Source organism: Phaseolus vulgaris, chromosome 5 (assembly GCF_051622355.1).
Source record: "Phaseolus vulgaris cultivar YP4 chromosome 5, ASM5162235v1, whole genome shotgun sequence".
Lineage (NCBI taxonomy): Eukaryota > Viridiplantae > Streptophyta > Magnoliopsida > Fabales > Fabaceae > Phaseolus > Phaseolus vulgaris.
This window is the reverse complement of record NC_143502.1, coordinates 37,382,767-37,454,855: the sequence shown is the minus strand read 5'-3', so window position 1 is coordinate 37,454,855 and position 72,089 is coordinate 37,382,767. Positions and strand designations below refer to the sequence as shown.

The 72,089-nt window shown below is 36.6% G+C and overlaps 1 protein-coding gene, 3 long non-coding RNA genes and 3 pseudogenes across 4 annotated transcripts in view; 3 read left to right on the top strand and 4 right to left on the bottom strand.

Annotated features, from left to right (window-relative positions):
* The window catches only part of LOC150027612 (uncharacterized), a 1,378-nt gene extending 1,179 nt beyond the window's left edge, over positions 1 to 199 (bottom strand). Inside the window, exon 1 of the long non-coding RNA XR_016520756.1 lies at positions 1 to 199. This is a non-coding gene — a long non-coding RNA (uncharacterized LOC150027612).
* A 12,911-nt stretch (positions 200 to 13,110) lies between these two features.
* Positions 13,111 to 14,564, bottom strand: LOC137835611 (uncharacterized). Its single transcript, XR_011085104.2, has 2 exons — positions 14,325 to 14,564; positions 13,111 to 13,663 (listed from the first exon to the last, which is right to left on the bottom strand). It is a non-coding gene; the product is annotated as an uncharacterized LOC137835611 (long non-coding RNA).
* Positions 14,565 to 26,584: 12,020 nt separating this feature from the next.
* Positions 26,585 to 28,929, bottom strand: LOC150027611 (uncharacterized; annotated as a pseudogene).
* On the top strand, positions 28,266 to 28,371 carry LOC137836288 (small nucleolar RNA R71; annotated as a pseudogene).
* Positions 28,930 to 34,838: 5,909 nt separating the features above from the next.
* On the top strand, positions 34,839 to 35,330 carry LOC150027610 (secreted RxLR effector protein 78-like). Its single transcript, XM_090302951.1, has one exon. The coding sequence runs from the start codon at positions 34,839 to 34,841 to the stop codon at positions 35,328 to 35,330; it is 492 nt and encodes a 163-aa protein (XP_090159077.1).
* A 6,212-nt stretch (positions 35,331 to 41,542) lies between these two features.
* Positions 41,543 to 42,986, bottom strand: LOC137835610 (uncharacterized). Its single transcript, XR_011085103.2, has 2 exons — positions 42,805 to 42,986; positions 41,543 to 42,089 (listed from the first exon to the last, which is right to left on the bottom strand). It is a non-coding gene; the product is annotated as an uncharacterized LOC137835610 (long non-coding RNA).
* A 6,024-nt stretch (positions 42,987 to 49,010) lies between these two features.
* Positions 49,011 to 70,090, top strand: LOC150027609 (uncharacterized; annotated as a pseudogene).
* Positions 70,091 to 72,089: the final 1,999 nt, after the last annotated feature.

The window sequence follows — 72,089 nt, the reverse complement described above, 5'->3', positions numbered from 1 at the left end:
AAAAGAAGCAGTTGGTGGCGACAAGAACCAGAATTGTTAAGCGGATGGATCAGTGAGTGGATGCATCACAATCGTATATCCGGCAGAGAAACGGCAGCATATTGTACAATCTAGTTTTTGTTGAGTGAACCATTGCAAGGTCACTGTATGTATAGAGGTTTGGAGGAGTTCAATGCAATGGAGATAAACTTCCAGTATTTATTGCCCTTATAAATGTCTAATTTACTCTGCGCAGAAAGTGGGGTTTAGTATACTGTGAGAAATTCTGGGAGTCATTTTTTTTAAATGTTATTACATTAATCCTCAATTTAAATGCTGTTTTTTATCACATCATTTATAACTTTTTTTTTATCTTTTTACCATTCATACGTTAAATATGTACATACATTTTTATCTTCCATTTTGGTACAAGACAGGACGTTTCATTGTACTGTTCTTCTCTTCTAATCAAAATATACTGAAGACAATATATGGGTCATGAAGAAGTCTTAAAAAGGGGAAGAAGTTCGCTAAGGAGTCAATGGTGGAGGAGTTCTTTTTTTTTTTGGAAAGAATAGAATGAATTAATTGGAATATTTAATCTATTTAAAAAAAAAAATTTACTACAAGAAAAACATGAAATAAAAATCAATTTTAGAGACCAAGAATAATTAGTTGTTATAGTAACTAAATTAAAGACCATTTTAGAAACTAAAAAAAATATTGGTTTCTAAATTAATTTATATTATTGTTAAATGATTTCTAAATTTGTATCTAATTAACTATCAAAGTTTTAACTACCAATTATTGAGATTGTAAATTTGGTAGCCAAAACATTGGTTGCTAATTAGATATCATTTTATAAACCATTTAACAACAATAGAAACTAATTTAGAAACCAAAAATTTTTTTAAGTCTCTAAAATATTATCTAATTTAGTCACTATAGCAACTAATTATTTTTTGTCTCTAAAATTGGTTTTTATTTCTTGGTTTTCTAAAATTGGTTTTTATTTCTTGGTTTTCTTATAGTGTTTGACAGAGAGACCATGTCTCCTACACCAAAAAAAATTCACTAGTGTTAAAAGGTCCATTTATGACAATACATTCACAATGTTTTTAGGTCAGTTGTTGTCCATTAAAACGCCATGGTATTTTCAAAATTAAATGACTATAAAATGGCGGTTTTACCTCATAACCACCGTGTTAGACAAATATTTACCTCATAGCTACCGTTTTATACTCATTTATTACCCTAATTCGTAGTGTGCCAGTTACGCTTTTGTATTCACTGTTGTCATTCGTCGTCGCTGCTCTTCACCACCACTGGTGCTTTCTCGCAGAAGGTTGGTGGTGTTTTAAATTTTTTTTAGTGTTATTAATTTGTACATTTTGTAGTTATTATAATTTGTATTTTTTTAAATTTAAATTTATATTATGTTATTTTTTAGGTTAGAATAAAATTATTAAATTATTAGATTGAAAATAGATTTATATTATTTAGTATTTATAATTAATTTAATGATTTTTAATTTGTATATTTAGTATTTATTATAATTTGTATTTATTATTAATTTATATTATGTTAGTTGTTAGATTAAAATAGACTTATCGTTTGGGTATTCAGTTTGAGGGTGTTCGACCATTGACAATTGATACGTGTTGGTATTGAGTTCGAGGATGTTCGAACATCGATAATTGATACGTGTCAGAGGTTGAGAAAAGTCTTTAATGGACATCAAGAGACTGATAGTTCACTAACTCCTTTAATTGGTGTTGAGGTTTACGAAAAGGTAAAGAGCATAGACCACACCTTCGGTAAGTCAAAAAAGAAGTCATCTGTGACAAACATATGGAAGAAAAAAATCAATTTTCTTTGATCTTCTATACTGGTCGTGTGAAGAGAGAGGAAGATAAAGGGTAAAAGAGTAAAACAGAGTGAGAGTTTGAGAAAAGGGAAAATGTATATCAAATATTCATATCAAAGATTACAATTACAAGAGTATATAAAGGAGTTATAACCAATAGGTGGTTACAACAGAAAAGACTAAAAAACAAAGAGATATATTATCCCTTTACATCCCCCCTTAAACTTGTGGTGGGGATGTGTTCCACCATAAGTTTACTCTTAAAATTAAAAAAGGATGCTCCTGAAATAGGTTTAGTAAAAATGTCAGCTACTTGATATTGACCAGGAATGTGCACTAGATGAATGTGTTTTTGTTGAACTTTCTCTCTGACAAAGTGTAAATCTAATTCAAAATGCTTAGTCTTGGAGTGCATGACAGGATTGGCAGCCATAAGAACAGCTCCTAGATTATCAGAGTATACTGTAGGAGGAGAGAAAACTTGTCGGAGTTCTGTTAGAAGGGATTGAATCCATAACAACTAGGCAAGAACAGCAGCAACACTTCGATACTCAGCTTCTGTAGTGCTCCGAGAGACCACCTTTTGTTTTTTAGAAGACCATGAGATAAGATTCTTTCCCAAGTAGACACAGTAGCCAGTTGTGGAGCGTCTATCATCCAAATCAGTTGCCCAATCAGCATCACTGAAACCCATTATGGATGATGTAGAACTGGGATGAAGATGGAGACCATGCGCAGTGGTGCCAGCAACATATCTTAGAATCCGTTTCACCGCTTTCCAGTGGTGTTCTTGAGGAGCATGCATGAACTGACAGACTTTGTTCACAGAAAAAGCAAGTTCAGGACGTGTGATAGTGAGATATTGAAGTGCTCCAACAGTAGATCTGTAAACAGTGGGATCTGGAACGGCTGTGCTACCATCTTTAGTTAACCGCAAAGAAGAAATCATTGGTGTGGGCTGGGATTTGGCATGAAGCATATTAATTTGCAGCAGAAGATCATTTGCATATTTTTCCTGAGACAAGAATAAACTACCATCTGGTAGTGATGAGACCTGAACACCAAGAAAATAATGCAATATTCCAAGATCTTTTAAAGGAAAAACAGTTTGTAGGGCAGAAATAAATTTTTGAATTACATGAGATGAGTTACCAGTAATAAGAATGTCATCAACATAGACAAGAATGAGTAAGACATTACCATCCCATAACTTTATGAACAGAGAAGAATCACTTTTAGAAGATTGAAAACCCATCTGTGTAAGAGTGTGATGAAGCTTCTAAAACCAGGACCGAGGAGCTTGTTTTAGACCATATATAGCTTTGTTCAGTTTGCATACATGTTGAGGATGCGCAGATGAAACAAAACCAGGTGGTTGAGCCATGTATACATGTTCTTGCAAGTCTCCATGCAAAAAAGCATTGTCAATGTCTATTTGATGTAGTGGCCAATTGTGGGAAACAGCTAAAACAAGAACAATTCTAATTGTTGTAGGTCGAACAACAGGGCTGAATGTGTCACTATAATCCAGACCAGGAACCTAAGTAAAGCCTTTTGCTATAAGGCGTGCTTTGTTGCGATGAAAAGTCCCATCAGCATGCAACTTGCGTTTGAAAATCCACTTGCACCCAACGACACTCGCACCAGGAGGAAGAGGCATTAGAGTCCAAGTGTTATTAGTTATAAGCGCATTATATTCAGATTGCATTACTTTAAACCAGTTTGAATCAGATAAAGCTTGTTTATAACCAAGGGGTTCAACAGATGATGTACTAACCTGATATATTTTGGGTTTGAACACACCAGCTTTGGAACGAGTCACCATGGGATGATTGTTGATGATACAATCTGAAGCAGGTGGAGAAGAAAGAGACTCCATAGATTCACAAGATATAGGTGCAGTGGTGCAAGCAGGAGCAGCAGAATTATTATTATTATTAGGAGCAGAATTATTATTAGGAGCAGATGGTAAAGAGGTGGATGAAGGAATAACAGTGAGGGGCACATTAGAATGAGTAGAAGATGACAAATCAGAATCAATAGAGAAATGATTATTTGTAAGAGAAAAAGGAAAAACAGTTTCATTAAAGATGACATGGCGTGAGATAATTGTCTTACCAGATGGCAACAAGCAAAGGTACCCTTTATGATTGGAATCATATCCCAAAAACAGACATATAGAAGCATGATATTCAAATTTATGATGATTATACGGTCTAAGCAAAGGATAACAAGCACAACCAAAGACTTTAAAAAATTCATAAGTGGGTTTTTTGTTAAAAAGAACTTCATAAGGTGTACGATTGTTAAGCACAGAAGATGGTAAGTGATTAATAATAGTAGTTGCAGTAAGAAAAGCTTCTCCCCAAAACTTATAAGGTAAAGAGGCAGTTGATAATAAGGCTAAACCTGTCTCAACAACATGTCTATGTTTTCTTTCAATTGAGCCATTTTGCTCATGTGTGTGAGGACAAGTTAGCCTATGTTGTATCCCATTATTATGCAAGGAAGGTGTAAGAGCAAGAAATTCTTTAGCATTATCCGTTTGTAAGCTTTTTAATATGCATCCAGTTTGTTTTTCAGCAAAAATTTTAAAGCGCTGGAAAACTGAAAAAACTTGAGATTTAGAGGATATGAGATAAAGCCATGTAAAGCGCGAATAAGCATCAAGAAAGGCTAAGTAATACCGAGATCCATTAGAAGAATAGTATGGAGAAGGACCCCATATATCAGCAAATACAAGTTCAAGAGGACAAGTATAAACAGTTTCAGAATCATGAAAAGGTAATTGATGATGTTTAGCAATAGTACAATTTTCACAAAAAACAGAGTGTTTAATACATGGTACATCGCACAATTTCATTACTCTAGTAACAGTGTTATAGGAAGCATGACCAAGGCGATTATGCCATGGTTGAAACTTAGAACACACATAATTAACACTAATATTGCATACAGAAGGTTTGAGTTTGTGAATAAACGGAGGAAACACATAAATACCATCTTTAAGTTTTCCTTGTAGAATGATCCGCTTTGTATCCTGTTGTTTGACAAGGCAGTAATCAGAATAGAATTCAAAGAAGACATTATTGTCTTTAGCAAACTTAGAAACACTTATAAGATTTTTGGTGATGTTTGGAACATGAAGAAGTTGATGAAGATGAACGATAGTGTTATGGTGAGGAGTAATATAAGTGGCAGAGCCAATGTGAGTAATGGGAGTACCAGAACCATTACCTAACTTTACATCCTCGGTGCCATTATTATTGGCTTTGGTGGTAAAAGCATTGAAGTCACTTGTGAGATGATGTGTAGCACCGCTGTCAGGATACCAGAGAGGATCGGTGACCGTAGATGGTGCTCCCAAAATAGATGGTTCAGCAGATTCATTCGCTGAAGCAAAAAATTCAGTAGCATTAGCATTGATAGAGGTATTTGAATCGGTGTCATACCTTTGCCAACAACGGAAAGCTGTGTGACCCATCTTTCCACAAATTTGGCACTGAGTCTTGAAATTAGGGTTTCTGTTTGACGCTCCAGAAATTCGATTTGACGCTCCAGAGAAGCGATTTGGGGGTCGTCCACCACGGCGACCACCTCTGTGAGTTTGATTCATCCATGGTTTGTTGTATGTGGGGTTTGACGGTTGCCAAGAAGCTGTTGAAAGATGTGCTTGAACAATACCAGAATCCAACAATCGATGTTTGTCAAAACGCTCCTCTTGAGCTAGCAGAAGAGCCTCAATGTCTTCCACTGTGTATGGATCGATGCGAGAGGTGATGGAAGTAATGAAACCGTCATATTCGTCAGGTAAGCCGTCCAGAATAGCTTCGATTTGATCATCGATCGAGATTGGGGCATCGACAGCGGCAAGCGTATCCACGATTTTCTTTTGATCAAGAAGATAGGTGGAAATGGAGCGATCTTTCTTAGGATTGCGTAACTGTACCTTGAGTTTCTTAATTTTGGCTCGAGAGTGAGTGGCATAATACGTATGCAGTTTATTCCAGATTTGATACGCTCTGTGAAGACCCACCATTTTCGTCAAGATTGGCGTTGTCATGGACGCCAGAAGCCAGGCAACGAGAAGGTGATCCTGTTGCTGATGCCGAAGAAAAAGAGGATTAAGGGTGGGCGATTTTGAATTTTCAGCAGTGAGAAATTCTGGGGGTGATGAAGACTCCTCCAAGAACCGTGAAAGGTTGAGACCATGTACAGTGGCAGTGACTTGTTGCTGCCAGAGAAGAAAGTTATCATCATCCAATTTCAATGAAATTGGAGTAGAGAAAGTATGAGGTGTGAAGGAGGAAACACCAGACAATTTTTCAAGATTGGTACTCGAAGAAGAAGATGAAGAAGGGGAAGACATGGTGAAAAAAAAGCTTTGTATACCATGTGAAGAGAGAGGAAGATAAAGGGTAAAAGAGTAAAACAGAGTGAGAGTTTGAGAAAAGGGAAAATGTATATCAAATATTCATATTAAAGATTACAATTACAAGAGTATATAAAGGAGTTATAACCAATAGGTGGTTACAACAGAAAAGACTAAAAAACAATGAGATATATTATCCCTTTACAGGTCGAGGTTAGAAGTCAAACATTGTATAGATGTAATGCATGTTCAGAAGAATGTGTGTGATAGTTTAATTGGTACACTTCTTAACATTAACGGGAAAACGAATGATGGTCTAAATGCTCGTTTAGATTTGATTGAGATGAACATATACGAGGCGAGTTGACACCGATACAAATGGGTAAGCGTACATATTGCCCCCAGCCTCTTACATCATGTCAAAAGATGAAAAATAAGCTTTTGTCAATGTCTAAAGGGTGTGAAAGTTCCACAAGGACATTCCTTAAATGTGAAAAGCCTAGTGCGGATTTGAAGTTAATTGGGTTGAACATTGTTCTCATTCTTCTCTTTCGTCTGTTGTAAAGTCATTGAACCATTAAAATTAGATGAACTTGAAGATGAAATTATTGTTATCTTGTATAAATTGGAGATGTTTTTTCCTCCATTTTTTTTGACATCATGCTCCATTTTTTTTGACATCATGGTTCATCTAGTTGTGCATCTTAATCAAACTAACAAAAATATTGATTCAATATTATTTTTTTTCAACGTTGTCTAATTGTTAACGTGGATACATGATTTACGTGGTACACTTTTGAGGTTTAAACTCAATTTTGTCTAATGAAATAATACTGCTAAAAAAAGAAAATCTGTTTAAATTAAATATTTAACTTGTGTTTAAATTAAATATTTAACTTGTTTGTAAGGTGTGTTCAGAAGGTCCAATACCTTTACGTGTTTCGTGCTGCCACTTTCTTCTGCATATTATAGCATGAAAAGTTGCAGATACATCAGACATGTTTAGTCAACTTTTGCAGAGTCCACCATTTTAACTGGTTTAGGGTTCAGGGAAAAAGAAAGGTCCAAAACCTTTACGTGCTTAATGCTGGCACTTCCTTCTGCATATTATGGCATGATAAATTTGCAGATACATCAGACATGTTTAGTCAAATTTGCAGGCACAGTCCACCATTTTAACTGGTTTAGTTTCGTACGCCAATAGAATCAGAGGTTCAGGTGATTTCATCAATAAAAAGGAAGAGAAAAGAACTTGAATTGAAGAAAGCAACCAGTTAGCTTCTTAGGTTCCACCTTCCTTAGCTTCATGAACACCATCCCAACAATACACAAAAACCTTCACCTAAAGCTCCACAACCATGACCCTCACCTAGCTCCCCCATCACATGCATGAACCAATCTTCCAACACAAGGAACACCACGAAATGAGTTGCCTTTCCATTTTGTTACCATTCAACCGATAACATGTTTAGAGTAGCAGCACATTTTTAAAGTAATAAAGACGTTTAAATTGTTCACGTTGAAGGTAAAGCAACACTGAGTCACTCTACATTTTTCAAGGTCTTTTACGTGTTATCTTTCTCCTGTTGGGGTCAACAATGGCCAACACAGTTGAGCCAAAAAATCGCCAACACTCTGCATCTGTTCCCTCCTTGATGAACCGTTACTTCCACCATGTGAGCTTCACCTTTCTTGGTAATTTTACCTCTTCACCACAATGTCTCGGTTCTCGGTTATGTAAAACAAGCAATCACTCACACTTAAATCTTCTCTAAAGAAAACACTTTTCTTTTGAATTTTTTTTTATTGTATTTCTTTCTGTCCGGTGCATATTACAATTTAGAGAGCATCCTCTTTTTATAAACTTTAGGAAGCTCTTCTTTTCATTATGGCCTTAAAACCCACTAATAACATAATTAAAATCCCACTCCCAAATTTTGACCTTTTATATATCCATTATAGTAACTTCTAACTTTAAAACCCACAAATTACATTAAAGTTTATTCAACCGGTTCCTCTTAACTCCCTCACTCTCTCTTAACTCCCTCACTCTTTTATGCAGGTTAGGTTTTACGTAACCTGTGATAGCTTTCTGTTTTCGTCTTCTACCGGATGACCGTTTGACCAACAAATCAACATCGGTGCAAGACGAAAACTTGGAGTCTTTAGTTTATTTTGTTTTATGCTAATGTTATGTACTGTTATAAATATGTTATAAATTTTTCCTGTAATTTCCTTCTACCTGTCAGAATGGTGGTTAACTACACCAGCTCACTGTCTACTAGTACTTCTGCTGCCTTTCTAGGCGTTTTATGGTGCCACAGGATTTTTAAATTTTCATTCTGTGCTCTGCTACAACAAAGAGTTTAATTGGTTCACTATGTCCTATGGGAGATGGGAGATTAAGGAGGGTTTTTTCTCCAAACCAGTACTCCAATTTTTTTTAATTACGATTTTTTAATTGGTTCACTGTCATATGGGAGATTAGGCACTAAAGAGGGTTTTTTCACCAAAATATATTTTGGGTAAAAAAAAGCAGAAAGCAAATACAACTATTCAAATCAAAATTTATTTAGTTTTTCAACTTTTAACTAGGAATCTTTGTATTTTAAACAATTTCATTAAGTTGTTCTATTCAAGAAAGTTGTTTAACGTTTCTCAATTTTACAAAATCAGTGTAATCATACACCTCTTCATGTATAAATATTAAAAAAAAAATCTTGTTTTTTAAAAATATCTTCGTATTTTATATATAAAAAAAATCTTTTAATTAAACATGAATTTTGTAACATTCCTATATTTTTTTATATCTAATAACCATAATCTATATGAAATATCAAAATAAATATATAAACATAATACAAATATCTTTACAACTCTTTCATATAGTGTTTCAAAACATATCCCTCTCATAAAACTTTAAATATTTACATAAAATTAAAATAAATATTCAAAACAAAATAAACAATTTCATCATCTAGTTTCACACTGAGGAGCTCTATCCTCTACAGGAAATATATTTATTAGAATGAGTCAAAAACGGACATAAAATTTAATTATTTTCAGCTTAAAATTTATTTAAATTTGGAAACTTATATGCTTAACATAAAAAGTAGGAGGATGCGTGGGACACCATTTTGAGTAAGTCTAGCCTACATGCTTCACACAAAATTATATTCTATATGCTTCACACAAAATTATATTCTATATGCGTGGGCTAAACCAACAGTATAGTCACACAATTTTTAAAATATGCGTGAGCTTAGCCTTAACGTGCTCACAAAATTATATTTATATTGTGATCCAAAGAAGTGTCTACTTAGTCGAACCATTTGCCACTCAATTTTAAAAAAAAAACGTTGACCCTACATGTTAACCAGACAAAATAATATTTTTATACTAAAGCGTGAGTTTAGCATATGCAAGAGCCACACAATTTTTAATGCTCTTAACCTACATGTTTTGCAAACAATTTTTAAAAAAAACATGGGTTAAGTCTTTACATTACCCACGCAAAATTATATTTTATTTTATTTTTGTGTCTACCATACTATACGTAAGAAATAAAATGCTACAGTTTTGGCACCTAGTATTTGGCAGTTGTGACAATATTGCAGTTAACACAAAAAAGTTTTAAAAGTTTAATATTGGTGAATAAATATATAAAAGGTGTAATATATATTAAAATTTAATTTGCATGTAAATTTAAAAGGTGTAACTTATTGAAATATCATTCTTTCTATTTTATCCAACTTTCTTTACAAATTCTGCATCACCTGATTATAATATTAAAAATGCATGAACTGTAAATTCATAACGAAGAGAGAAGTAAAATACATTACATAATTATCTATTACACAATAAATAGAGAATTGCAAAGAAAATAGGTATGCTGTCATTCTGCACTACATCCTTATCACTTACTAGTAAAATGTAGAAAATAGGCTTTCTTTTATTACAATTGGTTTGATGAAGAAATTAAGGAAATGCAGAAAAATAACGTAATCTGCTCTAGATCTGCATATTACTCTCTGCCAATGTTCTCTTGATCAAATGACTCTTTTTCCTCACTTTTTTCTATGGTTGGACATTCACATTATATCAGTAACCTATATTGTTTAAAAATAATATCTTGCTTTCACACAAAGGCATCAGATAACAGAGGCATTGCTACATCTTCCAACTATAAAAAATACACTATTTGTATACAAAGGATGCCTTGTCATTCACCACCTTTTATGAGGGTAATTATCTAATAATATGCTAATTCTAAGAAATTTTGCTCAATAACTAAAACTGAGGGAGAGAGTAACAAAAGAATACAGCAAAATCAATCATCAAATCCTTTCATCCTCTTATTTTAGTGATTGTGCATCACCACACCGAGAATCTAGGATTGAGTCTTCAACACACAAATATTGAAAAAGAAAGGAGATGTGAAACTCACTGTCGCACGATTTCATGGTCGCACAATTACTCCATCGTTGTTGAGTACGAAGGTTCTCACGGTCTCAATAGCCTGCTCAAACGCTCACATTCGAAAATGCTCAAACTTTCAATCGAAAATGTTGAAGCTCAAATTCAAAAAGTTTTTAGTCTTTTAAAAATGATTCGAGTTCTAGCACCCAAACAATTGAGCAGTTTTTAAATAAATAAAAAATAATAATTTGCGTAAGCTAATCCAAACAATTTTATTATTTATTTAAATTAAATTTTAAAATGCATAGTCAAAACTTTAAATAAGCATAACGTGAAGTTAACATTTAAAATTTAAAATTTTATTATTATTTATATTTTTAATAGTAACCGTTTGATCATGTAATTTTTTTTTTATTTTTTTTTAAAGTTTGCGTAAGTATAACTCACACTTTCTCACCATCACATTTTTTTTTTCAGCTAAATATACTTTTTCTTTTTCTGGTAGTGGATTATAATATTTGAGAGATAAAAAAATGTAGTTAAATCAAAATGTTTTTAAGTTTTTGAATAACTAAAGATATAAAATAAAATAAACAAGCTTAATATGTGGGACTTCAATCCAAAAGGGAAATGAGGGTGGTAGTAAATTGTGTTGAGACGAAGAATGCACAAGTTGACCACATCATTGCATGGAAAGGGCAATTTACAGGCAGTGGCCAATTAGCGACATAAAAAGAAAATGGAAAATAGGTTAAAAAATTTGTGTCCGTATATGCCTTTATCATACGTAAAAACAATGAAAACGACTCATCAACTGCACCTCTTACGTAGATCGTAAACTTATTTAAGTTATTCGTTATTAATTACATTATAAATTCAACATCTACTTTTCCGCATATGATCATTTCTATCCACTGCCTCGCTCAGAATTCATCATTTTACAAACATACAATAAATCAATATCCATTATTTTAAATCATACGTAATTAATATTAAGGAAAAAAATAAAAATTCTTCGTCTTATTAGTCAATTATAACCATGATTTAAATTTAACGAGTTTAACATAATGAATGAAATACTTAAAGATATTTTTTATCTTCAGATATATTGTGTATATATGTAAATATTTAAAAAGTTATATAGAGTGTAATTTGATTTTGAATATTGAATAAATGAATCAAATTCTTATATTAAAAATATATGTATGACCTAAGTCCTAGGAAACTCTTTTCAACGCACAACTCTAACTAATTGCTTTCAATTTGAAAATGTACAAACTTTGGCTTTTGGTGTGAATTAGTAACTTCTAACAACTGCTAAATAAATACTCCAACCATAGATATCTCACAGACGCAAGCAATCGAGGAATTTCAGACTGTAAAAAGTTTGAGTATGGTTACTTCATGCATCAATCAATCAAATACAAATAGAGAGAAAAAGTAAGATAGAAGAAAAACAAAATGATGGGATACATTGCTCATTTCAACCAAACCTTCTACGACTATAATATGATACGAACACTATTGTGTATAAAATTTAAAATCACATTATTAATACATATTATTTCATTTTATTGTATTAAAATTTATACCAATCAAATAAAATCCAGCACTCAACCAAGATAAATGACATCTTTTTTTTAAGATGGAGAACCCTTACCACATGCTATTTATGAGTAAGGGATAGGAGCAATCTTTGTCTCTCTCTGGACTTAAAAGTTTAGTCCTTCTTTCAAATATGAAAGTCAAGTATCCTTGTGCACAAGTTCCAGAAGATCAATTATTGCGAATGGTTACCATCAAACCAGAAACACCACTTTCATTATTTTTCCATTTTTTTTTCTTTTTACTTCATTCAAAGCCTTCCTCCCCTTAATTTAATCTCATGGTTAATTGGTAACAATTTGACATGAAAAAAAATAAAAAGGTTATAGCCAACTTTAATAATCCTTTAATATCTAAACAAAGCATCAAGATGTTAACTTCTTCCACTAAATTTGACTGCTCATACAAATTTCTACGTGACGGGACCATTTTTATTTGTTTGATTACATTAATAATTATACAAATAGACAATCTAAGATATTTACAATTTATCAGTAAAAAAATGATTTATATAAATATAAGAAAGAGAATAATGATACAAGGGTTTCCACCCTTAAGAAAAGTTATTTCTACGGTCACCATCCCTCAAAACCTCATGTTACTAAAGCTGAAAACCCTTGATAATCCATTATAACAAAGTAAAGCCTCTAATATATTTATTTCCTAACAGGAATGGAAAAAATATTTAAATTATAATTTTGCCTAACTTAAATGTGCTTTGAAGTAAAAATAAGATACCTTACTAATATCCTATTAATTAAGCTTAGTTTAGGAAACTATTACATTGGTGTTTAAAAAGATTAAAAATATTACGGATACCTAATGCTACTCTAGGTTTTGAAATTAGCGAAACAAAAAGCAAAATGTATAAAGAAAAAAAGAGTAGATATGATATAAACTTGATTTACTCAACACGCAATAAGATAAACCTTCAGAATTTAAAATTAAACAACATAGGTAAAGTAAAGAAACGATGGAACGATCCTGAAGCATGTGAGGATTTTATTTAATTCCTAAAAATTATCCTCACCATGACTCAGTTGTCTGTCTTGAAGTTTTCATGTTTGAAAAACTCGAGAAAAACTGTGCTATTGCATTTAGGGCACTTTGGATCCTTCTCTGATAACATCACGTACATGAAGCATCGAGGACAACCAACCAGATCCATGGCCTTTGCTTCTGGAGAATTTGCACCATGCACCTTCTCTTCCTCCTCAAGTGAAATCTTTGGTGAATATGATACTGAAGAAGATGACGATGAACAAGATAACTCTGGCCATTCACCTGATGATGACGAAGAGAACTCCGGCGATGCTGGCCTGCTCGGAACCTTCAAATTCAACCCTGGACTCTTTCTTTTGCACATCTTCTTAAACCTTTTCCAACCAAACTAACTCTTCCTCTAACTCCGACTTCGAAATCTGTTCATTTTCAAGAAATAATAACCTTAACTTCTAAACAAAATCACTTTCAACCTAAGTAAATTCTACGCACTAATCGAACTAACAGCAATTAGCAAGTCATTTCACATAACTCCAAAAACGTTCTAAATTGTCTTCACAGTTGTTGTTTGTTTTTTTTGTCATAATTGCAATTGCAGGTGTGGTTACCCAAGAAACATGGTGTTGCAGTCAAAACTGCGGTCCCAGAAAGAGATTTAAAACCTAGAACTAAGATACAAAATCACAAAAAGATATCATGTTCCTTAAGATCAAAATTAAGTTAGTAAATCAAACTGTAAAAATCTCTTGTGGGTACACAATGAAGGGAAATATGGAACTAGACAAACCAAAATATAGCATATATATAGAATGACATGGGCAGCAGAGTTGACATGGGTGTCCATTAGAGGGACAGCTAGCTTCTAGATCTACATCCAACCTCGTTGTGCTATAGCAATGTATAATAAGTTTGGCGTCAAATAAAATTTTTATGCAGGGTTCTATAACAACCAACAAGGGTTTTTGTGGGATTATTGTCACTGTTATGGTTTGAGTAAGGAGTAGCATTTCAGAAAACGAATAAAAAGATTGGTTAATATAGAAAAGCTGTAGAAGTGAAGTAAATATGAGAATAACTAACAAAAGAAGCAGTTGGTGGCGACAAGAACCAGAATTGTTAAGCGGATGGATCAGTGAGTGGATGCATCACAATCGTATATCCGGCAGAGAAACGGCAGCATATTGTACAATCTAGTTTTTGTTGAGTGAACCATTGCAAGGTCACTGTATGTATAGAGGTTTGGAGGAGTTCAATGCAATGGAGATAAACCAGTATTTATTGCCCTTTTAAATGTCTAATTTACTCTGCGCAGAAAGTGGGGTTTAGTGTACTGTGAGAAATTCTGGGAGTCATTTTTTAAAAATATTATTACATTCATCCTCAATTTATATGCTTTTTTTTATCGCATCATTTATAACGTTTTTTTTTCTCTTGTTTGGAATCAGTGTTTCACATGGTTGGATCCGTTGATATGTTGATCTAGTTTTTCACTTCTTGCAGTTTAATGCATCTGTCCATGTTAAACTGTTTGGAGTAGTATCTAGATTGTAGTAGTTAATGAAATCTAGAATCATAAGAATAAACATATTCTTTAAGGAGGAGTGATAGACCATTCAGAAATGTTTATTTTGGCTCAATTAAAGGTTTGGTCTTGGGTAACATCTAAATCTGGTTCTGCTTGTTTTACTTATTCTGAGTGGTGTATTGATCTTATTGCTTGTATGTTTTCAATTAAGTGAGCTTATGCAAAGTTTATTTCTGTGATTGGGGTGTTATTTATTTTAAGGATATAAGGATTAGGTAGGCTGAAAGGGATTTTGAGGAAATGTTGTATTATGATTATGTATAGGTTTGAGTCACTCCTAAAGTGGTTTATATTAATTTTTTTTTCTTGCCGATTAAAAAAAACGTTTTTTTTTTCTCTTTTTATCATTTTACACGTTAAAAATGAACATACATTATGATCTTCCATTTTGGTACAAGAGAGGAGGTTTCATTGTACTGTTCTTCTCTTAATCAAAATATACTGAAGACAATATATGGGTAATGAAGAAGTCTTAAAAAGGGGAAGAAGTTCGGTAAGGAGTCCATGGTGGAGGAGTTTTCTTTTTTTTTGGAAAAAATAGAATGAATTAATTGGAATATTTAATCTATTTAAAAAAACCAAAGAAAAAAAAGTCATTTGGCATAGAGAACATGTTTCCTACACCAAAAAGCCAATACCCAATAGGGTAAAAAGTTTCATTTATAACAATACATTCACAGTATTTTTAGGGTTAGACATTATCCATTAAAATGTGATGGTATTTTCAAAATTAAATGACTATAAAACGGCGGTTTTACCTTATAGTCATTGTTTTAGACCAAACACTTTAGTCTAAAACGGTGGATTTATCTCATAGCCGTTGTTTTATACTCATTTTATTACCTTAATTCGTAGTGCGCCAATTAAGCTTTCGTATTCGTCGTTGTCATTCGTCGTTGCTGCTCTTCACCACTACCGTTGCCTTCTCGCAAAAGGTTGGTGGTGTTTTAATTTTATTTTTATTTTTTTTAGTATTATTAATTTGTATATTTTGTATTTATTATATTTTGTACTTTTTAAATTTTATATTTATATTATGCTAGTTTTTAGGTTAGAATAAAATTATTAAATTATTAGATTGAAAATAGATTTATATTATTTAGTATTTATAATTAATTTAATGATTTTTAATTTGTATATTTAGTATTTATTATCATTTGTATTTATTATTATTTTGTATTATGTTAGTTGTTAGGTTAAAATAGAATTATCGTTTTGGTACTAAGTCTGAGGGTGTTCGACCCTTGATAATTGATACATGTTGATATTGAGTCCGAGGATGTTCGAACATCGACAATTGATGCGTGTTGGAGGTTGAGAAAAGTCTTTAATGGACATCAAGAGACTGGTAGTTCACCAACTTCATTAACTGGTGTTGAGGTTTACAAAAAGGTAAAAAGCATAGACTACACCTTCGGTAAGTCGAAAAAGAAGTCATCTGTGACAAACATATGGAAGAAAAAAATCAATTTTCTTTGATCTTCTATACTGGTCGAGGTTAGAAGTCAGACATTGTATAGATGTAATGCATGTTCAGAAGAATGTGTGTGATAGTTTAATTGGTACATTTCTTAACATTAACGTGAAAACGAAGGATGGTCTAAATGTTCGTTTAGATTTGATTGAGATGAACATACGAGACGAGTTGGCACCGATACAAATGGGTAAGCGTACATATTGCCCCAGCCTCTTACATCATGTCAAAAGATGACAAATAAGCTTTTGTCAATGTTTAAAGGGTGTGAAAGTTCCACAAGGACATTCCTTAAATGTGAAAAGCCTAGTGCGGATTTGAAGTTAATTGGGTTGAACATTTTGATGCAACAGTACATGTTGATTGTTGCCGGTAGCTATTTGTGGGATATTACAAAAAATGTTAGTCATATCATAACCCATTTGTACTCATTATTCTCTTTCGTCTATTGTAAAGTCATTGAACCATTAAAATTAGATGAACTTGAAGATGAAATTATTGTTATCTTGTATGAATTGGAGATGTTTTTTCCTCCATTTTTTTGACATCATAGTTCATCTAGTTGTACATCTTAATCAAGCCAACAAAAATATTGATTCAATATTATCTTCTTTTTCAACGTTGTCTAATTGTTAACGTGGATAGATGATTTACGTGGTACACTTTTGAGGTTTAAACTCAATTTTGTCTAATGAAATAATACTGCTAGAAAAAGAAAATCTGTTTAAATTAAATATTTAACTAGTGTTTAAATTAAATATTTAACTTGTTTGTAAGGTGTGTTCAGAAGGTCCAATACCTTTACGTGTTTCGTGCTGCCACTTTCTTCTGCATATTATAGCATGAAAAGTTGCAGATACATCAGACATGTTTAGTCAACTTTTGCACAGTCCACCATTTTAACTGGTTTAGGGTTCAGGGAAAAAGAAAGGTCCAAAACCTTTACGTGCTTAATATTGGCACTTCCTTCTGCATATTATGGCATGAAAATTTGCAGATACATAAGACATGTTTAGTCAACTTTGCAGGCACAGTCCACCATTTTAACTGGTTTAGTTTCGTACGCCAATAGAATCAGAGGTTCAGGTGATTTCATCAATAAAAAGGAAGAGAAAAGAACTTGAATTGAAGAAAGCAACCAGTTAGCTTCTTAGGTTCCACCTTCCTTAGCTTCATGAACACCATCACAACAATACACAAAAACCTTCACCTAAAACTCCACAACCATGACCCTCACCTAGCTTCCCCATCACATGCATGAACCAATCTTCCAACACAAGGAACACCACGAAATGAGTTGCCTTTCCATTTTGTTACCATTCAACCGATAACATGTTTAGAGTAGCAGCACATTTTTAAAGTAATAAAGACGTTTAAATTGTTCACGTTGAAGGTGAAGCAACACAGAGTCACTCTACGTTTTTCAAGTTCTTTTACGTGTCATCTTTCTCCTGTTGGGGTCAACAATGGCCAACACAGTTGAGCCAAAAAATGGCCAACACTCTGCATCTGTTCCCTCCTTGGTGAACCGTTACTTCCACCATGTGACCTTCACCATTCTTGGTAATTTTACCTCTTCACCACAATGTCTCGGTTCCTCCCTACCTCCCTCACTCTTTTATGCAGGTTAGGTCTGTGATAGCTTTCTGTTTTCGTCTTCTACCAGATGACCGTTTGACCAACAAATCAACATCGGTGCAAGACGAAAACTTGGAGTCTTTAGTTTATTTTGTTTTATGTTAATGTTATGTACTGTTATAAATATGTTATAAATTTTTCCTGTAATTTCCTTCTACCTGTCAGAATGGTGGTTAACTGCACCAACTCCCTGTATACTTCTGCTGCCTTTCTAGGCGTTTTATGGTACCACATGATTTTTAAATTTTCATTCTGTGTTCTTCAGTGTTCTGCTACAACAACGAGTTTAATTGGTTCACTGTCATATGGGAGATGGGAGATTAAGGAGGGTTTTTTCTCCAAAGTACTCCCTTTTTTTTTAATTACGATTTTGAGTAAAAAAAAAACATTGTGAAAATGATAAATCTTATCTGGTACAACTTGAGAGTAAAAGTTGCATTCCATAAATATGATTTTGGAAGGACTTTTATTCTGAAATCCTATCCTTAAAATACGACTCATACACTTGTAATTTTTTTTCCATATTAACACAGTTAATTAATCTTTATATTAATGGACCAGAAGAGTTTGGAAAGAAACAACAGAGGCAGTTACAAATCTAGCCATTAAAGTCGATGAAATTCAATTTTAAAAATAAAATTTATTATTAAGAAAAAATGCAATGAATGAGACTTGTGCAGTTTGACTTTTCATAGGATAAAAATCCTTCTGTCCTCTCTCACACTACCTTAGAATTCCCAGTTTAAATAAAAGTTGATTTTTTTTATCAGCATTCAAATAGAACTTACAAGATCATGCACTTATGAATGAATGAGGCTGAAGTTTTAAAGTTATGTTTTGTTTTTAATTGAATGTGTAATTTGTTTTTAATGAGCGAGATGTTTGGAATTTTTTTCTCAAGGATGAAAATATTTGATCCACCTAAAGGGTGATTTTTCTAATAATAATAAATAAATAAATAAAATAAAATAAAATAGAATAGGTTGGAAATTATGATTTAATCATATAACTCATTTATACAATCACATTTCGATATATTTAATATAGTCTCATAATTTAAAAATTGAGAAAAAAATAAATTAAATATACATTCTTTTTTTAATTCATTGAAATACTTTATTTTAAAAAAACTCTACAAAATCTTGATTTTTAAAGTGAACACTCTTTTAAATAAAAATAAATACATAAACTGTAATTTTAAATTTTTTTAAACAATTAAAATTTTCTATTTAAATTACTCAAAAACTTCAATACATTTATTCTAACATAACCCTAAGTACTTTCACCGGTGTCCTTTGAGTACTCTCACATTGACTTTTTTTTACGGGTAAAAGAGAAAAAAGGAAAGTAAAGAAAAAGTGTCCATTTAAGCGTGCTTAGTGCTGTCATGTCTCTGGAACGATGCAGGAGACACTTTTTTGCAGGCACGCCTCTTCTCTTCCCCCGCTATTAATGCTACCGTCTATGCCATCTCCAAGCTCTTTCTTACTTTCCTTTAAAAGATTCAAACGAACAAACTTTTATATTAATCAACTATTATTTACCCATCATCCATGCTCCTTATATATTCAAATCATATATTTGTTATATTTGAAATATTCAATTAGTACAATTACAATTTGAAATATTATTAAAATTCATAGTATACTGTCGTGGTCGAACACTATAACAAGACTGAAAATTAAACAGAAACAAATAAATAATAAATTCTGTAATAAAGTCCAATAAATATGTATAAACACGAGAAATATATTTAATAAATATTAAGTATAAAGATTAAAAGTCTATTTGAATTTAAAGTTCAATAAATAAATATTACAAATAAGTGATTAATTTAAAAGATAAGTAAAATGAATTTTATATGATAATTAATTAAAATCAATTTTAATTTTATCATTAAAATTTTTTGCAGGTACACACCTACCCAAGAACTGATATTAAGATTGTAGATTGAGAGTTTCACTTAATTCTACATAGTAAATGATAATTCTTTACTCATATCCAAGTTTAACCCCAAAGCAGTGAAAATGTAATTAAAAACTTAAACTCGGGATAAAAGATCGAGAAACTAAACTCAATTAAGTAAAAAGTGTAATTAAAAGCTTAAACTCGAAATAAAAGACCGAAAAACTGATAGATGGAGAAAAAAAGAAATAATTTGTTTTTAGAACTTGTAAGAAGAGATAGATTATAATATTTGAGAAATCAAAATGTAATTAAGTCAATATGTTTTTATTTTTAATAGTTAAAAATATCAACTAAACAGCTTAATATGTGGGACCTTAATGCGAAAGGAAATTCATTGCATGGAAAGGACAATTTACAGGCAGTGACCAATTAGCGACATAAAAAGAAAATTGAAAAATAGGTTAAAAAATGTGTGTCCGTAGATGGTTTTATCTTAAGTAAAAACAATGAAAGCGACTCATCAACTGCACCTCTTAAGTAGATTGTAAACTTATTTAAGTTATTCGTTATTAATTACATTATGAATTCAATATCTACTTTTCCACATATGATCATTTCTATCCACTGCCTCCGTCAGAATTCATCATTTTACAAACATACAATAACTCAATATCCATTATTTTAAATCATACATAATTAATATTAAGGAAACAAATAAAAATTCTTCATCTTATTAGTCAATTATAACCATGATTTAAATTTAATGAGGTTAACATGATGAGTGAAATACTTAAAAATATTTTTTTTATCATCAAACATATTGTGTATATATGTAGATATTTACAAAAATATAGAGTTTAATTTGATTTGAATATAATGAATCAAATTCTTATATTAAAAATTGGAAACTCTTTTCAATATATATGTGTGTGTGGTTATTTGTTGGACAAGTGAGCTGCATCTGTTTGAAAATGTACAGACTTTCCCTTTTTGGTGTGAATTAGTAACTTCAACAACTGCTAATAAATACTCCAACCATATATATCTCACAGACGCAAGCAATCGAGGAAAATAGAGAGAGAAAGTAAGATTAGAAGAAAAACAAAATAAAGGTTCACAATGAATATTATTATTATAACATCTGCCATATCACTCATCTTTGTGTATAATTGGGAGGTTACTTACCGTTCACAATAAATTGAAATCAAAAGGAGGTACACAATTAATTGTTATCAAAGGGACTTACCATTAATTGTTTGTTTCCTCTCCCTCCTTTCATATACTCTTTATTTCTTCTCTTGGGTGTAAGTGTTTAACCCATATAAAGAGAATTTGTTTTGGGGCTATTTATCTACTATCTTGAGAGAAATTCATTGTACTCCCAGTACCATTATAGTGGAAGTTTTGACTCTCTTGTCGGTGGTTTTTTTTACCTCTATTTAAAGAGGTTTTTCACCTAGAAAATATTGGTATCATTCTCATTTTTCTTGTTACTTTAATTTCTCATAATCTTTGGTTGAAATTATCACACTTCCACACACGATATCCCTACAAATTGGCATTAGAGCTTTTTCGATAATTCAACTAGGATTTGTTGTTCAATAATGTCGAAATTCGATATTGAGAAATTTAATGGTAAAATCAGCTTTGCTATCTGGCAAGTCCAGATGCTAGCTGTTTTCACCCAGAATGGTTTAAAGAAAGTTTTGGCAGGTAAAATGACGAGGCCAACCACTAAGACGGAGGAGCAGTGGGATGAGATGGATGAAAAGACATTGTCTACAATCCAGTTATGCTTGTCCTGTGAGGTGTTGCTTGAGGTCATCAACGAGAAAACTTCAGCAGACATATGGAGTAAATTGGAGTCTCTATACATGACCAAAAGTCTTGCAAACAAACTCCGTTTAAAGGAGCGACTCTTTACACTCCGAATGTCCGAAAGTACTCCCATCTAATCTCACCTTGATGAATTTAATTCCATCATAATTGATTTGGAAAATTTGGATGTTAAAATTGATGATGAGGATAAAGTCGTTCTACTTATTGTTTCTCTTCCACCCTCGTATCGACAATTCAAAGAAATTATGTTATACGGTAATTATCTTACCTTAAGCTTTGGTGATGTCAAGACTAATTTACTAGCCAAAGAAAAATTTGATACTAAAATTCATTCTGAAAGTTCTGGTGAAGGGTTAGTAGTTAGAGGGAGAAACCAAGAGAAAGGTAGGAACAATAAATATAAATCCATGTCAAAATCTAGAGGCAAGAACTCCAAATATTGTCGTTATTGCAAGAAAAAGGGACACGAGATCTCTGAATGTTATAAATTGAAAAATAAGCAAGATAGAGAAGATAAGGGAAATGGTAAACAACCAGAAAAATCTGTCGAAGTTAGTATTGTTGAAACTGAATCTGATGGGGATTATTTGTAGCTTCCAACAATGAACAAAGGTCTAAAAATGAATGGATTCTTGATTTTGGTTGTACTTTTCACATGTCTCACAATAGAGATTGGTTTACCACATATGAACCAGTTTATGATGATCTTGTTTTGATGGGAAACGATGCTCAATGCAAAGTTGTTGGTGCAGGAATAATCAAAATCAAGACACATGATGGAATTGTTAGAACTTTAACAGGTGTCAAATATGTCCCTGAGTTGAAACGAAATCTCATTTCCTTAGGCACCCTTGAATCTCATGGGTGTAGATACTCAGTTGAAGGTGGAGTTTTAAAAGTGTCTAAAGGACCTCTTGTGTTACTAAAGGCAATTCAATGTGATAGTTCGTATGTGGTGCAGGGTTCAACAGTTACAGGTTCTGCAGCTGTTGCCTTACCGAACAAAGATAACACCAAGTTGTGGCATATGAGATTAGGCCACATGAGTGAGAAGGGAATTCTAATCCTCAAGAAGAAGGGTCACCTTGGTAACCACTGTAACGGAAAGGTTGATTTCTGCGAACATTGCATTTTTGGTAAGCAGAATAAGGTTAGTTTTTTTCTAAAGCCATACACAGAACCAAAGGTACTTTGGATTATATTCATTCGGATCTTTGGGGTCCGTCAAAAGTTCCCTCCAGAGGTAAATGTCGTTATATGATGACAATTATTGATGATTTCTAACGAAAACTTTTGGTGTATTTTCTCAAACATAAGGATGAAGCACTTTTCACTTTTAAAGAGTGGAAATTATTGATTGAGAATCAAACTGGCAAGAAGATAAAGAGGCTAAGGACAAACAATGGCCTTGAGTTTTGTTCGAATGAATTCAATGATTTCTGCAAGAAGGAAGGCATTTCCAGACACCTCACCATCCCAAGGACTCTACAACAGAATGAGGTTGCAGAAAGGATGAATAGAACTATCCTGGAGAGAGTTCGTTGCATGCTTTCCCATTCTGGTTTGAGAAAATATTTTTGGGTTGAAGCGGCTTCAACGACATGTTATCAGATAAATCACTCTCCTAACAGATCAATTGATTGCAACATTCCAGAAGAAGTTTGGTTAGGTAACCCTGTTAATTATTCTAATATTAAAATATTTGGTTGCCCTGCTTATTCTTATGTAAACGAGGGAAAATTAGAACCTCGTGCTAAGAAGTGCATTTTCTTGAGTTATGGCTCAAGGGTTAAAGGTTATCGTTTATATGACCCGGAATCTCACAAAGTAATTCACAGTTGGAATGTGACCTTTAATGAAAATGCTATGCTCTCTTCTGTAAAAGATACTGTGATTTCCTCAATTGATACATGTGACCAAGAAGATGCTCGAGAGAAGGTGGAGTTTGAGATTAAAACAACTGCTCATGAGGAAAACGTTCCCAATTCCTCCAGTACTCAAGATTATCAAGTCACTGCTATTGATGGTACAAATGAACATTTGATTCCACATGAGCAATTTCTACCTCAACGACGAAGGTTACCACAAACGTGGTCTATGGCTCAAAAACTTCCCTAATAGAGACCAAGAAAACTGACTCAAAGATTAATTGCAGAATCTGCCAACATTGCTTATGCTTTAACTATTGCACAAGGGATGGGTGAAGAAGGTGAACCCAAGAATTACTATGAAGCTATCTCTAGTGACGACTCAACAAAGTGGATTGCTGCTATTCAAGAAGAAGTTTAGAGTCTTCTAAAAAATGAAACATGGGAATTGATGAAGTTACCAGAAGGAAAACGAGTCATTACTTGCAAGTGGATCATTAAGAGAAAAGAAGGGATCCCTGGTGTTGAGAGTACAAGGAATAAAGCAAGATTTGTTGTAAGAGGTTTTGATCAAGAGAAAGGTATTGACTTTAATGAAGTATTTTCTCTTGTTGTTCGTCATACTTCAATACGTATATTACTTGTTTTAGTTGCCTTGTATGATCTGGAGCTGGAACAGGTAGATGTGAAAACTGCTTTTCTTCACGATAATCTTGAGGAAGAGATTTACATCCAGCAGCCTTAGGGGTTCAAATTCCCCCAACCTAGAATCTTGCTTGTCCTCAAGCAAAGTAATTGAATCCTAAAAAATATGAGTTCATTCTTCCCCAAAATCCTTAGAAATCAAATCTATAGTTTAATATCATAACAACTTCATGGAAAAAGCACAAGATAATTCAACAAAAAATTATGGTGTTTCCTATCAATTCAAACCAAGACAGGATAAGAATGTATTCAATTTCCAAGGTAAACAATTGTTACTCTTCACTAAGAATCAAACTAAGGAATTTCTCTCTTCATTCCTCACTGGTGAGTGTTTTCCCTCTTTTTTTCACTGAATTCCAAGTTAATTTAAGGTTGCCCTTCATTTCCAGTTGATTACAAACACTTTCACAAACATAGATCTTGAGGTCTTTTCAGGTTGTAATGAGGCTGGGTTACAAAGAAAATTTGGTTTTTCCAGGATAACAAAATGCACACTTAACAAAAGATTAGTATATTTGCAATTCACTTTCTAATTGTGTTATCCATTATTCCTTCCATAAGATTCATTCACATTGCTTCTTTTTATATTCTTGTAATCCCCTTTGCTTTTCTTTTTCTTTTTCTTTTTTTTAGAAAAGAGAATGAGAATTTGGATAATTTTGTCATTCCTTTTTTTTTCTTTTTCTCTTTTTTTTTCATTCTCAAAATTCCAACAGTCACACCAAACCCAATTCTTTTAATTATAGAAATTTGAATTGCACCTATGCTCTCCTTTTGTTAGCATACCACAAGGTAGGACAATATATGTATATCAGAAGCTAGGGTGCAATAAAACAAATTTGGCTCAAAAAAGGGTTATTTTTCTGCACATTTCATCATATATTGCAAAGGTTAGCTGTTTGGCTTTGAGTTTTCTCACCTCCAACTTTATTAAACATGCCTCAATCGTCTCCATATTTGATTTTGTGATGTAAATTGAATAGAAAATTAGGCAACCTCAATTAACTCTTCACTAGTGAAAGTCTCTCAAACTGTTTAAAGGTTTCACACTCTCACTTGGTTGGCTAATTTCAATTCCTCATTTGTTCTCAGACATTGCTTTCAACTATTTATCTTGTTCCAACTTTTACACATTACTATCCTTTCTCAATTTGAGTGATGGTTCCAGCCACAAATTCTTTTTTCAAATTAAGTCCCTGATCAATCCATTTGGTTGTTCTAATTTAGAACTATGGTTTGATTTCTTTTTCCAAAAATTTATACCATCATCTATCTATATACAAGATTTCACTTCACAAAATATGCAAACATCAACTACTATACTAACTTAAGCTTGCCATCAACAAAAGCTCAAGTAAGAAATATTAAACTAAACTGCTAAAATCAAGTTACTAAATTAAACTGGAAGTAAAGTTAAACAAAAAGATAAAACCAGTTTTTTGTTCATTATGCATGATAAGTATCAATCTCCTCTTGTGATTTTGTTCTGCTCTGTGTCAACATCATCATTCTGAACTTGGTTTGAACGTTCATCATCTGTTGCTGCTCCAGTTGTTCCAGCTGCCATTTCTGGTGTCTCTTCAACTCTAATCCCAACTCCAAACTCTCCTGCCTCCCCTTGATAATGGCAATGTAGATGAAATGTTTGTTTGAGAATGGTTATGCAGATGAAAGCTTTGGGATTTTTTTAGAACAGAGGGTGCTTCTGAAATTGAGTTAGGGTGCAGGGTTTTCAAAATGTGATTTTTATAAAATGCTGTAGTTTTTTTTTTTTTTTTTTTAGAAATCTCACTAGCTTAGGCTAGAGCTTCTTAGCTCAGGCTAAAATTTGGCAGAGAGCAACAAATTTGTTCTAGCTCAAGCTAGCTCGTTTTAGCTCAAGCTAAAATTTGGCAGGGAGCAACAAATTTGTTCTAGCTCAAGCTAGCTCATTTTAGCTCAGGCTAAAATTTGGCAGAGAGCAACAGATTTGTTCTAGCTTAAGCTAGCCCAGTTTAGCTCAAGCGAAAGTTGCAGAACAATTTTTTTTTTCTTTTTCTGCATGTCTAGCTTAGGCTAAAAGTTATAGCTTAAACTAAAATTACCCTGCAATGAAATTTTCTTGAAAATTTTCATTTTGTCTTTGCCAAAAGTTTCAAACCTTTCTAAGCTTTCTTCCATCCATTCATTTCACCTAACATTTCAAACCTACATGACCATTTCACATATCAAACTGGTTTTAAAGACATCAAATATTAAAACATACTACTAAATCAAAACAAAAATTAAAGACACATTTCAAAACAAAACACTGGGTTGCCTCCCAGCAAGCGCTCGTTTAACGTCATATAGCTTGACGCCTGATTAACATCATTGAAGGTTCAACAACATTCATATCTACTCTGAAACACTCTTGATGATCATTTGCTTCAAAAACATTAAAGCTTACTTCTTCATCTAGAACACAAACCTTCAATTTTCCTTTGTCTACATCAATTATAACTTTGGTAGTTTTCATGAATGGTCTTCCCAATATCAAAGGTACTTCAGCATCTTCTTCAATATCCATTACAACAAAATCTACTGGGAATAGAAATTTATCTACCTTTACCAATAAATCTTCAACTATTCCATGTGGATATTTGGTTGATCTATCAGCCAACTGCAAAGTCATTCTTGTTGGTTTCAGTTCTACATCTCCAATTTTCTTCAGCATTGATGAAGGCATCAAATTAATACTAGCTCCAAGATCCAATAATGCCTTTCCAACAGTGAGATTTCCTATGGTAACTGACAAAGTGAAACTCCCAGGATCTCTAGATTTTTGCGGTAATGACTTTTGAATTATAGCACTGCATCCAGCTTCCAATTCAACTATCTCCTGGTCATTGAATTTTCTTTTCTTTGTCAATAATTCCTTCATGAATTTAGCATATGTAGGCATCTGCTTTAAAGCTTCAATAAAAGGAATGTTAATTTGCAATATTTTGAGAATATCCATAAATCTTGCAAATTGCCTTTCTTTGCATTTCTTTGTAGGAGCATGTGGATAAGGTACATCTTTTATAGGAACACTCCTCTCTTGTTTCTCTTGTTTTTCATTTTTTTCTATTTTCTCACCAATATCTACAACATCTTCCTTATTCCTTCTTTCTCCTCCCTCACACTCAATCTGTTCTTTTTCACTCTCTTTATCTTTTAAAACCTCCTTCCCAACAATTAAGTTTTTCCCAATTCCTTTTCCTATAACTATCCCACTTCTGGTAGTGATAGAATTGCAATGCTCCTTGGGATTGGTTTGTGTATTGGCTGAAAATTGACTTCCTTGATTATCAGCTAACTGCCCCACCTGTGTTTCTAAATTCCTTATTGATGCTTCAGTATTTTTTTGATTGGATAGAGAGGCTTGCATGAACTTCTCAAAATTATCTTCCAATTTTGATGTTCTCTCATGAATGGAAGGATAATGTGGTTGTTGCTGATAAGGGACTTGTCTGTTAGATGATCCAGTCTCTTGCGTCCACCCAAATCCTTGATTTGGATTATTCCTCCATCCTTGAGCCATGTTATTTAGATAATTATATGCAAAGCCACCTTGCCTTCCTTGATTATTCATATACTGAACCTCTTCCTCTGATGGATTTTGGTAAGAGCATTGGCCATTAAGATGATTTCCCCCACAAAAATCACACTTCAAAGCTTGATTCTGCATTGAAGGAGAATTTACTGCATGTAATTGTTGAGGCAGTTTTGACATTTGCTTGGTTAATGCCTCAATTTGCTGAGTCAAAATCTTGTTTTGTGCTAAAATTGCATATGAAGTACTAAGATTCAACACCCCTTTCTTTTGCACGGTATATCTATCATGTTGAGCTTGGTAATCTGTTGAGGCTAAGGCATCAATGATTCTTGTAGCTTGTTCTGCATCAACACTCATCATTGTACCTCCTGCTGCAACATCCAAGATCATTTTAGTATCAGGCCTCAAACCATTATGGAATATGTTCAACTGAGCAATATCCTCAAAACCATGATTAGGACATCTTCCTAACATCACTTTAAAGCGTTCCCAAGCTTCACAAAAAGGTTCTTCTGGCCCTTGCCTGAATGTGGAGATATCAGACTTAGCCTTGATATATCGAGAGAGTGGGAAGAATCTATGTAGGAATTTCTCTTCTACATCATTCCAGCTACTTAGACTCTGGTTTGGATGCGACTTTAACCATTCTTTTGCCTTGCCTGGAAGTGAGAAAGGAAATAGACGCAGATAAACAGATTCAATATCATTTTCCTTAAAGCCCGGAGTCCCAACCAACTCATGGAATGTGGATAGATGAGTATAAGGGTCTTCATGATCCATTCCAGTGAATTGATGAGTGTTGATTAAGCTAAGAAAAGCTGGCTTCATTTCTAATGATTTGGTGGCTGGAGGTATAGCTATGCTGGAGAAATGCCTTGGTCCTTGTTGCATAGCATAATCTCCCAATGTCCTTCTAGGTGGATTTGTCTATTTTCAGCCATTTGGAAATCTGTTTGATTGTGTGAGTTGAAAGTGTTGGAAGATTCTCCTTCTGCTTGTCCTTGCTTCTTCTTTTCTTCTCTCTTCTTGCTCTGATTTCTTCTAGCTGTCTTCTCAATTTCTAGATCAAATTCCAATTGATCTTCAGGAACCTTTCCTCTTAATAGCATGTGTCTAAGACAACTCAAGCAAAGATTAACATAGGATAAAAGAATAAGATATAAACCAGTGTATATTCACAAAGAAAACAAAATATTCACAATACTCAATGAGTTATACTTCAGAAATTCTTAAAAGAAATTGTTCCCCGGCAACGGCGCCAAAAACTTGTTGATATTTCTCGGCAAGTGTACCGAATCAACTGTAATATAGTACTCTTTAAAGTACGAATGTCGAACCCACAGGGAACAATCCTAATTAAGATGTTCAGTTTTAAAACTCATTAAGTATAGAAAATAATTTTGAGACTTTGTTCATAACCAAATTAAAGATTTCACAAGAACTCAAAGATTTAGGGTTTGATTCTGGATGTAACAAAACCAACTTATCAAATATAGAGAAAGATACTTGGGATTGAATTGCGTTTATCTCAATCATCTGTATTTTGAATAATATAATATATAATACTCAAAACTACTTATTCTTGATGCTTAATTTAAAGTCATTCTTCTTGATTCCTCACAGATGAAATTCATAAGATAATTTCTCAAACATTGATTCCTCAGATATTTAACAAATCATCCAGCTTTAGGAACAGAATTATAATGCAATCAATAACCTGGAATCTATTCCTAGCATTACAAGTTATCAAGTATTTTTGTTTATTTCAGATCCTTAAAGGTACTTTCCAGTTAAATTTAAGGATCAAAATCAAGACTCTATTGATCAGACAGAATCAAGCAATAAGCATAAAACGAAAATACGAAGAACAAGTAGAAAAGAGAATTTTATATATATATATATATATATATCACCAAGAATACATTTGATCAAGATAAATTACATTCAATCCCAAGTTAGAAAGAACTTAGCCACTCATGACAACTCCTCCAATCTTCATTCTTGATCTGGATTGCATAAGAAGGGCTGATCTGAGCAAGTTCTTCTCCTAAGAACAGAGGTTTCTTCTCTTTCTCTCACTAGTCTCTCTCTAAAAAACCCAATCTGTTTTCCACCGCTGGTTTTGAGTTATGTTTCAGAATTTATATAATCAACTTTAGCTCAAGCTAGCCCGTTTTAGCTTGAGCTAGATCTTTCGGTGCACTTTTAGCTTGAGCTAGCGATTCTAGCCTGAGCTAGATCAGTACTTCACCTTTAATCAACTCTAGACAGTTTTAGCTTGAGCTAGCAATTCTAGTCTAGGCTAGAATTGTACTGCACCTTTAATCAACTCTGGACAGTTTTAGCATGAGCTAAATCCTCTAGCTTGAGCTAAATCTTCTTGTGATCCAATTAAGTTTTTACTTTTTTTTTTCTTTCAATGCCAGCTTGAATACATTCTTTCAATGCTTCATATTCATCTGCAATTTACACAAAAATTGAGATTAAATTTCTTCATTTGTTCCTTGGTTCAAAAAATATATAATCAGATTCAATAATTCTCAGATTAGGGTAATTTTCTTACATTAAGCAACAATTAAGTTCCAAAGTGTTCAATTTTCTCAATCATAAAAACTACACATTGGCATTTATCAGTTGTTCCTGGAAAGGAGGACCATGTTTGTTGTTTGAAGAAATCTCTCTATAGCTTGAAGCAATCACCAAGACAATGGTATAAGAGGTTTGATTCTTTCATGGTTGGACATGGCTACCCAGAAGTAGTTATGATAATTGTGTCTATTTTCAAAAGACATATGATGGGTCATTTATATATTTGTCTTTATATGTTGATGACATGTTGATTGCCGCAAGAGATAAATCTTTAGTTAACAAGTTAAGGGCCTAGCTTAGTAGTGAATTTGATATGAAGCACTTAGGTCCTGCCAAGAAAATTTTAGGAATGGAGATCAACAAAGATCATCAAGCTGGAAAACTTTTTCTATCACAAAAAAGTATGTTCTTAAGATGCTTGACAAATTTGGAATGCGAGATTGCAAAGCTGTTAATACTCCAATTGCCACCCACTTCAAGTTGTCATCAGATCAGTGTCCAAAATCAGACGAGGACAAAAGGCGCATGTCACATGTCCCGTATTCAAATGCAATTGGAAGTCTCATGTACGCTATGGTATGTACCATACCTGATTTAGCTTATGTTGTTAGTAGGTTCATGCATAATCCAGGCAAGGCACACTAGGAAGTCGTTAAATGGATACGTTATCTAAAAGGTTCTGCAGATTTTGGTTTGGTATTTGATCAACATGGAGCCGATCTCGGAGGAGAAGTTGGCTATGTTGATGCTGACTATGATGGTGATTTAGATCGAAGAAAGTCACTTTCAACCTACATTTTTACCCTATGTGGTTCTGCTATCAGCTATTATTCTTCACTTCAAGTCATTGCAGCTTTGTCCACCACTGAAGCAGAATATATCGTTGCTACAAAAGGTATGAAAGAAGCTATATGGCTTCGAGGCTTGGTAAGTGAACTTGGTCTTCGACAAGATGTTCTTGTTATATTTTGTGATAGTCAAAGTGTTGTCCACTTAACCAGGAGCAACAAGTATCATTTAAGGACCAAGCACATTGAAATTAAGCACCATTTTATCTGAGACATTGTTGATACGGGGGATATAATTGTTGAAAAAATTCATATGGTCGAAAATCCAACAGACATGTTGACAAGGCCACTTCCACTGGCTAAGTTCGATCATTTCCTGAACTTAGCTGGTATTATCCATACTCAATCAAGGCTTCATGGCGAGAGAGTGTTCTAGTCAAAGGCAAGTCAAGGTGGAGATTTGTGGGATATGACTCACCTTTGTCGTTTTCTTGGCATAATTGGGAGGTTACTTACCGTTCACAATTAATTGAAATCAAATGGAGGTTACTTACCGTTCACAATTAATTGTTATCAAAGGGAGGTTACTTACCGTTCACAATTAATTGTTATCAAAGGAGGTTACTTACCATTAATTGTTTTTATTATTGTTGTCTCCTAGAACCACTATATATAGTGACTTCCTTCAAACAATGTAACACAACAAATAGCAACATACACTTGTTTTCTCTCTCCTTTCATATACTCTCTATTTCTTCTCTTAGAGAAAATTTGTTTTGGGGTTATTTATCTATTAGCTTGAGAGGAATTCATTGTACTCCCAGTACAATTATTGTGGAAGTTTTGGTTCTCTCACCGGTGGTTTTTTTACCTCTATTTAAAGGGGTTTTCAACCTAAAAAATTCTGGTATCATTCTCATTTTTCTTGTTACTTTAATTTCTCATAATCTTTGGTTGAAATTATCACGCTTCCACACACGATATCCCTACATAACCCTTATATACCACGAAAAGTATGACACTTCAGAAAACTTTAGCTCCAACATATTTGAGAAAGAAAACAATAGATTAGTGGATGTGCCATGTGAGACATTATGCCGAGAGCGAGGGAGGAGCGATGGCAAAGGGCGAGGGAGGAGCGATGACGGAAACATGAGGAACACATAAAACATTTTTGATCGAATAATTATTCTACGTTCGTTTTCTCAAACATTCCAGGTACCCATGGGAAATATGACATGCTTAAGATTTTTCAGAGATAGGCTAGGGTGAAAGAGGTGTTCATATCAAGACATCTTGATAGGTGGGGAAGAAGATTCGAATTTGTGAGGTTTTTTGCGGTGGAAAATGAAGTTAGACTAGAGAAAGAGTTGGATCAAATCTACATTGACAACATGAAATTATATGTTAACATACCAAGATACAAGAGCGTCGGGACTGCACAAAAAGGTGGTGCATCCAATGCGACTAGAGAAGTTAGAAAACAATACATTCATGAACCTGTGAAGCTGAAGAGTAAGGAGGTATGGAGAGAAAAAAAAAGGAAAGGATGTTCGAAGGGCTCATAACGTGAAACAATCATGCACTAATGTAGTTAGAAAAACCTCATTAAGTCAGTGGAAAGGTCCCGTCATTGAAACTAAGTCATAAGTTCTCCCATGGATGTCTAACAGTGTGGTTGGATGGCCACAAAAATAGTTTGGGTCAGATGCTATTGTCTACCCATATCTTTGTGGAACAAGGATTGTCTATCAAACATGGTTGGAGAAGTGACAACTCTAGTAGCCATTGATGAAGCTACAACATCGTGGGAGAACCTTGAGTTTGCTAGAATCATTGTACGCTTGCTAAAGTCCTATAAAGTAGGGATATCAAAGGGTTTTCAGATTAATGGGCAAGTATATAATATCAGTTTCGTTGAGGAGAAGCCCAAACAAGGGGTAGGAGTATGCAAATGTTCCAATAATCACTATGTATCTTCTGATAGCGTCTCATCAATGGAATCCTTTGTTGAGGAAACGGTTTTCTTGGCAAGGTCTTGTGACGAAGGGAGTGAGAACGTTGACAGAGTTCTACGGCGAACTGAAGAGGCCAGGGAGGGAGGTAAAGATCGATCATCGCTAGAGAAAAAATGGAAACATTTGGAGGAATGTTATTAAAGTGAAACAACATGTCAGCAGAGAATGTTATTAGAGTGAAACAACATAACATATGTTTTTCGTTAGCGATGTCGGTGGAAACATAACGAAGGAGTTAATGGGGCAGAGAGCATTTTATCTATGTGGCACAAAGAAGCATTCTGATACGAAAATCATGTAGTAGGAGGTGGCTTCATAGCTATTCTTGGACAACACCTTAAATCAAATTGTTTATATGTTGTGAGTAATGTATATGTGACAAGGTTGCTTTGTGGGAAGCTTTGACGATATTAAAGAGTACACATAAAAAATTTGGCATGGTACTTTTGTGGTGACTTAAATGCAGTTAGAAAGGAAGATGAAAGGAAATGAATCAGAGGTAGTTCTAGCCAACAAAAGGAGATTAGTGGCTTTAACGATTTTATTGAAAAGAATTACCTAGTGGACATACCAATTGCAGGCAAAAAATATACTTGGTAGAAATCAAATGGTACAACTAAAAGCATACTAGATAGAATTCTTGTCTTCGAAGAGTGGCTTCAAATTTGGCCAACATGCGAGCAATATGTACAATCGATGGTGGTATCAGACCATTGTGCTCTAGTGGTGAAGTCTTGGGTTAAAGATTGGGGTCCTAAACCTTTTAGGACCATTGATGCGTGGTTTATGGAGCCTGAATTCAAGGAGTTTGTGAAGGAGAAATGGAGTTCATACAATGTGTAGGGCAATAGTATATCTAAATTCAAAGATAAATTGAAGATCCTAAAGGTTGACCTTAAAGAATGGAACAGAAATGTGTTTGGGTGTCTTGAATCCAATAAGAAGTAGATTTTGAGGGAAATTGAGGATCTTGATGTTAAGGATGACAACAATGATCTTGAGGTGAATAGTCAGCTGAGAAGAATGGAGTTGTTTAGTCAGCTGAGGTTGATTGATAAAAAGTTGGAATCCCTATTCACGCAAAAAGCTAAATCAAACTGGTTTAAGTTTGGGGATACCAATTCTAAATTCTTTCACTATGTAATCAGGTGGAGAAGACTTAAAAATGATGTTAAGATGTTGAGGTTGATAACCAATGGTGTGAGGAGCCGAAAGTTGTTCATAGGGAAGCTAAGAAATTGTTCGAACAGAGGTTCACGGCTACACTTGATCTTGGAGTTAGTCTTGGTTCTGTGGAGTTTAAATCTCTTCCTGAGGAGGTTCATTTAAGATTGGTTTTTAGCTTCACAGAGGAAGAAGTGAAAGAAGATGTACAATGTGAAGCTTCGAAGAGTCTGGGCCCGAACGAGTTTAACTTCAACTCCATCAAGAACAGTTGAGATTATTTTAAGTCTGACATTTTGGAAGTTGTGCCCCTTTTTCAGGAAACAAGTGCATTCTGAAGGGGTGCAATGCGTCCTTTATTGCCTTAGTACCTAAAGTGAGAGATCCTACTTTGCTTGATCAGTTCAGACCTATCTCTCTAGTAGGTGCTCTCTATAAGATCATAACTAAGGTGTTATCATGTCGTATGAAGGAAGTCCTTCCTTTGGTTATATAAAAAGTCAATCAGCTTTCTTGAAAGACCGAGGAATGTTAGATAGTGTTCTTATGGCCAATGAGGTGGTTAAGGAGGTAAGGAGAAACCGGAGGAGTGGGTTATGTTTGAAGGTGGACAATGAAAAGGCGTATGATTTGGTTAGATGGAATATCCTGCTTGGTATGTTACTTAGGTTGGGATTCCACAGTAAGTGGATAACGTGGGTTAGAGGGTGCCTAGAGTTGTCGTCGGTGTCTGTTTTGGTTAACGGAAGTCCTACGGAGGAATTTAAACCCTTTAGGGGGCTGAGACAAAGAGATTCCCTGGCTCCGTTTCTCTTCCTTGTGGTAGTTGAAGGCTTGGCCGAGCTAGTGAGACAAGCTTCAAAAGAGAATATGCTTAGAGGTGTGAAGGTGGGGAGGAATGAAATTGAATGTTGTATGTTACAATTTGCTGATGACACATTGTTCATGTGAGAAGATTCCTACTCCAACATTTTCACTATCAAGGCGATCCTAAGGTGTTATGAGCTAGTTTCAGGTCTAAAAATCAACCTTCACAAATCAAAGTTGGTAGGTATTAATGTTGAAAGGAACTCCCTTGATATCTATGCAAAAGCTTAAAATTGCAATACCATGCAAATCCCTTTTAAATACTTAAGGTTAGAAGTAAGAGGTAATCCAAGGAAGAAACACTTCTGGTAGCCAGTTGTGAATAAAATGAATGTTAGACTTAGTACTTGGAAGGGGAGATTTTTATCTATGACAGGAAGAATTTGCTTACTTAAATCGGTCTTTACTGTTATACCACTTTTCTACTTTTGTTTCTTTAAAGCTCCGACATCGGTGTGTAACAGAATCATCAATATATAAATAAGGTTCCTTTGGGCTTGGGGTAGAGATAACAGGTCTATATCTTAGGTAAGATGGGAGAATGTATGTAAACCCCTAGAGGAAAGAGGGTTGGAGATTAAAGATATCTGAAAGTTTAATAGTGCTCTCTTAGCGAAATGGAAATGGCGGCTGATGAGTGATGAGAAAGGGAAGTGGAAAGATACTTTTGTATCTAAATATGGTTCGAAAATAGGAAGAAGCCAAGTCCGTTTGAAATGACAATCGTGGTGGTGGAGAGACATATCTAAAGTTTGCGGGGAGGAAGAAGAAGATAGTTGCTTCCGAAAAGCTATAGTTTGGAAAGTTGGTGTTGGGGACACAATTAGATTTTGGAAGGACTTTTGGGTCGAAAATAATAATCTTATGTCCTTGTATCCTAGGCTATACTCCCTGTCTCTAGATCAAGGGATGACAGTGGGTGAGGTAGGTGTATGGGAGGATTCTGGTGGGCAATGGTGGTTAAGTTGGACGAGGGCTAGGTTTGATTGGGAATCGGTCTTGGAGGAAGAATTGTTTACGTACATAAACAAGGGAGTTATGAACAAGGAAATCAAGAATCATCTTGTTTGGGGAGGGTATTCCACAAGGGTCTTCTCTGTGAAATCTGCTTATGTACGCTTGGCCAATCAAGTCAAGGGCTCAACGAATGGTGTCTTTAATCTATTATGACAGGCAAAAGCATTGCCTAAAGCCCTAATCATTACTTGGAGAATCTTACTAGACAAAATACCAACTAGTATTAACCTTCTCAGGTGAGGTGTGGTAGTTAATTCTTCTTTATATGCGCTATGCAGAGAGTCAGAAGAATCTTCCCAACATCTATTCCTAGATTGTATCTATGCACAACGAGTTTGGTATCTTTGTTTCATGTGGATAGGTATCCTGTTTGCCCAACTTAAGGACCTGAATTGTCACTTTGAGAACTTCATCTAGTTCATATATCTATCAAGCAGAATCAGGTGTGGAAGGGAATGTGGGAGTAGAGGAATAGTGTTGTCTTTAAGAAAAGGGTTCTTGATGCCGAAGAAATTTTTCAATTGGTTATGGATGAAACACAGGGTGTGTTCCTTTTCGTATGCCTTCTCGGATTGGCACTTGAATCCTGCACAGTGCCTTCAAAGTTTTCGTTGAAAAAGGTTGCAAGAATGGGTGTAAGGGTAGAAGTCTATGGTTCAGTGGGTGTTGGAAAACAGTTAATGGAAGGAAGCATATGAAGGGGTGCTTGAAGAACCAATTGAAGCAGGGCTTTTCTCTTTTTTCTACTACAATCTTGTTGGTTATGTGTTGAGCATAGGTACAGGGGCATAAAGGTAGGTGCAGGTGTTGTGGACGCGTTTTTTAGAAGGGGGAGACTAGGAAATAGAAGGGGTTACATATGTTATTCATAAATGGGTGTTTTATTTAGATTATACAGGCTGATCCGTGGGGTTTAATTGTTGTTTGTGTATGAGGTATCTTTGAAGAAGGGTGAGGAAGGTATGGAGGAAGGAAGATGAAGAAAGCTTAAACCTTTTGAGGTCTGTTTGGGAGTTGCTGTCATAGGCTTTTGAAGTATATGTAAGTGCAGGTTTTTAAGAGGTTATGCATAAGTTGTATTAAATGTGGCTTTTCTCTTTTCATAATGTATGTTGGTGTGTGGTAGGAAATGTGGAGCAAATTATTAAAGACCATCACGACCTTTTTCTTGAATTCAACAACTTTATCTAACGTTTTCTCTGCAATGGTGTATAAGGGTTGATTGTGTGGTTTAGGCCAGTTCCAGTATGTGTGGTAGCAATTGTTATTGCAAGACTACATGTTCTGTTTTGGTACAAGATGTGAGCCGATTGGATTGCTTTTTTTTTTATGTAGTTAATATGTATTTTTTATGCTTCCTGCTACACAGTAGTTGCTTATGTGGGGAGTCTAGATGCACAAGTTATTTGGAGTTGAACTATTCATAATATTGCATATTCTGGCCACTATTCAAAGTTTTTCTATTTCCACAAGCTTTCTTTGATTCAATGGAACACATTGTCGTTCATCTTCCTATGGAAGCAATACTTGGTGGTCATGTTCAGTATCGTTGGATGTATCCCTTTGAAAGGTAAGCATTATGTTAATAATTTTAATGTTTAAGAACATGTGCAATTTATAATAATTACTACTTTGCTTTAGGATGATGGGAGATGCAAAGAAATTAGTAGGTAATTTGGCACGAGTAGAAGGATCAATATGTGCATTATACCTACATCGTGAGATAACATATATTTGCTCTCATTATTTCAAACGTGTCAGCTTGTCAAATAGAAGTTTGAGAAATGATCCTCGGACATTTATAAATGAGGAAGACCTGTACACATTGTCGGTTTTGAATAAATGTGGATGCCCAAGTGGTTCTAGCAAGGACTATTGGTTAAGTGATAAAGAACATCGTTCTGCCCATGTTCATGTCCTTATCAATTGTGATGTGGTCAAACCATTGTTAGAATATATGGCTTTAAACGAGAGGGGGGGGGGTGAATTGTTTAAGAGAGATTTTCGCAAACTTTGAAGGTATAGTGAAAATCAATGCTGAATTACAGAGAAAAGAATCAAGGAAACAAATACCCAAAACTGTTTTAAGATGATATCAGGAAAACAATCGGTTGTTTTATCGAACAATCGGTTGTTTTTATTATCAGTTAATAAAAACAGCTTAAAACAGATATATGTGAGATTAGGGAAAGAGAGAATCACACAAACAGATTTATACTGGTTCACTCTTACACCAAGAGCTACATCCAGTCCCCAGAAACCACTGGGTAATCCACTATGCAATCAAAACCAGATTACACACATCACACACCAAAGTAGTGACCTTGAACCCCTCAAGAAACACACTACCTTTGTCAAACCACACCAAGAATGTTGATCTTGAACACCTCAAGAACACACAACATTCCTTGGCAACACAACTACAGAAATACAGTAATCAAGGAAGAAGGGAATAGAATACACCTGGGTATTACAAAGCTTAAAGTTCAGAATTACAACCCAATCCTATTCCACACACTTAAGAATGATCCAAAGCTCTTTCAAATCTTGAAAAAACTGTTTTGGTAAACTCTTTCTTTTACTCCAAGATTAGGAGCGTAAAACCACCTTTATATGGACCATCCAAGTGGTCAAAAACATTTAATAAAGGAGCCAAGTTAGTTAGGATCATTTAAAACATATTAAAATCGCTTAACAAAATTCTGTTAAGGTTTTCAGAAAAACAATCGATTGTTTTGTCGAAACAATCGGTTGAATTGACTTGACAACAAAGTCAAGCTTTTCAAAACCTTTTTCAAAAACTGCTAAGGTAAAACAACCTGTTGTTTCAAACAACCTGTTGAAATTTTGATAGCTTTTTAGAAAACACATCTTTTCAAAAGGTTAAAGATTCAAATGAACTTGGATCATCTGAAGGAGTGAATTAACAAGTTTCAAACAACTAGACAACACACACACACCCAGCAGCAAGGCCTTCAAGTTTTCCTCTTGGATTTGGAGACATCAAAGCATCTTGTTCAACAACCATTTCTTGAGTAAGTTTAATTGTACATAATTTGAATTAAATTATTGTAGGTTGTGTAATTCGCTAACTAATTCTGATCAATATTTAAAGATTGTTTTTACAAGTGTACTCAATCAATGACGAAGATGCTTCGACAGTCATACATGTTAATTTTCCCGAATGGTTCAAGAGCTACGTAAGTGTAACGTAAACCCATATGTGCTTCTTATTAAATCACAATTTCATAAATAAATGTAATGTTTTCTTATCACTAAAACATAGGTTCACGATGAAAGGAATGTAATCAACCCAAACTTGAAGGGACTTTCTCGGGGACCTAATTCAAAGACAACATCATGGAACATCTACTTCGTTAATGGATATAAATTTCATACAAAGGCATGAGTTGTATGTTAAAGGTGTCACTGGCGGGGGAGAAAATGACTTTTATGGTACAATTCATCATATATATGAATTGGAGTATGTTGCTCTCAATAAGAAGATTCCGCTTTTCTATTGTGAATGGTTTGATCCTACAATTAATGTTGGGATTAGATTTCATTCACAATATAATTTAGTTGAAATTAAATTAAATGGAAGATATGGACCCTATGATCCATTCATTCTTCCACAGAAGGTCAAACAAGTTTATTATCTCAATTATCCAAACATATGTAAAAACCTTTGTGGGTGGTATGTTCCAATTAAAACAAAACCTCGAGGATATGTGCAAGTTGACAACATCAACGATGAATTGTCGTATCAAGCTGAGGAGACGTCTAATGTGTTACCAGCTACAAGAATTGAACAGTTTAGCTGACACATCTGATGTCGAAGTAGTTGACGACGATGATGATATTAAAGCACATAATGATGACGATGATGAAGATGTTGCCCTCTTAAATGAAGATTATTCGGAACATCACACACACAATGCCAATTCAGATTTTGATAACAATGAAGACTAATGTATATTACTTGTAAGAAATTATATACAAATTATAAACAAAAACATGTGATGATTACATAATTATACTAATATTATGAACAAATCATTTTTCAACAAATTTAAATTTTTCTTGAATTAGATACGACTACTCGTGAATGGTAAATTCATTTGTATGCAATCCAAGATTATTTCATATTTGTTCTCAATTCCCACAATCTTACTTTTAGCAAAATTGATTTTTAACCCCAACAATATTTCAAAACATCTTTCATTTTGATATTTTATTCATATGCCTCACACAAAAATAAGTATCTACCTCTTACCCACATTCACAGCACATCATCATCTTATTGCTCATTGAACCAAACCTACTAATTAGTCAAATTAATCTTGTCATCTTTGTTTTTTAATATTTTTTTCTACGACTATAATATGATACGAACATTATTGTATTTATAATTTAAAATCACATTATTAATACATGTTATTTCATTTTATTGTATTCAAATTTACACCAATCAAATAAAATCCAGCACTCAACCAAGATATAAAATGACAATTTTTTAAGATGGAGTAGCCTTACCACATGCTATTTATGAGTAGCGTATGGAGCAATCATTGTCTCTCTCTGGTCCTTCTTTCAAATATGCAAGTCAAGTATCCTTGTGCATAAGTTCCAGAAGATCAATTATTGCGATTGGTTACCATCAAACCAGAAACCCCCATTTAACTGTTTTTCCATTTTTTTTTTCTTTTTACTTCATTCAAAGCCTTCCTCCCCTTAATTTAATCTCATGGTTAATTGGTAACAATTTGACAAGAAAAAAAAATAAAAAGGTTATAGCCAACTTTAATAATCCTTTAATATCAAAACAAAGCATCAAGATGTTAACTTCTTCCACTTATTATTTTAAAAGTCTATCATATTTAACTGCTCATACAAATTACAATTTATCAGTAAAAAAATGATTTATATAAATATAAGAAAGAGAATAATGATACAAGGGTTTCCACCCTTAAGAAAAGTTATTTCTACGGTCACCATCCCTCAAAACCTCATGTTACTAAAGCTGAAAACCCTTAATATAATCCATTATAACAAAGTAAAGCCTCTAATTTACTAACAGGAATGGAAAAAATATTTAAATTATAATTTTGCCTAACTTAAATGTGCTTTGAAGTAAAAAATAAGATACCTTACTAATATCCTATTAATTAAGCTTAGTTTAGGAAAATATTACATTGGTGTTTAAAAAGATTAAAAATATTACGGATACCTAAGGCTTCTCTAGGTTTTGAAATTAGGGAAACAAAAAACAAAATGTATAAAGAAAAAAAGAGAGTAGATGATTATATAACTTTATTTACGCAACACGATAAACTTTCAGAATTTAAAATTAAACAACATGGGTAAAATAAAGAAACGATGGAACATCCTGAAGCATGTGAGGATTTTATTTAATTCCTAAAAATTCTTCTCACCATGACTCAGTTGTCTGTCTTGAAGTTTTCATGTTTGAAAAACTCGAGAAAAACTGTGCTATTGCATTTAGGGCACTTTGGATCCTTCTCTGATAACATCACGTACATGAAGCATCGAGGACAACCAACCAGATCCATGGCCTTTGCTTCTGGAGCATTTCCACCATCCACCTTCTCTTCCTCCTCAAGTGAAATCTTTGGTGAATATGATACTGAAGAAGATGACGATGAACAAGATAACTCTGGCCATTCACCTGATGATGACGAAGAGAACTCCGGCGATGCTGGCCTGCTCGGAACCTTCAAATTCAACCCTGGACTCTTTCTTTTGCACATCTTCTTAAACCTTTTCCAACCAAACTAACTCTTCCTCTAACTCCGACTTCGAAATCTGTTCATTTTCAAGAAATAATAACCTTAACTTCTAAACAAAATCACTTTCACCAGTATTTTCAACCTTAGTCAAATCAATTACGCACTAATCGAACTAACAGCAATTTGCAAGTCATTTCACATAACTCCAAAAACGTTCTAAATTGTCTTCACAGTTGTTTGTTTTTTTGTTACGTTTGAAGATAAACACGGTGAATACTGTCATAATTGCAATTGCAGTTGCAGGTGTGGTTACGCAAGAAACATGGTGTTGCAGTCAAAACTGCGGTCCCAGAAAGAGATTTAAAACCAAGAACTAAGATACAAAATCACAAAAAGATATCATGTTCCTTAAGATCAAAATTAAGTTAGTAAATCAAAGTGTAAAAATCTATTGTCGGTACACAATAAAGGGAAGTATGGAACTAGACAAACCAAAATATAGCATATATATAGAATGACAGAATATAGGGTGGGCAGCAGAGTTGACATGGGTGTCCATTAGAGGGATAGCTAGCATTTAGATCTACATCCAACCTCGTTGTGCTATATGTATAATAAATTTGGCGTCAAATAAAATTTTTATGCAGGGTTCTATAACAACCAACAAGGGTTTTTGTGGGTTTATTGTCACCTTTATGGTTTGAGTAAGGAGTAGCATTGCAGAAAACGAATAAAAAAATTGGTTAATATAGAAAAGCTGTAGAAGTGAAGTAAATATGAGAATAACTAACAAAAGAAGCAGTTGGTGGCGACAAGAACTAGAATTGTTAAGCGGATGGATCACTGAGTGGATGCATCACAATCGTATCATCCGGCAGAGAAACGGCAGCATATTGTACAATCTAGTTTTTGTTGAATGAACCTTTACAAGGTCAGTGTATGTATAGAGGTTTGGAGGAGTTCAATGCAATGGACATAAACCACCAGTATTTATTGCCCTTATAAATGTCTAATTTACTCTGCGCAGAAAGTGGGGTTTAGTGTACTGTGAGAAATTCTGGGAGTCATTTTTTTTAAATATTATTACATTAATCCTCAATTTATATGCTGTTTTTTAAACGCATCATTTACAACATTTATGTTCTCTTTTTACCATTCATACGTTAAAAATGGATATACATTATGATCTTCCATTTTGGTACAATTGAGGAGGTTTCATTGTACTATTCTCTCTTCTAATCAAAATATATTGTACTGGTACGGGCGAGATCGAAGATTCGGTCATTGTGACCGAGACTCAGGCTTGTTAATCGAGAACGGTAAAACCCGGTCAAGATCACGAAAATTTGGTCGAGACGAGGGAAATCGTCATGGTCGGCCTGACCGGCCGATCCATACATCCATTAAAGCTCAAAAATAAGGTCAGTGAAGTTAATCTGTCATTAAGAATGAAGTAATACACCCATAAGTGAGATCCATTCTACTAATCAAGCCCAATAAGGTAAGTCCATTAAAATAATATAAATAGCACACATCCCAAGGAGAAAGGTACGTCATTTATTACTGTGCATCTACCCGAATACCGATCACCCGCTTTACTGACTTGAGCGTCGGAGTGCCTTTCGCAGGTACCGCCCCCCCCCCCCCCCCCCCCCCCCCCCCCCCCATTCGGTGTTCACCCAAAATCGAGAGCCGAAGGAGAAAGCACGAAGACGAGAAGGACCCCAGTCAAGCACAAAGCAGCCTGCCCGACTGAAGGAGGAAGACGAAGACTTCAATAGTTCTCTAGGTCCCATCTCCCTAGCAAGAACAATTAGCGCCCACCGTGGGGCCCAGAGAAACTATCTGGCGGAGGGGACGAGAGACAGACTCCCTCATCGGGGGACCGAGATGGACGACGAGTCATGCCTGGTCAGGTCCGCCCGGACGACTATGACGGCCGACTCGACCCGCCGACATCCTTTTACCAACACCATTATTGAAGTTCCACTGCCTGACAAGTGGAAGGGTTTCAACCGAGACCGATATGACGGATCGACCGTTCCTGATGAGCATATGGACGCTTACACCACCCATATAAGTCTTTACACCTTGGACGATACAATTTTGTGCCGAGTGTTTCCCACATCGCTGAAGGGAGCAGCCCTTAGCAGGTTTACCAAGCTCCCACCCAACTCCATTGACAGCTTTGTCACCCTCGTGACGAAGTTCGAGACCTAGTTTCCCACCAGTAGGCCACACCACCTGACCTCCATCGCCCTGGTAGGCATCCGCCAGGAGAAGGGAGAGTCGCTGACAGCCTTTGTTGATAGATTCAACAAAGTGGCAATGAGCATCCGGAACCTGAGCTCGGACGTTGCCATGCATCACATGCTGACGGCCCTACGTCCAGAGCTATTTGTTGACAGCCTGTGCATGCAACCGGCCGACAGCCTACACAAGCTGAGGGAGAGAGCTGCTAAGTACATGAAGCTAGAAGAACTTAGAGAGTTCCATAACCAGGCCTGTGCAGAGGCCAGTGGAGAGAAGAACAAGGAGGAGAAAGATCGCTAGGGCTGGCTGAGTCAAAGAAATGACTGACGCAAAGACAACCGAGACCGAACGATCCGGTTCTCGAGATACACACCCCTGACGGCCGAGGGGGGAAGGATTCTGGACAAGGCTCTCAATGCCGAGTTGATCCCTCCTCTAATTAAAGTGGCTAGCCTAAACAATGCCGACCGAAGGAAGCAGTGTCGGTACCATCAAAACAGCCGGTACTCGACCGAGAAGTGCCAGGCTCTGAAGGATAAGATCGAGGAACTTATCCAGGCTGGGTACCTCCGCCGATTCGACAGGAATGTCCGAGACCCACCCCGCCGGGCGGAACCAGATCACAGAGACGACCGACAGCTTAGGGGGACAATCCTCTCCGCAGGGATGACCCTCCCAAGGAGGCCGACATAAGAGGTAATGATAGCTGTCGTTTTGCTGTCAAATTAATATGATTCTAGCGTAGACTTGTCTAACACTAGAGAGATGATAGTATAATTGTGGACAAATGTCCCCAAGTCGTCTCCCAACGAATCCAATAGTAAAATCAGTTGATCAGGATTTAAAATCTATCTGCAAGCAATAAAAGTTAGCAATAACAATAAAGATGAAAAGGGGGTTTGAGATAGTTGTGCAAAAAATATAAAAGAGATTAAAATAACAAATAAAAAGCGGTTGATCCCAAGTTCTTCCACCATTGAATTCTTCACAGGTTCTCTAAAGATTAATCTTTTCTCAATCCTCCAACAGAGCTAAACCAGATTGAACATGCGCCGATCTGATTCAACTGAAACTCACTAGTAAAGCATGCGTCTACTAGTTTAATCAATACCCACTTTGTTCCATGCGTATACTCCATGGGAATGCTTACCTCCTCTCCCTTGAATCATGCGCCCAAGAAATTAATTAGAACAATGGAACTAACTAAGAAACCAAAGTTTAAGATAAGGAAGACTCTCAATCATGCGTTCAAGTACAACCTCTCACAAAAACCAGTTTTCCAGGAGATTAGACAATAAAAACAACTGTTATAGAGAATTAAAAATCGAAACTTTTATTGAACAAAACCTCAGAACCCAATGGGGAATTACAAAAGAATCAACCAAAAAGGTTTAGCCTTCCATGCGGAGGCAAAACAAAAGAATTACTAAGAAGAAAATAAACTAAGAAAACCCTATGAAGCTCTCCCTTTTCTCCTTGATGCTTGTGTCCTTTTATAGGCTTTTCTGCTCCAAGGATCTTGAGAGAATATTGTAGTGTATATTTTGTTAACGGTTTCCAAGTTTCTATCTTTCCATAATTCTTGTATTTTGCAGAAGATTTGCTTCCAATTCTGTTTCTGAGATATTGTAGATTTTATTTTCTCTTTCTTCTCCTCAGAATTTGTTTCCTGTTTTGGTTCAAGAGCAACTTGGACTTTTGCATATTTGGCCCATTCACAAAGGTAGATGCTTCATCCGGATAATTTACTCTAAAAACACAAAATTAACAATAATAATAGTTAAGGCCCAAATAAACCCAATTATAAAAATATTAATTAAAATAATGGATTTATTTATTATTATAGTCCAATAATCTATGAATAAGGCTAGTAAGTGTGAATAAATATATGCTCATCAAATACCCCCACACTTATCCTTTTGCACTCCCGGGCAAAACATTCTGAGGTTTAAAAAGAAAAGAAAAAGCAATGCAAATAACAAATAGCAAATTCTAAGAATGCATAATGACAACCATGATATAATTTAAAGAAATCAAGGAATCAAGAAAAATGTGAATGAAAATTCCTATATTTTAATATACAAGCAGGTACTTGAAATTGAAGGTTGAGTCAAAATTGACAAAACTTCACTGGACACTCTCCTACTCTCAAGTGTTTAGGGTTTGTATTTACACTCAGCACTCATGCAGACAAACACTACCATATGCTTAGCAAGACTCTAATATTCACAACAATCGAAAAAAACATGCAATCAAAGATCAAGAGGACTTCATAAGGGATGTAATGAGGCTAAGGTAAAGGTAGGTAAAATGGGGAAATTAGGCTTAAAACCATAGAAAAACAAAGGAGCAATGGAGGATAGGTCTACAAACAAGTGTAAGTATTTATAACAATTCAACTCCTCTTTTTATTTCAAGATATAATTTTTTTCATATAGTAGACAGTCAATCCAATGTATTTAGAGGATCCACTCTTATTTCCTTTACTTTGCTTTGCTTTTATTTTTTCTTGTTGTATTCCTTTTTCTCCTTTTTTTTTCTTTAAAACTGAAGAGGTAAACTATGAAAATGACATACACCCCCACACTTATTCAAAAACCTATTCCCAAATAATTTCAAAGCTCCTTTATCTTCTAAGGTAGGGACAAACATGGTTTTTCTGTTTTGAGGCTTGTAATGGTTAAAAATAAGAAAAAGGCCATAGGCTCAAGGGGCTAACAAATGGATTATCATAAAGGTAGGCTAATATGGCTAGTGGGTTAATTTAAACAAAGAATGCCTCAATCATATCAATTCATGCATGTAAATCACAGTTGTAAAACAAATAATCAAGCTAAGTTCTAGAGTATAAGCAAACATGAGTGAAAACACACTAAAAAGAGTATTAAATGATATATCAATTAAGGCTCAAAACTCACTAGGGACATTCTATCAAAAGATTCAACCCAAAATTTCTCATAACCAACTTATTTATCAATTTTTAAGAAAATCCAAACAACAAAGATCAAGAAACCAAGATTTTCAAGAATTATAAAACATGTCAGCCATTAGACAATCCTAAAAAAACTCATTTATTTTAACAGAAGCAAAAAAGAAATTCAAACAATTAAAAGAAAAACAAAAAACACAAAAGTAAATCAACAAAAGATAAATCCTAAATTATGATTCTCCTCCCCCACACTTAAATCATACATTGTCCTCAATGTAAAATCAATAAATAAATGTGTATAATAAAAGTGAGAGAAGAAGTACTCCCTCATTCAGCTTGAGGGAAGTGGCAATTGCAACGAATCTCTTCAACCATCCCCTCTACAGTATAAGCCAAGACTCTTCATCCAGAGTGGTGTAGAAACACTATTAGCTGGAGCATCTAACCAAAGCATGCAATACCTTGGTAAACTATGTAACAAAAATATTTTGATGAAGAAGCCTTGAAATAGTGGATGGAACTGGGGTAGGTCTGGAGGGCGTGTGAAATGGTACAGTTTCTTCCATGAATGGATGATGGTACTTTCTAGAGTATAGATGGAAGACAAAAATTTATTCATCATATACGATCTGATATGGTTAGCTGTTTGAGGATCGTCTAAGGGCGGTGGTCTAAGGCTAGACAGTCTAGCTAGGGTAGACGGTCTAGTTGGGGTGGGAGATGGAATGAAATGTAAGTTAGGAGGTGGTGGTGGCTGGTAAAGGCTGCTTTCAAACGTTCCAATTATGATAGAAGGTGTAGCCAGTGGAGATGATGGAATGAGTGATATGGGTTTCACCTTAAATAGTGGAGGTTGTACTCTTTGAAGCTTTAAGGATGGAAGAATAATATCATTTTCTTTTCCACTGGCAGTGTCTACTTGAAAGATGGGTAACATCTCCTCTTCCTCTTCTTGTATTACCTCCAAAACTATGTCAAAGCCATCTGCTAGTGCACAATCTTTTTCAGTAGATTCGGCAAGTATATCAGCATCAACAATTTCTCTATCAAGACCTGCATCACAAGAGTTAGTGCATTCTATCTCAACATCTGTACATTTAATTGGATTGGAGAAGTTAAAATCTCCTAGAAACTCAAACACATTTTCATCCTCAGTGTTTATGTGATGCACTAAATGATCTTCACATGTCACAACTTTTAACCCCTCATGATTTAGCAATGATTTCTCCTCCATCAGTAGAGGTTGGACAGTAGCATTCAATGGTGTAGCAATCTTAGGTTCAGCTAGCTCAGCTTCATGCAAATCATTCGGATTAACTTTAAAAACAGTTGATATGCCCCATTTCTTTTCGAGAGTGTCTATGGCAGAGGTAGGTGCTTCAAGGTTAGACATTCCATCAGTGTCTGGATCAAGAGTTATATCTGGATCATGAGGTGATTTCATCTCTTGAACATAATCTGCAATCTCTCCAATCATTTGATCAATTTTCTCTCTTCTTGCTACAACATCAGCCTCCTTTTGCATTAGAACTTTTTTAGCCTCCCATTCTTGATCATATTTCATGTTCATCTCCTCCATCCGCCTCACCAACTCTTCTAAAGTTGGTTCTTCCTTTTGAATTGCAATTTTTTTAGCCGCCCATTCTTGATCATATTTCATGTTGACCTCCTTTATTTGCCTTGGTTCTTCCTTTTGAATTCCAAATTTTTCAGCCGTCCATTCTTGAAATTTTGTGTTACTCTCCGTCATTTTCCTCATCAACTCCTCTAAAGTTGGTTCTTCAAGATTACGAGGAGTATTATCAGTTTGCACAAATGGTTGAAAAGATGGTTGTCTTTCATCAAAATAGTTTTGCTGATAATATGGTTGTTGTTGAGGTTGCTCATAAGACTGTTGACAATATGGATTATAACGTTGAGGCTGCTGAAAGTGAGGTTCACATTGCTGCAAAGGCTGTTCATATTGCTGATAATATGAATTATAATGTTGAGGCGGTTGAAAGTAGGGTTCACATTGCTGCAAAGGCTGCTCATATTGTTGATAATATGAATTATAATTTTGAGGCTGTTGAAAGTAGGGTTCACATTGTTGTAAAAGCTGCTTATAAAACTGTGAAGATTGCTGCAAATATGGCTCACAATGATTATCATAATTGTAAATTTGTTCAGCTAATTTCCGTTCCATTTTAGAATTGAAAACAGGGGAGATATGTAATGGACACCAACACCTATTAGACGCCTCAGAGCAAACCTTTTTTTTTTAATTGAAAAGCAAACCAAGTAAACTCCCAGGAAAGAGAGGTGAGTCACACGCGGACAAACTTAAAAACCAAGTCTTTCCTAGCCAGAGTCTTCCTTGAATTGCTTTCAATTTAAAAACTTAAAGAGTAGCAACTGAAGTGTCTACCCTAAATGTAAAATCCTATAAAATTAAAAACTAATGCAAATGCTACACTTAATGCTTTAAAAAAAATAGTTAGAGAGAAAAAAGAAAAAAGAAAAAAAAAATATTATGTAAAAATAAATAAAATATAGAAAATAAAAACAGTAAACAAAAACAAAAATAGAAATAAATAAAGATGACAAAACAAAATAAAAGAAATAACTAAAAACATAAAAGATATAAAATAAAGGCAAAATAAGATAAAGATAAAAGATATAAAGGAATAAAATAAAAACAAAAAAATAAAGATAAAAGATATAAAGAAAGAAAATAAAACAAATCAAAACAAAATAAAGATAAAAGATATATAGAAAGAAAATAAAAACAAATCAAAATAAAATAAAGGTAAGAGATATCCTAAATATTAGATTTTTTATTTTTTATTTTCGTTTTTTTTATTGCTATAATAAATAAAAACTAAAAGGAAGAAAACAAAGGTTAAATATGCAGAAAAAAAAATTAGGGAAAAAAAAATAATGCAGATAAGAAAGAAAAACCTGATAACCAAAATCAAATTGAATTCCCCGGCAACGGCGCCAAATTTGATAGCTGTCGTTTTGCTGTCAAATTAATATGATTCTAGCGTAGACTTGTCTAACACTAGAGAGATGATAGTATAATTGTGGACAAATGTCCCCAAGTCGTCTCCCAACGAATCCAATAGTAAAATCAGTTGATCAGGATTTAAAATCTATCTGCAAGCAATAAAAGTTAGCAATAACAATAAAGATGAAAAGGGGGTTTGAGATAGTTGTGCAAAAAATATAAAAGAGATTAAAATAACAAATAAAAAGCGGTTGATCCCAAGTTCTTCCACCATTGAATTCTTCACAGGTTCTCTAAAGATTAATCTTTTCTCAATCCTCCAACAGAGCTAAACCAGATTGAACATGCGCCGATCTGATTCAACTGAAACTCACTAGTAAAGCATGCGTCTACTAGTTTAATCAATACCCACTTTGTTCCATGCGTATACTCCATGGGAATGCTTACCTCCTCTCCCTTGAATCATGCGCCCAAGAAATTAATTAGAACAATGGAACTAACTAAGAAACCAAAGTTTAAGATAAGGAAGACTCTCAATCATGCGTTCAAGTACAACCTCTCACAAAAACCAGTTTTCCAGGAGATTAGACAATAAAAACAACTGTTATAGAGAATTAAAAATCGAAACTTTTATTGAACAAAACCTCAGAACCCAATGGGGAATTACAAAAGAATCAACCAAAAAGGTTTAGCCTTCCATGCGGAGGCAAAACAAAAGAATTACTAAGAAGAAAATAAACTAAGAAAACCCTATGAAGCTCTCCCTTTTCTCCTTGATGCTTGTGTCCTTTTATAGGCTTTTCTGCTCCAAGGATCTTGAGAGAATATTGTAGTGTATATTTTGTTAACCGTTTCCAAGTTTCTATCTTTCCATAATTCTTGTATTTTGCAGAAGATTTGCTTCCAATTCTGTTTCTGAGATATTGTAGATTTTATTTTCTCTTTCTTCTCCTCAGAATTTGTTTCCTGTTTTGGTTCAAGAGCAACTTGGACTTTTGCATATTTGACCCATTCACAAAGGTAGATGCTTCATCCGGATAATTTACTCTAAAAACACAAAATTAACAATAATAATAGTTAAGGCCCAAATAAACCCAATTATAAAAATATTAATTAAAATAATGGATTTATTTATTATTATAGTCCAATAATCTATGAATAAGGCTAGTAAGTGTGAATAAATATATGCTCATCAGGTAACCGAAAGGTTATCAACACCATAGCCGGCGGCTTCGCTGGGGGAGGAAGCACCAACAACGCCCGGAAGAAACACCTGCGAGCGGTGCACCAAGTGAACGCGGTGGCATTCGGGCCGATGATGCCACCCATCACCTTCACGAACGTGGACTTCAAAGGTGTGGATTATCGCCAACAGGACGACCCAATGGTAATATCGGTCGATATAGACCTGTTCACCATTCGGAAGACCCTTGTGGACTAAGGAAGCTCAGTAGAGATCCTCTACTGGAAAAAATTCAACGCCATGAGGATAGTTGAGACCGAGATGATGCCTTACGACGACCATGTAGTAAGGTTCTCAGGTGATAGGGTAGGTACCAAGGGCTACATCGAGCTCTACACCTTCGGCGAGGGGAAGAATACCAAGACTATAAAGATTCAGTATCTGGTCATCAATGTCAATACCTCGTACAACATTCTCCTCGGCCAGCCATCCATCAACCGGTTGATGGCCATCGTATCAACCCCTCACCTGACAATGAACTTCCCTTCGAAGACAGGAGACATTCTTACGGTCCACGTAGACCAGAAGGAGGCACGAGAGTGCTATGTCGAAAGCCTCCGGGTGGAGCCCTTAAGGAACGACATCTCCCCCAAGAGAAAGTCCTTCTGAACGAACCGCTCACCTAGGTAGGCCCAACTGATGTCAGTCGAGCCAACCGTCGCATTGATAGACTTAGACCCTCGGGCGACCAAGGACAGACTAGAAGCACGGGAGGAGTTGAGAAGGGTACCCCTCCTGGATGAAGAACACAACACCGCTGTAGGGATGACCATGGCAGTTGTCGAGGCCGAGATCATGCACGTCGCTCTAAAGAAGAATATAGACATGTTCGCATGGACACCGACCAACATGCCGGGGTTGAGCCAGGACATCATCACCCATCGATTGTCGATATTTAGAGAAGCCCGACCGATCTCCCAGAAGAAGAGGGATCTGGGCGTTGAAAAATGCCTAGCAGCAAAGGCAGAGGCCGATAAGCTCCTGTTGGCCGGGTTCATACGGGAGGCCCGATACACGACTTGGCTGGCCAACGTCGTCATGGTCACCAGGCCGAACGACAACTGGAGGATGTGCGTCGACTTCAGAAACCTCAACAGCGCATGACCGAAAGATACCTATCCCCTCCCAAATATCGACCGCCTGGTGGATGGGGTGGTCAACCATAAAATCCTGATCTTCCTAGACGCTTACTCTGGCTATAACCAGATAAGCATGCACCCTAGGGACAAGGAGAAGACGACCTTCATGACGGCCGATGCCAACTACTACTACGAGGTCATGCCGTTCGTCCTCAAGAACGCGGGGGTGACCTACTAACGTCTCATGGACAAAATCTTCAAAGGCCTAATTGGTCGGGTGGTAGAGGTATATGTGGACTACATAGTCGTGAAGTCCGACCCTTTCGAACAACACATGAAGGACCTGGACGAGGTGTTCAAGGCCCTCCGAGTGGTCAATATGAAGCTCAACCCCGAGAAATGTACATTCGAGGTTGAAGGAGGGAAGTTTCTAGGCTTCATGCTCACCCACCAGGGGATAGAGGCCAACCCCGACAAATGTCAAGTCATACTTGGCATGAGATGTCCGAAGAACATCAAGGAGGTACAATAACTCCTAGGGTGCCTGACCGCCCTCTCCAGGTTCGTCTCCCGTCTGGCCGAGAAGACGAGACCGATGGTCCAGCTACTTCGGAAGGCCACCAAATTCAGCTGGGATGATTAATGTGAAGAAATCTTCAAACAGTTCAAGGAATCCCTGACATCCCCAGGTGTCATCTAAAAGCCGAGACCCAACCACCCAATCCTGGTGTATCTAGCAGTCTAGGAGGAAGTAGTCAGTGCTGCATTGATGCAGGAGGCCGAGGGCGAGGAACGGTCAATATACTTCGTCAGTCGAACCCTCCACGAGGTCGAGACGAGATACCAGATGATCGAGAAGGTGGCTTTCGCCCTAGTCCTCACAGCAAGACGGATGCACCCCTACTTCCAAAATCACTCAATAACTGTAAGGATCGACTATCCCATTTTTAAAATTTTATCTAAGTCGGACCTCGTAGGGAGAATGATAGGCTCTGTCCGAGTTCGACATACGCTATGAACCGAGGGGTGCCATCAAATCTCAGTACTTGGCCGACTTCTCTGCCGAACTGACACCACTGCCCACCCTCTCGGCCGGGTGGACGCTATATGTGGACAGCTCGTCGAACAAAACGGCCTATGGAGTAGGAGTCGTCCTGGAAGGGTTGGGCGACCTCCTCCTGGAGCAACCACTCTAGTTCGGGTTCTGGACAACCAAAAACCACTCTAGCTCGCTTGGTTTAACCTAGCCTAGGACATGGGAGCACGCGAGGTTATGTGCAAAAGCGACTCCTAGGTAATGGTCAACTAGGTCAATGGAGAATTCGAGGTGAAAGAACCTCTACTGCAATGATACTACCACGCGACCAAAAAGAGTATCGCCCATTTCAACAAAGCACCCCATACCGAGGGAGGACAACCAAATGGCCAACATCTTGTCTAAGCTGTCGGTCACTAAGAAGAAGAGCCACCAGAGATCAGTCATACAAATATGGCAGAGGCACCTGAGTGTGTCCGAGACCGAATGTCTTGCAATAGACAAGGCCGAGACCGAGACCAATAACTGGATGACACCCATCATCCAATACCTGGAAGACGGCACAAGCAAGCTAGAGCAAGAAAAAAGCGATGAAACAATAGTGTGCCCAGTACACCATGATCAAAGAAGACTTGTACCGAAGAGGATATTCGACCCCCCTGCTGAAATGCATCACCAGCACACAGGCTTAGTATATTTTAGCCGAGATCCATGAGGGAGTATGTGGAAATCACTATGGGGCGAGGACGATGGCTGCCAAGGTCCTGCGAGCTGGCTACTACTGGCCGACCATCCAGGGTGACCGTGTCGAGTACGTGAAGAAATGCACCAAGTACCAGGAGTTCGGCCCTCTCCATCACACAAGGCCGGAAGAGCTGCATAGTATTATCTCCCCATGACCGTTTACCATTTGGGAGATGGACACTATCGGCACCTTGCGCCAGGAAAACGGCAGACCAAGTTCCTCCTCGTGGTAGTCAACTACTTCACCAAATGCATTGAGGCCGAATCTCTTGCATCCATATCGGCCAAAAACGTGCAAAACTTCGTATGGAAGAGCATTGTTTGCCGATTCGGCGTCCCGCACACAATAATAACTGATAATGGCCAACAGTTTATTGACCGAGGCCTGCAATCCTTTTTATGACGACTTGGGCATCAAGTCTGTTACGGCATCGGTAGAACGCCTGCAAACCAACGGGCAGATCGAAGCCGCCAACAAGGTCATACTCAATGAGCTAAAAAAGCGTCTGGGCAAGGCAAAAGGCCGATGGACCGAAGAGTTAATAGAAGTACTCTAGGCGTACAGATGCACCCCCGAGATTACCATGCGGGAAACACCCTATAGCCTGACATGTGGGGCCGAGGCCATGATCCCGGTCGAGGTGGCCGAGCCCACCATACGAAGGCAGATGTTCAACCTCACCCTAAACGAGGAAAGCCTAACGGTCAACCTCAATTTGGTAAGTGAATTTCGTAACAAGAGCAGGATTCGGGAGGCCGCTTGCAAGATTCGGGCGTCAAGACGATACAATACAAAAGTCCGGCCAAGGAGCTTCCAAAAGAGAGACCTCGTTTGGAGAATGCACAGTGATGCGAGAAAAAACGAAGGGAAGTTCTCGTCCAACTGGGAGGGACCTTTCCGAGTCCGAGAAGTCACAAAGGGGGGAGCTTATCACTTAGAGTGGCTTTTGGGCAAAATTGTACCAAGGACATGGAATGCCACGCAACTTAAGTTTTATTACAGCTGAATTCAATAAAGTCACGCACTCTTTCCTCACCCTACCAGGGAGGTTTTGACGAGGCGTTTTCATCAAAGTACTAGCACTGCTCTCCTGCAACCCCTCGACTCGGTCTGGATGAAGCCCTAACCGGCATACCCTGTCGAGACCAATCAACAAGGTTTGGTCTGGATGAAGCCTTAACTGGCATACCCTGTCAACACCTCTCTCGCCTCAGTCTGGATGAAGCCTTAACCGACATACCCTGTCGAGACCAATCAACCAGGTTTGGTATGGATGAAGCCTTAACCAGCATACCCTGCCAACACCTCTCTCGGCTCGGTCTAGACGAAGCTCTAATCGGCATACCCTGCCGAGACCGATCAACCAGGTTTGGTCTGGATGAAGCCATAATCGGCATACCCTGCCAACACCTCTCTCTCAGCTCGGCCTGGATGAAGCCTCAACCGGCACAACCCTGCCAAGACCGATCGATACACACCCAAGTTAACATCATAACTTGGCACAAACAAACTCACAAGTTAAATGGTCGACCGCCCATTTTAACTTGTTCGATTAAGCAATCACAATTAATGGGCGACCGTCCATTTCAACTTGTTCGATTAAGCAATCACAATTAATGGCCGACCGTCCATTTCAATTTGTCCGATTAAGCAATCACAATTAATGGCCGACCGTCCATTTCAATTTGTTCGTTTAAGCATTCACAATTAATGGCCGACCGCCCATTTCAATTTGTTCGATTAAGCATTCACAATTAGTGGCCAACCGCCCAAACAAATAAAGACCGACATTTTTAACTTGTGCAAATTGTTTCCTCAAAAGCAAAAAGACCGACTGAAAGAAAGTTGGGCGATAGATTAAAAGCTGCAAAAGGAGGAGGCCACACCCCGGTCTCAGAGAAAACAGAAAGACAACAAGAAAAGGCCACAGCCCAGCCAAGAGCAAACCTAGTCTTGAACTTCAATGCACTCGCCCTCCTCAGCCTCGGTCGGCCTAGCCTCTTGTGTCGCCAAGGCATCCATCTCGGCACTTGGGACCAGCCGACCCTGGTGAACTTCACAGTCCATGTCAAATTCACCAGTGGCTGGCAGCCCCCCATAAAGTACATGGGCTTGATGCACAACTCAGTCGAAGCATTGCTTCAGCAATTCCTCTGACTCCTCGTAGTTTTGGTCGAGCTCAGCTTCGACCTAGTCCTTTGCAGCTTGGAGGGCGGCCAACTCAGTGGTCGAGGATGAGAACTTCTCATCTCTCTCCTCGACCATCTTCTTCATATCGGCAATCTCAGTTGTCGCCCTCAACGTCTCGGCCTCCCCTGCCACCAAACGTTCCCTCGCCTCGACAGCATCCTGCTGTCCCAGCTCCCTCTCGGTCGCCTCCCGAGCAATCCTGGCCGATAACTCGCTATTAGCAGCCAAAGATTACTTCAAGTCTACACTGGCCTCGGCCAGCTGATGCTCCAACCGAGACACGACCTCGACATGACGGTCCCGGCCTTGAATCCCGTACTCGACGAGGGCGATCGAGTGGCACATCAATTCCAAGCCACTTCTCAGCAAGTCTGAGGGGGAGATGCCTCGGATCGACTCCCGAGTCTCCTTAAGGAGGGCCACGCGAACTCGACATGTGAATTGAAGGCCACCCCAGAAGATTGAGGGGCGAAGGCGAAGCTTTAGCACCAGCCTCGGGAGGCCCGACCACCCGCTCTACGCGCCTAGGAGAGGGAGAGTCCGCCTCAACGACCTCCCAACAAGGCGGCGGTGTCGGCAGGGAGCCAGTGGAACGAGTGGTGGTGGCAATGTTACCACCATCACTCGGCCTCTTCTTGGATTTGTGGGAAGGGCTGGCCGAGCCCTTATCAGCACCCGAGCCCTTTATTGAAGGAAGGACATCGATGCTCCGACGTCCCTTCCTATCAGTCGCCCTTTGTCGATACTTATCTAGCATGCTAACACCGACCGACTTGTCTTGAACCATAATAACTGCGAAAGCAAAAAAACAACAAGTGTTAAAAGACGAGAACAAAAGTACCGACCGACATAAAAAAAAAACAAACAGAGACCCATACCCCTAACGGCCGCCCATCGAGCCATCTCGGCATAAGCACCGATCAGCATCCAGCAAGGAAGCTTCCTCGGGAGTGCGTCGAAGAGGGAGAGAATCTCCACCTCCTCGGCACTCCCCATATGCCTCGGCCACGCCTTAAAATCCCGAGGATTGGTAGTCCAGTACAAGGGGAACCGAGACCGACCGACCTCATAAAAAAAGAGGTTGTCGCCTCTGGCGAAACGATAACTTTAACGAACCTCTTCTTGAACCTCTTGTACGAGACTGCAAAGGAGTCAAACAAAACACTCCCCGAATGACCGACCAAGGAGAGCCAAGAGGCAGGTTGGACGAGGTGAGAGGCATAATAAGAAAGAAAAGAAGAGGGAGTGGGATGAAGGCGCATAACATCGCACAACAGGCGAAAGGCCTGGAGGGACGCCTAGGTGTTTGGATGGATCTGCGTGGGAGCCACGTTGAATGCCCGAAGGACGTCCATTGTGAATTTTTATCAAAAGGAAGGGAGACATGCAAGTCTGAGAAGAGACAGGTGTACATGTAGAAGAACAGAGGATCGGTACCCGATCGCCCCAAGCACACATTCTCGGCAGGCTCACAAGGCAAAACACTAAAGTAGTGAGAATGTACACCCACCTTTAGAACCGAGTACTTGGCCAAAAAGTTGGTCACAGATACCTCGGTCTTATAGGTGGACGAGATTTCAGCCACCTTAGGGTCCACCCAGCTGAGATCCACGAGAAGAATGCCGTCGGGGGGAAGTCCGACCGGTCAACACCATTGGCTGGATCATCCCCCCTGACTACCTCTACCAGGGGTGGCGTCTCGGCCACCCCGACTGACAAGGAGTCAGTGGTAGATGAAGAAGAAGAAGAAGAAGAAGATGATGAAAAAGAAAAGGAAGAAGAAGAAGGTCCAAGAGGAAGAGAGGGGCGACCGAGAGGAGAGGAAGGGTGACTAGAGGAAGAGGACGTAGGCCGAGACAAGGTTGACATAACTAACCTTATGAAAATTGGACGAGACTGAGTGTAATAAAGGAGGGCGAGAAATCACTCGGATCTCAAAGCTATGGACGAGAGAACGGTCAGCTATTAGACAAACTCACAAATGAAAAGAACAGTGTCTCGACACTGTTGAGACCGCTATTTATAGGAGCCAACAACCTCGGAATTCGAAACGTCAGATTAATCTCAATCGTTAGATCTTCTCGATCCAACGGTCCACAACGCTTCCCGCCCGAAAAACTCCTCCTTCATGTCAGTCACGTCATGCCGCCTGAGGTCATGTCACGCCACCTGAGGTCACATCACACCTCGGGGAACGAGACGACCACACGACTAGGGAGACCGAACGACACCCACTTTTAAAGACTCATCGAACGTAACCGTCCTCGAGTATGGGGGGCAAGTGTACTGGTATGGGCGAGACCGAAGATCTGGTCACCCTGACTTAGACTCGGGCTTGTTGATCTAGAACGGTGAAACCCGACCGAGACCACGGAAACTTGGCGAAGACAAGGGAAATCGCCACGGTCGGCCTGGTCGGCCGACCCATACATCCATTAATGATCAAAACCAAGGTCAGTGAAGTTAATCCGTCATTAAGGATTAGGTAATACACCCATAAGTGAGATCCATTCCACTAATCAGGCCCAATAAGGTAAGCCCATTAAAATAATATAAATAGCACACATCCTAAGGAGAAAGGTACGTCATTTATTATTGTGCACCTACCCGAATACCGATCACCTGCTTTACTGACTTGAGTGTCAGAGTGTCTTCCGCAGGTACCCCCCCCCCCCCCATTCGGTGTTCACCCAAGACCGAGAGCTGAAGGAGAAGCACGAAGACGAGAAGGACCCCAGTCAAGCACCCAACAACTTGCCCGACCGAAGGAGGAAGACGAAGACTTCAATAGTTCTCTAGGTCCCATCTCCCTAGCAGGAACATATATTGAAGACAATATATGGGTCATGAAGAAGTCTTAGTGAGGGGAAAACGTTCCCTAAGGAGTCCATGGTGAAGGAGTTTTTTTTTTTTTTTGTCAAAGAATATAATGAATTAATTGGAATTTTTAAGAAATGTATATCAGTCCATTTTAAAAAAACCAAAGAACAACTATAAGTCATTTAGTACACACACCATGTCTTGTAAAACGAAAAGTCTATACAAGACTTGGTCTCTTACAATTTTTTTTTACAAAGAATAAATAAAATAAATAGGATATTTAAGAAATAACCTAACCCTCATACAAAAACTACTTCTTATAGCTCCCAAGAAACCAAGCATCACAGAGATCTTACAATAGATCACCTAAAAACATTAGTTATACTAATACAATAACATCTAGAGAGAGCTTTTCAACCAACTAATTTTACTAGAGGACTTGCAATCCCACACCCATACTATTGATGACATTTACCATTTCCTTATTTTGGTTTGATAGCAGACTCAACACAGTTCCAACACACTTTATTGTATTTTAGCTAGCTAAATCAACCATTGAAAACTTGCAAACCCATTGTCATACTACATATGACATCCTTCCATGCCTTATGTTGGTTTAAAGTAGTTTTAGCATATCACACAACATCCCGTAATCCCCTCATGTAGCTTTTGATAACTAAAGTTCACCAGCTTTGTGGTATGTATCCTTGAATTGCAAAGGTTCAATGGAGAACAAAAGCCACTTCTTCCATGTATTAGACCCTTCCACACGTAGGTGCTAATACAAGACTGATAAAACATTTCCTTGTTGCCTAACACCCCTGCAAAACAAGTACATCTAGACCTTTCCCAACCCTTTAGCAGAGAACAAACAATAACAATCATAAAACACACACCACCACAAAACTAGATTAAACAGAAATTTTGAAGCAAATATCTGGATTGGTGATCCAATCAGAATAACCAAAATAAAAGGCATGTAATTTATATTTCAGCCATAACCAAGTTTTTAGTTGACTCATTTGCAAAACTTTCTTCACATCAAGCTTTCCTTTGTTTAAAGATAACATTGCTCCTATGGTCTCAAATTTGACAGTGACCCATAAACCTTTCCATATCAAATTTTGAAATTGGTTATTAAACAAGTGAAATTGTTCAAAGTAACACATAAGATCCTTATGTTGGACAAACTTATAGCTTATCCAGGTACAACAACTATTCGACAAAAAATTAGCTAAACCACATTCCACAAATAGATATTGCACAGATTCTTCATTTGACAGACAAATAAGGCATAAATTAGTATTTAGATTAATCCCTCTCCTTAATAAATTTACTCTGTGGGGACTTTACCCAACAACACCCTCTAGGCAAGAGTAATCGTCACACTAGGAAATAGGGGGTGTTTTATAGTGCCAATTGTTGCTAGGTGATTTTCTCCCTTCTATAAACTCTAGTTGATTATCATTAGGTATGTCATTTGTATTTATGTGCTTCGAGGATCTTGTTCTTAGACGAAAAGATATGTGTATGCAGATTACGTGCCAAAGGAGCAGAAGACGATCTTTGGAGATAAATGTAACCATTGGACAGGAAGGATTGGATAGACACCTTGTAATTGAGACGAGACAGCTTTGGAGAACATGGCAACATGAGCTAATTTTTGGTTGTCATTTATATGTTGTTTTGAAAAATCCATATTTATGCTCTCTTATTTCTAAGGTATTGATGGAAGAACAATGATAGAAACATATGCTTGTAATTGCATTCATAAATACGTGAACTTTTCACTTTGGTTCTACAAGTTCTAAGGGGATATAGAGTAGGTTTATTACAATGCCTGTTTTTAGCAAACATGGTAGGACTTTGTTGTTGAAGATAGGCTTTGTTGTCTCCAAATCTATGAGGATTGCTTGAAGCCCTAGGTGTTGCTTGTATGTGTGTGTTCTGGGTAGTTTAAATTTGTAAATTCACTCTTTGTTATAATCCAAACTTGTTTTAATCAAGATCTTTTGAAGAAAGAGTGTTTTCTAAAGAAGTGGAAAAACAACCAATTGTTTCATCGTTTCAATCGGTTGTTTTACACTTAGTGGTTTTTGAAAAGGATTTGGAAAACTTGACGTTGTTTGACTTTGCTGTCAAACAAATTCAACCGATTGTTTCGAGAAATCAACCGATTGTTTTTTGAAAATCCTTAACAGAATCTGTTAAGTTTGTTAAAGTTGTCTTAAATAATTCAAAACTGATTTGGCTCTTGCTTAAATGTTTTTAACAACTTTTTGGAGTATAAATAACTGTTATACGCTCCTAGTTGTTATGAAATCAAATTATACTTTTCAAATCAATTTTCTCGAAGATTGCTTCAAGCTTTGGATTCTTTTAAAGAGTGGAATAAGATTGCTTTGTAATTTTCAATTCAATCTTTTGATTGTATCAAGTGTGATCATTCCTTTTCTCTCTTGATCTCTGTAATTCTGTAAAGACTGGTGTGTGCAGATCTAGAAGGTGTTCTGATATGTGGTGTGTTGTTAGCCAAAGGAGGTGTGTGTTCTTGAAGGATTCCAGATCACCTCTTTGGTGTGTGGTTTGTAATCAAGGTTTTGATTGCTTAGTGGATTGCTCAAAGGTTTCTGGGAATTGGATGTAGCTCTTGGTTAAGAGCGAACCAGTATAAATTTTTTGTGTGATCTTTCTATCCCTTATCTCCTTTAAATATGTTTTAGCTTATTTTTATTCATTGCTGATAAAAACATCCGGTTGATTTTCTAGAATAAACTTAAAACAGTTTTATTTGTCGAATGATATGGTTTCTTATTCATTAATTCTTCACTTTACCTTCAATATTTGCGAAAAACGTTTATAAACAATTCACCCCCCTATTGTTTAAGGCCTACAATTCCAACATTTGTTACGAGTTTGGTTGTTTGTCCCTGTCTCTAGACAAGATGTTCTGCTGGTGCAGGGTACACAATGAGAGGGGAAGCAATTATTGCTGGAATACCTTACTCATTTTAGGTAGGGAAGGGGATTGGGATTGCTTGTGTAAGGATTTGCAAGCGTTCTTCACACTATAACTTTTGCAGATTTGCTATCTAATCTGCAATGAAAAAAGCCTAATGAAGCCTAGGTGTACACAAGCCTTTGTTGTTTTGTAATGCTTTTGGTTTGTAGGATAGGCGGTGAGGATTTTGGGACTTGTATAAGGAGTGGGACACCTTTAAGTTTCCCTTTTTAATTTAATTTATTCTTTGCTTATCAAAAAAGAAATAGACATGAAAAAAGACATCCATATTCCACAGAGGTGGATTTGTACAGCATTTTATAGGTAGACCTCATTGAGAACAACCCAAAGACTTCACTTGCCCAAGGCATGGAGTCACTAGCCTCCCTATGGATTTGTGCACAATTAAGGAACAAAAACAAGTGACCTACTTGTGCATCTTTTCATTCCAATATGATCCTTCTCCAATTTAGTCTTCACTATCAACCTGTATATGTACACACTCCTACATCCCCCACAATTTTACCCTGGTCTACTGATGTGGAAAAGCCTAGGGAACATATGTTTGAGGCTGTCTTGATCTAACCAAGTATGCTCCCACAATTTGATTGTATCACCTGCTCCAATTTTGCTTTCCCAACTCCCACAATTTTCTTTGTTCAATCTTATCTTTATAGCATGATAACTGCCTATTGTAATTGAAAATGTCTTTATCAGAAATAGATTGGCAGAGGTTATGGATTGCTAACCTGTTTGAGCTATTCTACTTCGATTGAAGCGCTTCTATGATATCTATAGCTTTCTACCATGATTGCCTACTTGATTCACCCCGTAGAAGCATCCTTCCTCGTTGTATACCTTCTGAAGTTATTTGAGCTTCTTCAATCAAGCATATCTTCCCAACAATAGGTTCCTTTGGGTGCTTTGATTTTTGTCAATCTTTCATTATTGTCTTTTCTTCCCCCCGAAAGCCTCATTTGGGACGTTTAGGTTTTGTCTAACATTTGTATAACCACTAAGCTCGCGCGTGGAATTATTGATACAGAGCGTGTGATTTGTTGACTGAGGCCCACCAATAGACGTCTCCACCAAACTTTTTTAGGCTTTAATAGTACAAGACTCACTGCTTTGGGTTGTTTCTATGTTGAGCCTTTTGGTAAACTTATTAACAATTGCTACCAAGTTAATCAAAGCATCTTGTACTACCACAAATTCTTCAACAATGGAGTTAGCTGTGTATATCTCAAATCTCACCTGACAATTAATTTCCAGATTGATATTTAGATTTGCACCTTTCACCTGTTTACGCTTTTCCATGGCAAGACTTTCCAAAAAGGGGGATGTTGTTGACCTTTGTAAATTTTGAGCATCGACTTTTGTGACCATCTCCGGTCAGAAGTATGCATTAATGATGGGAAACATGATGTTTATGGATTCATGGATCCCCAATTAATTAATCCTATGGGAAATAGGAAGACTAAAACTAAAACTTACATCACGAACTATCTAGTTACAGGGGAAACAAATATATATTTCCCTTATATTAATGAGTAAGTACAAATTTTAAGTTACCAATTATTAATATTTCATCTTTTAAAGTTATACTAATTGTTTTCTCAATGCTGGTGTCATTGGCCATTACTTGTGATATCCCTAAATAATCACATTGTTGTGTGATTCTGCTCATTACACAAGAAGTCACCCACATACCTTAAGTAAATAGTGGATTGGTAATTACATTATTAACTTACCTAAAAAGTTCTTTTATTAATTAACTCATACACTAAATAAAACATATGAAGAGGTTACTAATGAGCATATATTTATTCACACACAATAGCCTTAATCATAGATTATTGGACTATAATAATAAATAAATCCATTGTTTTAATTAATAATCATATAATTGGGTTTATTTGGGCCTTAACTATTATCTTTGGTAATTTTGTGTTTTTAGGGTAAATTATCTTAAGCATCTACCTTTGTGAATGGGCCAAACATGCAAAAGTCCAAGTTGCTTCTTTAAATCAAAACAGAAAACAAATTTTGAGCAGAAAGAGAAAATAAAAGCTACAAGATTCCAGAAACAAAATTGGAAGCAAATATTCTGCAAAATAAAAAGAATTATGGAAAGTGGAAACTGTTTACAAAATCTAAACTGCAATATTTTTCCAAGATCCTTGGAGCAGAAAAGCCTATAAAAGGACACAAGCATCAAGGAGAAAGGGGAGAGCTTCATAGGGTTTTCTTAGTTTCTTTCCTTATTTGTAATTCTTTTGCCTCCGCATGGAAAGCTAAACCTTTTCGTTGATTCCATTGTGATTCCCCATTGAGCTCTGAGGTTTTGATCAATAAAAGTTTCTATTTTTAATTCTCTATAGCAGTTATTTTTATTGTCTAATCTCCTGGAAAACTAGTTATTGTGAGAGGTTGTACTTGAACGCGTGATTGAGAGTCTTCCTTATCTTAAACTTTGGTTTCTTAGTTAGTTCGTATCGTTCTAATTAATTTCTTGGGCGCATGATTCAAGACAGAGGAGATAAGCATTCCCATGGAGTATACGCATGGAACAAAGTGGGTATTGATTAAACCGGTAGACGCATGCTTTACTGGTGAGCTTCAGTTGAATTAGGTTTGGCGCATGTTCAATCTAGTTTAACTCTGTTGAGGATTGAGAAAGGAATAATCTTTAGAGAGCCTGTGAAGAATTCATTGGTGGAAGAACTTGGGAGTCAATCTGCATTCTTTACTGATTCAAATCATCATTTATATTTTCCTGCTTAACGATCGCAACCCCTATTACTTTACAATTATTGCTAATTTTCATTGTTTGTAGATAGGTTTTGAATTCTATTCACTGAAATTACTATTGGATTCGTTGGGAGATGACTTGGGGTCATCTGACCACAACTATACTATCATCTCTCTAGTGTTAGACAAGTCTACACTAGAATCATATTAATTTGACAGCAAAACGACAACTATCAAATTTGGCGCCGTTGTCGGGGATTCCAATTTGATTTTGGTTATCAGGTTTTTCTTTTTATCTGTATAATTTTTTTTTTTCCTAATTTATTTTTTTTGCATATTTATCAGTGACTAATTGGGAAGGGTTGAAAAGAGTGTTCCTTGAAAAATTCTTTCCAGCATCCAGAGTCACATCAATAAGGAAGGAAATATGCGGGATCAGGCAACAAGATAGAGAAAGTCTCTATGAATACTGGGAGAGATTCAAGAGGCTATGTACAAGTTGTCCATACCATTAGATTAACGAATAACTTCTAATACAATATTTTTACGAGGGTCTGATAGCTATTGATAGACAAATGATAGATGCTGCCAGTGGAGGAGCTCTAGTTGACAAGACGCCAGCCGCTGCAAGACAATTGATTGAGATCATGGCTTCTAACAATCAACAATTCCAAACACGTAGCAACTCTGCAGCACCTGTTCATGGAGTTCATGAGATGACAACTAATTATGCAGCTGATCATGCTCAGATGAAGGCACAACTAGACGATCTCACATCCATGATGAAACAGCTAACTATACCTTAGATGGTTGCAAGGGTATGCGGAATTTGCACCCTAACCATGCCACTGATGCTTGCCCCACTCTTCAAGAAGTTGAAGGAGGAAACAATGTTGAATGTCCTCAAGCTTATGCTGCAAACATCTTTAATAGTGGTAGACAGTCTACTAATTTTCCCTTCAATAATAGACTATCTAACCCACCTCAGCAACCATTCAACCATGATTTGTCCACCAATAAGTATAATCCAGGTTGGAGGAATCATCCGAATCTTAGATGGGGTAACTCACAGCAACAACCATCCCCACCACCAAATTTTGTATCAGAAAAAGGTGGATCTTCTCTAGAGGATGTAATAAAGCACATGGTTGAAGTTAATACGCAATTCCAACAGAGAACAGAGGCAAGCATTCAGAACTTGGAAAATTAGATGGGTAAATTAGCCACTCGTGTGAATGAGATGAATTCCAAAGGGTCTGATAAGCTTCCCTCCCAGACGGCCATCAATCCACATAATGTCAGTGCCATCACTCTGAGAAGTGGTACTCAGTTACAAGCACCTGTGAAAAAACCCACCAAAGTAGACGATCAGCTGAGATCGTCTAACACCTCCAACATTACTACTCCTCCAGAAAATGATGAGCAAATGAGGGTCAACACAAGGAATAATGACATGGATGCTCCTCCTAGACTGTCTCATGAAGTTGATATACAAGGAGAAAATGCTAGTCTCGATAGACCATCTATTCCTTTTCCTTTTCCACAAAGAGTTGTTCAGACGAGCAGAAAAATGGAAAAAACTGATAAGGAGATTCTCGAGACATTCAGAAAGGTTGAGGTGAACATTCCTCTACTAGACGCTATTAAACAAATTCCTAAATATGCAAAGTTTTTGAAGGATTTGTGCACACATAAAAGGTGTCTTAAAGGGAACGAAAAGGTAAACATGGGAAGGAATGTTTCTGCTCTCATTGAAAAGCCTGCGGTAACAATTCCTGAAAAATGCAAAGACCCAGGCACTTTCACCATTCCTTGCGTAATAGGCAATAACCTATTTGAAAATGCGATGCTTGACTTGGGAGCATCTATAAATGTTATGCCTTTATTTGTGTTTACTTCTTTGTCTACTGGTCCTCTTAAACCCACAGGCATAGTCATTCAGCTCGCTAATAGAAGCACAGTCCAACCTGTAGGGCTTATTGAAGACGTCCTTATTCAAGTAAATAAACTTGTTTTCCCTGCAGATTTCTACATTTTGGACATGGGTGGAGAAGATTCAAATTCTGGTGCAACAACCATCATCTTGGGCAAACCTTTCTTGAAGACAGCCCGCACCAAGATTGATGTTCATGCAGGCACACTGACTATGGAGTTTGGAGACAATTTAGTCCAGTTCAGTATTCTAGACGCTATGAAACACCCAATTGAAGATCACTCTGTGTATCATCTTGACATTTTAGATGATACTGTGGATGATAATGTGTTTGATTTTCTAGGTTTTGTAACTGATGTAGATGTTGTTGATTCACACTTAGCAACATCAGATGATATCAACCATGATGAATTGCAGGTTGCGAAAGTTTCTCTCAGCACTAGACCAGTACCGTCCATCATCCAACCGCCATCACTTGAACTGAAGCCACTTCCGGATCATCTTAAGTATGCCTATTTGGAAAAAGGGGAGCAACTTGCAGTGATTATTTCTACTTCTCTAACTGATGAACAAGAGCAGAAACTGTTGCAGGTGATTAGAGAGCACAAGAAAGCCATTGGTAGGATGCTAGCAGACATTCCAGGTATCAGCCCTTCTATTTGTATGCATAAAATTCTACTAGAAGAAGGGACAAAACCTGTGAGACAACCTCAACGCAGGCTTAATCCCCAGATTCTTGATGTGGTGAAGAAGAAGGTCACTAAGCTGCTACAAGTTGGTATCATATACCCTATCTCTGACAGCACCTGGGTGAGTCCGATTCAGGTTGCTCCCAAGAAATATAGGATAACAGTGATAAAGAATGAGCATAATGAACTTATTCCTACTAGAGTGCAAAACAGCTAGAGAGTTTGTATTGACTACAGACGCTTGAATCAAGCCACTCGGAAGGACCACTTCCCCCTTCCTTTCATTGATCAAATGTTGGAACGTCTAGCAGATAAAACACATTATTGTTTCTTGGATGGTTTCTCTGGATATTTTCAGATATGTATAGCACCAAAGGACCAATATAAGACCACTTTTACTTGCCCATTTGGAACCTTTTCATATAGAAGGATGTCATTTGGCCTATGTAATGCTCCGGGAACGTTTCAACGATGCATGATGAGCATATTTTCTTATTTAATTGAGCATTGCATAGAGATTTTTATGGATGATTTTAGCCTGTATGGTTCTTTTTTTGATGATTGTTTGGCTAACCTGGTCAAAGTACTTGACAAATGCATTGAGAATGACTTAGTATTAAGTTATGAGAAATGTCATTTTATGGTTATACAGGGTACAGTGTTGGGTCACATTATCTCTGAGAAAGGTATTCAGGTAGATCCTGCTAAACTGAATGTTATCTCACAACTACCTTATCCCTCTTCTGTGAGGGAGGTTAGGTCTTTTCTTGGTCATGCAGGATTCTATAGACGGTTCATCAAGAATTTTAGCAACATTGCATTACCTTTATCCAACTTGCTACAGAAGGATGTATTGTTTGATTTTGTAGAAAGATGCAGAGAGGCATTTGATGCCCTTAAAGCAGCACTTGTGACACCTCCAATTATAAAAACCCCTGATTGGACACTCCCTTTTGAGATCATGTGTGATGCCTCAAATTATGCACTTGGAGCTATCCTTGCACAAAGAGTAGATGGTTTGTCACATGTGATCTATTATGCCTCTAGAACGTTAGACGAGTCTAACTACACCACCACGGAAAAGGAGTTGTTGGCTATTGTCTTTTCCTTAGATAAGTTCAGATCATATCTCCTAGGACCCAAGGTGGTTGTTTTTACTGATCATGTTGCCCTAAAATATCTGTTAAAGAAGACTGACTCAAAACCAAGGTTGATTAGGTGGATGTTGTTGCTCCAAGAATTTGACTTGGAGATTAAAGATAGGAGTGGGGCATGTAATCATGTTGCATATCACCTTAGTCGAATTGAGAAGGAACAAGATGCAGAGCCCATCCATGATGATTTCCCAGATGAGCATCTTCTTCTTATAACGGAATCAGTAAACGGTCCTACCAGAGCATCTAATGCATATTCTAGATTATCTAGCACATCTGAACTTATACCTTGTGATCAGATCATACGCAGATGCATTCCTGACCAGGAGATCCCATCTGTGCTAAATTTTTGTCATGCTTCATCTGTTAGAGGATACTTGGCTGCACAACGTACTGCAAGAAAGGTACTGGATTGTGGTTTCTTTTGGCCAACCATTTTTAAAGATGCATGGACCGTCTCATCCACATGCGAGAAGTGTCAAAGAGCAGGCACTGCCATCTCCCAAAGACAACAGATGCCCCAACAACCCATGCTATTTTGTGAAGTCTTTGATGTGTGGGGTATTGATTTCATGGGTCCCTTCCCTATTTCTTTTGGATTCACTAATATCCTTCTTGTTGTGGACTATGTCTCCAAATGGGTGGAGGCAATAGCCACAAGAACTAATGATTCCCATGTTGTTGCAGCTTTTATTCGATCTAACATCTTCTGTAGATTTAGGATTCCTAAAGCCATCATCAGTGACCAAGGCACACATTTTTGCAACAAGATACTTGATGTCCTATTTCGGAAATATGGGGTGATCCATAGAGCGTCCACACCATATCATCCACAAACAAATGGTCAAGTTGAGGTCTCTAATAGAGAAATAAAACGCATTTTGGAGAAGATGGTTAAGCCAACAAGGAAGGACTGGAGTAAACGTTTAGACGATGCTCTTTGGGCCCATCGTACAGCCTATAAAGCACCTATTGGGATGTCTCCCTTTAGGGTTTTCTTTGGAAAAGCTTGTCATCTACCTGTGGAGATCGATCATAGAGCTTACTGGGCAATAAGGACATGCAACATGGATTATGACAAGGCAAGAGAGCAGAGAAAACTTCAGCTGCAAGAGTTGGACGAGATCCGTTTGGAGGCATATGAGAACTCCAAATTCTACAAGGAAAGGACCAAGCATCTACATGACCACTTCATCACTGGAAAGGAGTTTGTTGTCGGCCAGCGTGTGTTAATGTTCAACTCCAGATTAAAGCTCATGCCTTGAAAGTTGCATTCAAGATGGATTGGACCGTTTTTGGTCACCCATGTCCACCCTCATGGTGTTGTAGAATTGCAAAGTCTAACGTCTACCAATACATTTAAGGTGAATGGACACCGTCTAAAGCTCTTTCATGAGATTCCTCAAGACGAGACGGTGGAAGAGATTACCTTGCAGCACCCCAATTACCCTCAAGCTTGAGGAGGGAGTATTTCTTCCCTTACTTTTATCATACACATATATTAATTGTTTTTACATTGAGGACAATGTATGATTTAAGTGTGGGGGGAGAATTGTAGTTAGGATTTGTTTTACTGTTTTATTTTTATTTTTTTTTACATTTTCTTTTACTCATTATTTATGTTTTTTTTTATTTAAAAAAAAATTATTTTGAAAAGTGATCCAGGGAAGACTCTGGCTAGGAAAGACTTGGTATTTAAGTTTGTCCATTTGTGACTCACCTCTCTTTCCTGGGAGTTTACTTGGTTTGCTTTCAAATAAAAATTCCTTAATATTTTTTGTTTTCTTCTAGCAAACATTTAGAGCATCTAATACAAGCATTATGCATGTTTCTAGATAAATTTTGAGTTTCTTGATCTTTGTTGTGTGGATTTCTTAGAAAAGTTTTGAAAAATAAGTTGGTTATGAGAAATTTAGAGTTGAATATTTTGTGATAAACTATCCCAGATGAGATTTTGAGCTTCATTGACAGATTGTCTAATATTCTTTTTAGTGTGTTTTCACTTGTGTTTGCTTATACTCTAGAACTTAGCTTGATTCTTTGTTTTACAACTGTGATTTACGTGCATGAACTGATATGATAGAGGCATTTTTTTGTTTAAATTAACCCACTAGCCATATTAGCCTACCTTTATGATAATCCATTTGTTAGCCCCTTGAGCCTATAACCTTTTTCTTATTTTTAACCCTCATTACAAGCCTCAAAACAAGAAAAACCATGTTTGTCCCTACCTTAGAAGATAAAGGAGCTTTGAAATCATTTGGGAATAGGTTTTTGAATAAGTGTGGGGGTGTATGTCATTTTCATAGTTTACCTCTTCAGTTTTTTTTTTTTTTTTAAAAAGGATAGAAAAAAAAGAATACAACAAGAAAAAGAAAAGCAAAGCAAAATAAACAAAATAAGAGTAGATCTTCTAATACATTGGATTGACTATCTACTGTATGAAAAAAAAATTATATCTTGAAATAAAAAGAGGAGTTGAATTGTCATAATACTTACACTTATTTTTAGACCTATCATTCATTGCTCCTTTGTTTTTCTATGGTTTTTAAGCCTATTTTCCCACTTTTACCTACGTTTACCTTAGCCCCATTACATCCCTTATAAAGTCCTCTTGATCTTTGATTGCATATTTTTCAATGGTTGTGAATATTAGAGTCCTGCTAAGCATATGGTGGTGTTTGTCTGCATGGGTGCTGAGTGTAAATATAAACCTAAACACTTGAGAGTTAGAGAGCATTTAGTGAGAAGTTTATCAAATTTTGATTCACCTTTGAATTCGATTACCTACTTGTAGTTCAATTCATAGGATTCCATTCATGCTAGTTTTGATTCCTTGATTGTCTTGAAAATGTATCATGTTGATATAGTTGTTCTGGTTTGCTGCATTTTAGTTTTCATTATTTTTCCTTTTAGCTTTCTAAATATTTGTAGAGTGTTTTGCCCAGGAGTGCAAAAAGGATAAGTGTGGGGGTATTTGATGAGCATATATTTATTCACACACAATAGCCTTAATCATAGATTATTGGACTATAATAATAAATAAATCCATTGTTTTAATTAATATTCATATAATTGGGTTTATTTGGGCATTAACTATTATCTTTGGTAATTTTGTATTTTTAGGGTAAATTATCTGAAGCATCTACCTTTGTGAATGGGCCAAACATGCAAAAGTCCAAGTTGCTTCTTTAAATCAAAACAGAAAACAAATTTTGAGGAGAAGAAAGAGAAAATAAAAGCTACAAGATTCCAGAAACAGAA

Excerpts from the sequence above, each read along its gene's own strand:
- LOC150027610 (XM_090302951.1), top strand. The coding sequence starts at position 34,839 with ATGTCGTATGAAGGAAGTCCTTCCTTTGGTTATATAAAAAGTCAATCA.